Raw genomic sequence first — 72,089 nt, 5'->3', positions numbered from 1 at the left:
GATGAGGTGAGGTGGGCAGTGTGATGAGGTGAGGTGGGCAGTGTGATGTGATGAGGTGGGCAGTGTGATGAGGTGAGGTGGGCAGTGTGATGAGGTGAGGTGGGCAGTGTGATGAGGTGAGGTGGGCAGTGTGATGTGATGAGGTGGGCAGTGTGATGAGGTGAGGTGGGCAGTGTGATGAGGTGAGGTGGGCAGTGTGATGAGGTGAGGTGGGCAGTGTGATGAGGTGAGGTGGGCAGTGTGATGAGGTGAGGTGGGCAGTGTGATGAGCTGAGGTGGGCAGTGTGATGAGGTGAGGTGGGCAGTGTGATGAGGTGAGGTGGGCAGTGTGATGAGCTGAGGTGGGCAGTGTGATGAGGTGAGGTGGGCAGTGTGATGAGGTGAGGTGGGCAGTGTGATGAGGTGAGGTGGGCAGTGTGATGATGTGAGGTGGGCAGTGTGATGAGGTGAGGTGGGCAGTGTGATGAGGTGAGGTGGGCAGTGTGATGAGGTGAGGTGGGCAGTGTGATGAGGTGAGGTGGGCAGTGTGATGAGGTGAGGTGGGCAGTGTGATGAGGTGAGGTGGGCAGTGTGATGTGATGAGGTGGGCAGTGTGATGAGGTGAGGTGGGCAGTGTGATGAGGTGAGGTGGGCAGTGTGATGAGGTGAGGTGGGCAGTGTGATGATGTGAGGTGGGCAGTGTGATGAGGTGAGGTGGGCAGTGTGATGAGGTGAGGTGGGCAGTGTGATGAGGTGAGGTGGGCAGTGTGATGAGGTGAGGTGGGCAGTGTGATGAGGTGAGGTGGGCAGTGTGATGAGGTGAGGTGGGCAGTGTGATGAGGTGAGGTGGGCAGTGTGATGAGGTGAGGTGGGCAGTGTGATGAGGTGAGGTGGGCAGTGTGATGTGATGAGGTGGGCAGTGTGATGAGGTGAGGTGGGCAGTGTGATGAGGTGAGGTGGGCAGTGTGATGAGGTGAGGTGGGCAGTGTGATGAGGTGAGGTGGGCAGTGTGATGAGGTGAGGTGGGCAGTGTGATGAGGTGAGGTGGGCAGTGTGATGAGGTGAGGTGGGCAGTGTGATGTGATGAGGTGGGCAGTGTGATGAGGTGAGGTGGGCAGTGTGATGAGGTGAGGTGGGCAGTGTGATGAGGTGGGCAGTGTGATGAGGTGGGCAGTGTGATGAGGTGGGCAGTGTGATGAGGTGGGCAGTGTGATGAGGTGGGCAGTGTGATGAGGTGAGGTGGGCAGTGTGATGAGGTGGGCAGTGTGATGAGGTGGGCAGTGTGATGAGGTGGGCAGTGTGATGAGGTGAGGTGGGCAGTGTGATGAGGTGAGGTGGGCAGTGTGATGAGGTGAGGTGGGCAGTGTGATGAGGTGAGGTGGGCAGTGTGATGAGGTGAGGTGGGCAGTGTGATGAGGTGAGGTGGGCAGTGTGATGAGGTGAGGTGGGCAGTGTGATGTGATGAGGTGGGCAGTGTGATGAGGTGAGGTGGGCAGTGTGATGAGGTGAGGTGGGCAGTGTGATGAGGTGGGCAGTGTGATGAGGTGGGCAGTGTGATGAGGTGGGCAGTGTGATGAGGTGGGCAGTGTGATGAGGTGAGGTGGGCAGTGTGATGAGGTGGGCAGTGTGATGAGGTGGGCAGTGTGATGAGGTGGGCAGTGTGATGAGGTGAGGTGGGCAGTGTGATGAGGTGGGCAGTGTGATGACCTCTGCCCCAGTCCTGGCACTCAACTCAAGTGTTCAAATGTATTTGCTTCTGGAATACGTGAATACATTTGGAGATAGGAAGAAGGGAGCCGCCAACTCTTGATTCCCACAGGATGCATCAAACCATTTGGTGGGCCGTATGTTGAGCTGACCTGATCTACACTGTGTTCCAAGTTATTATGCAAATAATATTTTCTCAGATTTTCCCACATTCCCTATATGAATTGCAGTCATTGTAATTTTCCAGTCTAATAACTATTCGAGTACAATTGAAAGGTTTCTGTATAAACTGCCGATGATAACAGGAGATTTATAAAAAAATAAAACACTCAAACTTCACTCAAAATGCATGTTCCACATTATTATGCACAGCAGAGTTTTCAACCTTTTCATTTTAGTAAAGAACAAAAAAATAGTCATTTGTGAAATTATAAGCATTAGCCGGTTATTACACACTGACATCAAACAGTTTTCACCTGAAAACTTTATTCTAGGTGATGTCACATTTGCACATAGGACCGCTTGTTGGAAAGGAGCTTCTGAACTCTCTCGTCCATTGAATTTGTCAGGTTTTGGATGGTTTCTGCTTCAATTGTTTTGCATGAGGACAGAATACCCTCCCAGAGCTGTTGCTTAGATGTGAACTGCCTCCCGCCATCATAGACACTCCTTTTGATGATGCTCCAGAGGTCCTCAATGGGGTTGAGGTCAGGGGAGCATGGGGGTCACACCATAAGTTTGTCCCCTTTTATGCCCATAGCAGCCAGAGATGCAGATGTGTTATGTGCAGCATGAGACGGGGCATTATCATGCATGAAATGATCTCGATGGTCCAGATGGATGGAGTGGAGGATGGCTGGTTGATGGACACCCCATGCAAACACGGCTGCGGCGCTAACAAGGAGGAGGTGGAGTAATGTTTTGGGCTGGAATCATGGGGAGAGAGATTGTCGGCCCTTTTAGGATCCCTGAAGGGGTAAAGATGAACTCCATAATGTATGTTGAGTTTCTCAAACAGCACTTCCTGCCATGGTTCAAGAAGAAGAACCGTGTATTTCACAGCAAGATCATTTTCATACATGATAATGCCCCGTCTCATGCTGCACATAAAACATCTGCATCTCTGGCTGATATGGGCATAAAAGGGGACAAACTTATGGTGTGGCCCCCATGCTCCCCTGACCTCAACCCCATTGAGGACCTCTGGAGCATCATCAAAAGGAGTGTCTATGATGGCGGGAGGCAGTTCACATCTAAGCAACAGCTCTGGGAGGGTATTCTGTCCTCATGCAAAACAATTGAAGCAGAAACCATCCAAAACCTGACAAATTCAATGGACGAGAGAGTTCAGAAGCTCCTTTCCAACAAGGGGTCCTATGTGCAAATGTGACATCACCTAGAATAAAGTTTTCAGGTGAAAACTGTTTGATTTCAGTGTGTAATAACCTGCTAATGCTTATAATTTCACAAATGACCATTTTTTTGTTCTTTATTAAAATGAAAAGGTTGAAAACTCTGCTGGGCAGAATAATGTGGAACATGCATTTTGAGTGAAGTTTGAGTATTTTATTTTTTTATAAATCTCCTGTTATCATCGGCAGATTATACAAAAACCTTTCAATTGTCCTCTAATAGTTATTAGACTGGAAAATTACAATGACTGCAATTCATATAGGGAATGTGGGAAAATCTGAGAAAATATTATTTGCATAATAATTTGGAACACAGTGTAGAGCCATAGACAATATGGAGAAAGTATGTGCCCCCCACATCCACCTCAGGGGGTTTCTCTGTCCTCATCTACATCTATAGACATTAATATGGAGAAAAGTATGTGCCCCCCACATCCACCTCCAGGGGCTTCTCTGTCCTCATCTACATCCATAGACATTAATATGGAGAAAGTATGTGCCCCCCACATCCACCTCCAGGGGCTTCTCTGTCCACCTCCAGGGGCTTCTCTGTCCTCATCTACATCCATAGACATTAATATGGAGAAAGTATGTGCCCCCCACATCCACCTCCAGGGGCTTCTCTGTCCTCATCTACATCCATAGACATTAATATGGAGAAAAGTATGTGCCCCCCACATCCGCCTTCGGGGGCTTCTCTGTCCTCATCTACATCCATAGACATTAATATGGAGAAAAGTATGTGCCCCCCACATCCACCTCCGGGGGCTTCTCTGTCCTCATCTACATCCATAGACATTAATATGGAGGAAAGTATGTGCCCCCCACATCCACCTCCAGGGGCTTCTCTGTCCTCATCTACATCCATAGACATTAATATGGAGAAAGTATGTGCCCCCCACATCCACCTCCGGGGGCTTCTCTGTCCTCATCTACGTCCATAGACATTAATATGGAGGAAAGTATGTGCCCCCCACATCCACCTCCGGGGGCTTCTCTGTCCTCATCTACATCCATAGACATTAATATGGAGAAAAGTATGTGCCCCCCACATCCACCTCCGGGGGCTTCTCTGTCCTCATCTACATCCATAGACATTAATATAGAGAAAAGTATGTGCCCCCCACATCCACCTCCGGGGGCTTCTCTGTCCTCATCTACATCCATAGACATTAATATGGAGAAAGTATGTGCCCCCCACATCCACCTCCAGGGGCTTCTCTGTCCTCATCTACATCCATAGACATTAATATGGAGAAAGTATGTGCCCCCCACATCCACCTCCAGGGGCTTCTCTGTCCTCATCTACATCCATAGACATTAATATGGAGAAAAGTATGTGCCCCCCACATCCGCCTTCGGGGGCTTCTCTGTCCTCATCTACATCCATAGACATTAATATGGAGAAAAGTATGTGCCCCCCACATCCACCTCCGGGGGCTTCTCTGTCCTCATCTACATCCATAGACATTAATATGGAGGAAAGTATGTGCCCCCCACATCCACCTCCAGGGGCTTCTCTGTCCTCATCTACATCCATAGACATTAATATGGAGAAAGTATGTGCCCCCCACATCCACCTCCGGGGGCTTCTCTGTCCTCATCTACGTCCATAGACATTAATATGGAGGAAAGTATGTGCCCCCCACATCCACCTCCGGGGGCTTCTCTGTCCTCATCTACATCCATAGACATTAATATGGAGAAAAGTATGTGCCCCCCACATCCACCTCCGGGGGCTTCTCTGTCCTCATCTACATCCATAGACATTAATATAGAGAAAAGTATGTGCCCCCCACATCCGCCTTCGGGGGCTTCTCTGTCCTCATCTACATCCATAGACATTAATATGGAGAAAAGTATGTGCCCCCCACATCCACCTCCGGGGGCTTCTCTGTCCTCATCTACATCCATAGACATTAATATGGAGGAAAGTATGTGCCCCCCACATCCACCTCCGGGGGCTTCTCTGTCCTCATCCATAGACATTAATATGGAGAAAGTATGTGCCCCCCACATCCACCTCCGGGGGCTTCTCTGTCCTCATCTACGTCCATAGAAATTAATATGGAGGAAAGTATGTGCCCCCCACATCCACCTACGGGGGCTTCTCTGTCCTCATCTACATCCATAGACATTAATATGGAGAAAAGTATGTGCCCCCCACATCCACCTCCAGGGGCTTCTCTGTCCTCATCTACATCCATAGACATTAATATGGAGAAAAGTATGTGCCCCCCACATCCACCTCCGGAGGTTTCTCTGTCCTCATCTACATCCATAGACATTAATATGGAGAAAAGTATGTGCCCCCCACATCCACCTCCGGGGGCTTCTCTGTCCTCATCTACATCCATAGACATTAATATGGAGAAAAGTATGTGCCCCCCCACATCCACCTCCGGGGGCTTCTCTGTCCTCATCTACATCCATAGACATTAATATGGAGAAAAGTATGTGCCCCCCACATCCACCTCAGGGGGCTTCTCTGTCCTCATCTACATCCATAGACATTAATATGGAGAAAGTATGTGCCCCCCACATCCACCTCCGGGGGCTTCTCTGTCCTCATCTACGTCCATAGACATTAATATGGAGAAAAGTATGTGCCCTCCACATCCACCTCCGGGGGCTTCTCTGTCCTCATCTACGTCCATAGACATTAATATGGAGGAAAGTATGTGCCCCCCACATCCACCTCCGGGGGCTTCTCTGTCCTCATCTACGTCCATAGACATTAATATGGAGGAAAGTATGTGCCCCCCACATCCACCTCCGGGGGCTTCTCTGTCCTCATCTACGTCCATAGACATTAATATGGAGTCGCTCCTCCGCAGATATAGAAATCCATGAAGAGAGGGAACCGTTATAAGATTTTGGAGGTTTTACAAGGGGATTGTTGCCCGTTCATCCAGTAAAGCATTTGGGGGCTCAGGCCCAGATGTTGAGGGGAGGCCGGGCTCACAATCTCTATTATTGGTGTTGGCTGGGGCTGAGGTCCGGACTCTGCGACCCCACCTCCCCATTCCCATGTCTGTTTGGACCTTGTGCTCTGGGCACGGTCATGGGGGACAGATAAGGGTCTTCTCTCAAACTCTTCCTACACAGCTGAAGCTACAATTGTCCACAACGTCTCGTGTTGAAGATTAAGATTTCCCTTCCCTGGAGCTGAGCCCTGATAACAGCCTATAGCATTATCTTCCACCATCTGCATAGCGGCCCAATGCAGTCAGGGGGCAACGTCCTCCTGGAATCACTAAACCCAGACTCATCCATCAGACGCAGATAGAGAAGTGTGATCCTTCACTGCAAAGAACACGTCGCGTCCAGTGGTGGCGGCTTTACACCACTAGATCCGACACTCAGGATTGTGCTTGGTGATATACGGCTGCATGCAGCTGCTTGGCCATGAAGGTCCCGGCGGGAGCGCAGTGTTTGTGCTGATGTTAATACCAGAGGACATCTGGACTGTACAGTTATGGGGTGAGCAGAGCGGTGGGGACTTTTCTGCCCTCTGCTCCTCAGCACTCGGCCCCCCGCTCTGTAACATTACAGGGTCTCCACTAGTGGCAGTTCTTTCCACTTCTCAGTAATATCACTCACAGGTGATGGGGGAAGAAATGTCATGGACGGACTTGTTACCCCAGTGGCTGATATTACAGGACCGCGCCGGGGTCGGTGAGCTCCGCACCACCGGTAGTAAAGGCAGACGGCATGGTGGGGGATATTATGGAGAGGGGCAGTGTGTGACCACCTGAGTTGTAGTGGTCTTCCATCCCCTCCTCAGGGGGCTCTTCGTCTTTCAGAGATATTTTCCAGTTCCGTGACCTTCCAACGCGTATGGTTTCTGACCACGGCGTGCAATTTGTGTCCAGGTTCTAGAGGGCAAGAACTTAAGAAATGATAATTACTTTCCCGTAATTTGATTTTCCAGACCCCACAACAGTTCCATCTGAAAGAGAGGATCCGGCTCCAAAGACAGGAAACCTACAGGTGTAAGAGGCAGAGCCTCTCTTCCCACGGCAGTGGGTTACAGAGCAGGAGAGGACCTCCATTTACTTACTTACGGTCAAACACCCAAGGCTGATAGCTGTACTTTCAGGGTATTGACCCAGACCCAGCTCCAGATCTTAGCCCATGGTACGGGGTTACTTACAAAGGGATAGAACCCAAAACCACATAAAAGGGAGGGAATAAAGAAGAGTGCTGTCGCGGGTTCAGGAAAATCAAATTACCGGTAATTAATTTATCATTTTTCCCATCCCTACGACAGCACCATACGAGAGATGACAAAGAAACGCTTAGGGGGGGACCACCACTCGAAGAACGTTTCTCCCAAAGTAAAGATCAGAGACACCCAAATCCAACCCATATGGATGATGAAGACCCAAGTTGCTTCTCTACAAGAGATGCATTGGTCCTTTCTACCCACGAGGTAGATACCGCTCTTCTAGAGTGGGCTTTCAAATTTTCAGGAGTGGGGTGTCCACCTGAAGAATAGGCTAGAGCAGGGGTGGGAAATTAATTATCCAGAGGAGCCACATGAGAGACCGTGACTGTTGTGGGGGCCGAACCAATAGGCTGAAATTAACTCTGCTCAATATTAATATTAACATAATTATAATTACTTGATATTAATTGTATAACTTAATATTGAGTAGAATTAAGTATACTGACATTCCCCTATATACCGTCGAGCACACACAGCCCCCCCTATACCGTAAGAGCCTCTCCATGTTCAGCAGGAAACCCCCCCCCCCATGGCCACCCCATGTCCAGCAGGAGACACCCCACCCCCCCATGTCCAGCAGGAGACTCCCCACCCCATGTCCAGCAGGGCCACCCCCCCATATCCAGCAGGAGACTCCCACCCCCCCATGGCCACCTCCCCATGTCCATCAGGAGATCCCCATGTCCAGCAACTGACCCCCACGGCCTCCCCCTGTCCTGCAACTGCCCCCCCCCACGGCCAGCAACTGACCCCCCCATGTCCAGCAACTGACACCCCCCCCCCATGGCCAGCAGGAGACCCCCCCCCATATGTCCAACAGGAGACCCCCCCCATGGCCACCTCCCCATGTCCAGCAGAGACCCCCCCCATATCCAGCAGGAGACTCCCCCCCCCCCCCCCATGGCCACCTCCCCATGTCCAGCAACTGACCCCCACGGCCTCCCCCTGTCCTGCAACTGACCCCCCCCATGGCCAGCAACTGACTCCCCCCATGGCCAGCAACTGACCCCCCATGGCCTCCCCATGTCCAGCAACTGACCCCCCCCATGGCCAGCAACTGGCCTCCCCATGTCCAGCAACTGACCCCCCCATGGCCAGCAACTGACCCCCCCATGGCCAGCAACTGACCCCCCCTCCATGGCCAGCAACTGACCCCCATGGCCTCCCCATGTCCAGCAACTGACCCCCCATGGCCTCCCCATGTCCTGCAACATGGCTATGGGAGCCATGGAAAAAAAAACAAACCACCAGATCCCACGTTCCCATTGCCCCGGCTCTGTGCCTCTCTCTGCTCCCGTGTCCGGTCCGCAGTGCACCGCTCAGCTGAGCTGACACGATTACATGACGTCATTGCGTCAACTCTCTCACGCTGATAGGTGGAAGAAGGGGCCGGCGGCGCCATCTTCCACCAATGCAGTCACCGCTGTCTGCATCCTGAGGATGCACATAGCGGTGACAGTGGGCGGCGGCGACGGACAGTCGGGGGAGCGCGCGGCGCGGCCAGTGGGCCACTGTTTTCAGCCCGCGGATGGCTTGGTCCGCACTTTGCCAAGGCCTGGACTAGAGAAATTACCAATCTAACCCATCCAGCAAGGGACCGTTTAGACGCCGCCTGGCCTTTGTTCTTTTTCAGGGTCCAAAGAGAAGTAGATTTCCGCCACTCAGATGTGTTTTCTACTAGTGAAGTTAGAGTATATTCATTAACCCTTTCCGGCGAGCATGCTCGGGTGCTCGCCAAATATTTCGGCGTACTCAGGATTTCTTTTACTGTCGCCGCAGCTGCAAGTGTCACGGCTGTTAGCTGTGACACATGCAGAGATTGACTGTCCGTGACACTGGCAGCTGCGGCGACAGTAAAATAAAAATCCCGAGCACGGAAAGGGTTAATGAAACCTGCTCGATCATCACTATTGTATTAAACACCTTCTGACGTCTACGGAATGGAATCTAGCCTCTCTCATTTCTGGGAGAAGGAGAATGATCTCTTCAGACCTATGAAAGGCTGAGGACACCTTATCGAAAAGAGAAACATTTTTAACGTTCCACCTACCTGGGGCTTGGCGTCATTGTCTTTTTGGTGGGGATCAACGGGAAAGAAGTCGTACTTAAATCCTTTCCCTCTCCTCTGGCCCTTCCATCTTGGAACCCTGGTTCTTGTAGATGAAAACTGTATTTTTCCTGAGGGACTAAAGGACCTCCTCTGAAAGGAATTAGTGGGGAATCCCTTCTCCAGTATCTCCTCTAGGGCTGGTCCAAAAAAGAATTTTCCTTGGCATGGAATACCGCATAATTTACATTTTGATTGCAGATCTCCTGCCTAGTTTTTTAACCAAAGAGCGCGGCGAGCAGAGTTGGATAGAGCGCATGAGCGGGCCGCGAGTCTTACTGCGTCCGCAGAGACGTCCACTAAAAAATCCACCACCTTCCGAATGGTTGGGAAACTAAGATTTGATCCCGCGGGCATTTGTTCTTTAGCAGAGAGTGCAGCTGATCCACACATATAATCAATGATATTGCAGTGCAAGTTGCAGCGATATTTGGTTTAAATATCACCTCCCAGGCCCTTTTTTAGGTAGCTTTGTGCCTTTTTATCTAATGGGTCCTTTAAGAACCCTGAGTCGTCTAAAGGCAATGACGATTTACAGCATATGTCAGCAAAATATTAAGAAAATATTAACAATTTCTTCCAAACCCCTCTTCCCTCCTTCCCTATAGTAATTGTCAAAAGAGAAGAGCTGACACTTGGCCAGTGACCTCTATGCAAATTAACACACACCTGGGAAGTGCCTTGTAAGCAAATGCTAGCACATTGGGTGCTACCAACCCAATTAACACAGGCGTGCGATAAATGTACATCTAGGTGAGAAGGTTGTATTCCCAGGACGTCAAAAGGAATTTAACAGGTCTGCAGACGAGTCGGAGTCGACACGAAATATGGAATAACTAAAGTTCCATACGTCCGATAATAATGGGGCCCATATTTTTAGTGACAGGGTCAGCTAAGGAACAATATGCTTATTTTCCCGTAGCTGTAAGCCCCTCCGGGGAGCTGTGGCGCAAAAGTGCCAAAATAACAGACCGCAACTATATTCTGTATGGTCTCTGAAGAAAGGTAAAATCATAATAGAAAATATGGTACCACTTTCGAGCTTCTGCGACCAACCGGCGATAACATCGCAAAAGCCAGATATTCTAATAAAAATATGAAGGCTGGAATCCTTTGCCGGGAGTATATCCCTGACGAAATTCTGACAGAGTGATGGCAGCGGTGAGATATTGTGTGATCTCCCCGGTGTCGTTGCAGTCGTTCCTGACAGGATACATGAGAAATAGATGCATCAATTTTTGGGGCCTTTTTCCCAGCTCTCAGATATCTGCTTCAAAAGGGTACTTTCTTTTAACTCCTTTTGGAACAAAACCTCTTTTATCACTAATGCTGAGGCAGGTGAGAGGGGAACATTTTTTAAATGCGCTGCAGCCTGCCGCATCAGGGAGAATCCATCTAGTTCCCCACAATATAAAACCGGGTTTACCTTATCCATCCCCCCGGCCGGAGGCGAGAAGCGAGTCCGGAATCCCTGGCATCTCCAGCGCTGTAGGTCTCCCTTCAAAGACAGGAAACCACTGAAGCGGGAAGAGAGGCTCTGCCTTTTAGGTTTCCTGTCCTTGGGGGCAGATCCTCTCTCTCGTATGGTGATGTCGTGTGGATGGGAAAATTCCTCTGGCTTCTCATCGGCCTATCACCCTCGAAGTGGACAGACTGAAAGAATTAATCAGTCCATTGAAACGTATTTATGAATATTCTCCAACTCCTACCAAGATAACTGGCCAGGCGTGCTTCCTTGGGCTGCGTTTGCTGCTTCAGCGTCTTCTGGGAGATCTCCATTTGTTACAGTGATTGGTCTAGGGCCTCTTCTCCCTCTGCCTAATCCAGCTAAGTATCTACTTCCTGCTGTGAACGGCGTCTACCAGGACATCCATAACATTTGGACTGAGGTGCAAGCTAATTTAACTGCAGCAAGAGCTAAGAAGAGTGCTGACCGAAACCGCCGACCTGTCCACAACATCGCCCCCGGAGATGAGGTATGGCCTTCCACTAAAAACATCCGATTGAAGACTTGTTACAAAAAAATGGGACCCAAATTCATTGGCCCATTCCAAATTATTGCGTAAATAAACCCAGTGACCTTCCGTCATAAACTACTTCCCACTCTGAGAATCTCTAATGCCTTTCATGTCTCTTGTACGTCCTCGGGTTTTCAATAGGTTCGCGAAAATGATCAAGACTCTCCCTGCTCCCGCTTCTAATTCCGAATTGCAATATACGCATCTGTTCTGGATCCAGGCTTTGTTCCCCTCACCTGATCCGCTGAACTCTGTTGTGCTCCATGACGTCCTTTGCAAATGGCCTGTTGTTACCCATATGATCGTCTGCCTGAACCTATATAAGGCTCACCAAGACACACACCTAAGTGCTCCACAACCTCTGCCACCTGTTCCTAGTCTCCTGCCCGCCTGCTGCCTCCAGTACCTCTGCTAAGCATTCTGGGTCACATGTCCACCTGCAGGCTCCACAACCTCTGCCACCTGTTCCTAGTCTCCTGCCCGCCTGCTGCCTCCAGTACCTCTGCTAAGCATTCCGGGTCACATGTCCACCTCCGCCCTCCAGTACCTCTGCTAAGCATTCTGGGTCACATGTCCACCTGCAGGCTGCACAACTTCTGCCACCTATTCCTAGTCTCCTGCCCGCCTGCTGCCTCCAGTACCTCTGCTAAGCATTCTGGGTCACATGTCCACCTGCAGGCTCCACAACCTCTGCCACCTGTTCCTAGTCTCCTGCCCGCCTGCTGCCTCCAGTACCTCTGCTAAGCATTCCGGGTCACATGTCCACCTCCGCCCTCCAGTACCTCTGCTAAGCATTCTGGGTCACATGTCCACCTGCAGGCTCCACAACCTCTGCCACCTATTCCTACTCTCCTGCCCGCCTGCTGCCTCCAGTACCTCTGCTAAGCATTCCGGGTCACATGTCCACCTCCGCCCTCCAGTACCTCTGCTAAGCATTCCGGGTCACATGTCCACCTCCGCCCTCCAGTACCTCTGCTAAGCATTCTGGGTCACATGTCCACCTGCAGGCTGCACAACTTCTGCCGCCTATTCCTAGTCTCCTGCCCGCCTGCTGCCTCCAGTACCTCTGCTAAGCATTCTGGGTCACATGTCCACCTGCAGGCTCCACAACCTCTGCCACCTGTTCCTAGTCTCCTGCCCGCCTGCTGCCTCCAGTACCTCTGCTAAGCATTCCGGGTCACATGTCCACCTCCGGCCTCCAGTACCTCTGCTAAGCATTCCGGGTCACATGTCCACCTGCAGGCTCCACAACCTCTGCCACCTATTCCTAGTCTCCTGCCCGCCTGCTGCCTCCAGTACCTCTGCTAAGCATTCTGGGTCACATGTCCACCTGCAGGCTCCACAACCTCTGCCACCTGTTCCTAGTCTCCTGCCCGCCTGCTGCCTCCAGTACCTCTGCTAAGCATTCCGGGTCACATGTCCACCTCCGCCCTCCAGTACCTCTGCTAAGCATTCCGGGTCACATGTCCACCTGCAGGCTCCACAACCTCTGCCACCTATTCCTAGTCTCCTGCCCGCCTGCTGCCTCCAGTACCTCTGCTAAGCATTCTGGGTCACATGTCCACCTGCAGGCTCCACAACCTCTGCCACCTGTTCCTAGTCTCCTGCTGCCTCCAGTACCTCTGCTAAGCATTCCGGGTCACATGTCCACCTGCAGGCTCCACAACCTCTGCCACCTATTCCTAGTCTCCTGCCCGCCTGCTGCCTCCAGTACCTCTGCTAAGCATTCTGGGTTACATGGCCACCTGTTCCTAGTCTCCTGCCCGCCTGCTGCCTCCAGTACCTCTGCTAAGCATTCCGGGTCACATGTCCACCTCCGCCCTCCAGTACCTCTGCTAAGCATTCCGGGTCACATGTCCACCTGCAGGCTCCACAACCTCTGCCACCTATTCCTAGTCTCCTGCCCGCCTGCTGCCTCCAGTACCTCTGCTAAGCATTCCGGGTCACATGTCCACCTCCGGCCTCCAGTACCTCTGCTAAGCATTCTGGGTCACATGTCCACCTCCGGCCTCCAGTACCTCTGCTAAGCATTCTGGGTCACATGTCCACCTGCAGGCTCCACAACCTCTGCCACCTGTTCCTAGTCTCCTGCCCGCCTGCTGCCTCCAGTACCTCTGCTAAGCATTCCGGGTCACATGTCCACCTCCGCCCTCCAGTACCTCTGCTAAGCATTCCGGGTCACATGTCCACCTGCAGGCTCCACAACCTCTGCCACCTATTCCTAGTCTCCTGCCCGCCTGCTGCCTCCAGTACCTCTGCTAAGCATTCTGGGTCACATGTCCACCTGCAGGCTCCACAACCTCTGCCACCTGTTCCTAGTCTCCTGCCCGCCTGCTGCCTCCAGTACCTCTGCTAAGCATTCCGGGTCACATGTCCACCTCCGCCCTCCAGTACCTCTGCTAAGCATTCCGGGTCACATGTCCACCTGCAGGCTCCACAACCTCTGCCACCTATTCCTAGTCTCCTGCCCGCCTGCTGCCTCCAGTACCTCTGCTAAGCATTCTGGGTCACATGTCCACCTCCGGCCTCCAGTACCTCTGCTAAGCATTCTGGGTCACATGTCCACCTCCGGCCTCCAGTACCTCTGCTAAGCATTCCGGGTCACATGTCCACCTGCAGGCTCCACAACCTCTGCCACCTATTCCTAGTCTCCTGCCCGCCTGCTGCCTCCAGTACCTCTGCTAAGCATTCTGGGTCACATGTCCACCTGCAGGCTCCACAACCTCTGCCACCTGTTCCTAGTCTCCTGCCCGCCTGCTGCCTCCAGTACCTCTGCTAAGCATTCCGGGTCACATGTCCACCTGCAGGCTCCACAACCTCTGCCACCTGTTCCTAGTCTCCTGCCCGCCTGCTGCCTCCAGTACCTCTGCTAAGCATTCCGGGTCACATGTCCACCTGCAGGCTCCACAACCTCTGCCACCTGTTCCTAGTCTCCTGCCCGCCTGCTGCCTCCAGTACCTCTGCTAAGCATTCCGGGTCACATGTCCACCTCCGCCCTCCAGTACCTCTGCTAAGCATTCCGGGTCACATGTCCACCTGCAGGCTCCACAACCTCTGCCACCTATTCCTAGTCTCCTGCCCGCCTGCTGCCTCCAGTACCTCTGCTAAGCATTCCGGGTCACATGTCCACCTGCAGGCTCCACAACCTCTGCCACCTATTCCTAGTCTCCTGCCCGCCTGCTGCCTCCAGTACCTCTGCTAAGCATTCTGGGTCACATGTCCACCTGCAGGCTCCACAACCTCTGCCACCTGTTCCTAGTCTCCTGCCCGCCTGCTGCCTCCAGTACCTCTGCTAAGCATTCCGGGTCACATGTCCACCTCCGGCCTCCAGTACCTCTGCTAAGCATTCTGGGTCACATGTCCACCTGCAGGCTCCACAACCTCTGCCACCTGTTCCTAGTCTCCTGCCCGCCTGCTGCCTCCAGTACCTCTGCTAAGCATTCTGGGTCACATGTCCACCTGCAGGCTCCACAACCTCTGCCACCTGTTCCTAGTCTCCTGCCCGCCTGCTGCCTCCAGTACCTCTGCTAAGCATTCCGGGTCACATGTCCACCTCCGGCCTCCAGTACCTCTGCTAAGCATTCTGGGTCACATGTCCACCTGCAGGCTCCACAACCTCTGCCACCTGTTCCTAGTCTCCTGCCCGCCTGCTGCCTCCAGTACCTCTGCTAAGCATTCCGGGTCACATGTCCACCTCCGCCCTCCAGTACCTCTGCTAAGCATTCTGGGTCACATGTCCACCTGCAGGCTCCACAACCTCTGCCACCTATTCCTACTCTCCTGCCCGCCTGCTGCCTCCAGTACCTCTGCTAAGCATTCCGGGTCACATGTCCACCTCCGCCCTCCAGTACCTCTGCTAAGCATTCCGGGTCACATGTCCACCTCCGCCCTCCAGTACCTCTGCTAAGCATTCTGGGTCACATGTCCACCTGCAGGCTGCACAACTTCTGCCGCCTATTCCTAGTCTCCTGCCCGCCTGCTGCCTCCAGTACCTCTGCTAAGCATTCTGGGTCACATGTCCACCTGCAGGCTCCACAACCTCTGCCACCTGTTCCTAGTCTCCTGCCCGCCTGCTGCCTCCAGTACCTCTGCTAAGCATTCCGGGTCACATGTCCACCTCCGGCCTCCAGTACCTCTGCTAAGCATTCCGGGTCACATGTCCACCTGCAGGCTCCACAACCTCTGCCACCTATTCCTAGTCTCCTGCCCGCCTGCTGCCTCCAGTACCTCTGCTAAGCATTCTGGGTCACATGTCCACCTGCAGGCTCCACAACCTCTGCCACCTGTTCCTAGTCTCCTGCCCGCCTGCTGCCTCCAGTACCTCTGCTAAGCATTCCGGGTCACATGTCCACCTCCGCCCTCCAGTACCTCTGCTAAGCATTCCGGGTCACATGTCCACCTGCAGGCTCCACAACCTCTGCCACCTATTCCTAGTCTCCTGCCCGCCTGCTGCCTCCAGTACCTCTGCTAAGCATTCTGGGTCACATGTCCACCTGCAGGCTCCACAACCTCTGCCACCTGTTCCTAGTCTCCTGCTGCCTCCAGTACCTCTGCTAAGCATTCCGGGTCACATGTCCACCTGCAGGCTCCACAACCTCTGCCACCTATTCCTAGTCTCCTGCCCGCCTGCTGCCTCCAGTACCTCTGCTAAGCATTCTGGGTTACATGGCCACCTGTTCCTAGTCTCCTGCCCGCCTGCTGCCTCCAGTACCTCTGCTAAGCATTCCGGGTCACATGTCCACCTCCGCCCTCCAGTACCTCTGCTAAGCATTCCGGGTCACATGTCCACCTGCAGGCTCCACAACCTCTGCCACCTATTCCTAGTCTCCTGCCCGCCTGCTGCCTCCAGTACCTCTGCTAAGCATTCCGGGTCACATGTCCACCTCCGGCCTCCAGTACCTCTGCTAAGCATTCTGGGTCACATGTCCACCTCCGGCCTCCAGTACCTCTGCTAAGCATTCTGGGTCACATGTCCACCTGCAGGCTCCACAACCTCTGCCACCTGTTCCTAGTCTCCTGCCCGCCTGCTGCCTCCAGTACCTCTGCTAAGCATTCCGGGTCACATGTCCACCTCCGCCCTCCAGTACCTCTGCTAAGCATTCCGGGTCACATGTCCACCTGCAGGCTCCACAACCTCTGCCACCTATTCCTAGTCTCCTGCCCGCCTGCTGCCTCCAGTACCTCTGCTAAGCATTCTGGGTCACATGTCCACCTGCAGGCTCCACAACCTCTGCCACCTGTTCCTAGTCTCCTGCCCGCCTGCTGCCTCCAGTACCTCTGCTAAGCATTCCGGGTCACATGTCCACCTCCGCCCTCCAGTACCTCTGCTAAGCATTCCGGGTCACATGTCCACCTGCAGGCTCCACAACCTCTGCCACCTATTCCTAGTCTCCTGCCCGCCTGCTGCCTCCAGTACCTCTGCTAAGCATTCTGGGTCACATGTCCACCTCCGGCCTCCAGTACCTCTGCTAAGCATTCTGGGTCACATGTCCACCTCCGGCCTCCAGTACCTCTGCTAAGCATTCCGGGTCACATGTCCACCTGCAGGCTCCACAACCTCTGCCACCTATTCCTAGTCTCCTGCCCGCCTGCTGCCTCCAGTACCTCTGCTAAGCATTCTGGGTCACATGTCCACCTGCAGGCTCCACAACCTCTGCCACCTGTTCCTAGTCTCCTGCCCGCCTGCTGCCTCCAGTACCTCTGCTAAGCATTCCGGGTCACATGTCCACCTCCGCCCTCCAGTACCTCTGCTAAGCATTCCGGGTCACATGTCCACCTGCAGGCTCCACAACCTCTGCCACCTATTCCTAGTCTCCTGCCCGCCTGCTGCCTCCAGTACCTCTGCTAAGCATTCTGGGTCACATGTCCACCTGCAGGCTCCACAACCTCTGCCACCTGTTCCTAGTCTCCTGCCCGCCTGCTGCCTCCAGTACCTCTGCTAAGCATTCTGGGTCACATGTCCACCTGCAGGCTCCACAACCTCTGCCACCTGTTCCTAGTCTCCTGCCCGCCTGCTGCCTCCAGTACCTCTGCTAAGCATTCCGGGTCACATGTCCACCTCCGGCCTCCAGTACCTCTGCTAAGCATTCTGGGTCACATGTCCACCTGCAGGCTCCACAACCTCTGCCACCTGTTCCTAGTCTCCTGCCCGCCTGCTGCCTCCAGTACCTCTGCTAAGCATTCCGGGTCACATGTCCACCTCCGGCCTCCAGTACCTCTGCTACCCGTTCCTAGTCTCCTGCCCGCCTGCTGCCTCCAGTACCTCTGCTAAGCATTCCGGGTCACATGTCCACCTCCGCCCTCCAGTACCTCTGCTAAGCATTCCGGGTCACATGTCCACCTCCGGCCTCCAGTACCTCTGCTACCCGTTCCTAGTCTCCTGCCCGCCTGCTGCCTCCAGTACCTCTGCTAAGCATTCCGGGTCACATGTCCACCTCCGCCCTCCAGTACCTCTGCTAAGCATTCCGGGTCACATGTCCACCTCCGGCCTCCAGTACCTCTGCTACCCGTTTCCCGCGTGCCTTACCTGCCTGCTGCACCAACGCCTGTAGCCCTTGTGCGCACCAGATGAGCCTAACTTGCATGTTCACACTGATTTTTTTAGGGGAGCAGAAACTCTCCAAATCCTTTTCAAATACTGAAACCTTAGTTCTGGTGATGTATTCATGTAAGTAGCCCTTTGAACTGGTTCAGGATGGCAATGTGGCTCTTGGCCCAAAAAATGTTGTGCACTCCTGATGTAGATGGAGGACTGAGAAGCCTCTGGAGGGGGAGGAGGGCCACATACTTCTCTCCATGTTAATATCTATGGCTGTAAATGTAGGACAGAGAAGCTCGTGGATGTGGGGGGCACATACTTTTCTCCATATTAATGTCTATGGATGTAGATGAGGACAGAGAAGCCCCTGGAGGTGGATGTGGGGGGCACATACTTTTCTCTGTATCAATGTCTATGGATGTAATTGGAGGACAGAGCGACCCTTGGAGGTTGAGGTGGATGTGGGGGGGATACATACTCTTGGCCATATCGTGTGAGATTTGCAGACCTTTCAGATCTTACAGAAGATTACTCCTGATCCCAGAGAATCCAACCACACAAGACGCAATAAATAATCACCTCTATTATCAGTAGAAAACAGGAGCTGGTGAGGCGCACAGTTGTGCCTCGCCTGGACCTAATTGCTGGGTCCGTGCCCCCTGGATGGATCATGTACAAGGCATATAGTTCTGAGAGGACGCCAGACCACATCTCTATATGGGGGAAGGCACTTATACAGCTGCACCGCTCATGACAGTACGTGGCCCCTGGCTGATGGGGCCCACCCTGGCGAGTTCATTCATGGTCTCGGGTCACTTGTCCGCTGGTGAGGCACTCGGTAGCGGAAGATTCTGCAGCGCTGATTTACTGATGGTTCCATAGGCCTGTGTGTAACTGTGCAGTGAAGCTTTGGGGTCCCCCGATGTGCTCACATTGGATGCCCCCTGAAACATCTTTTTACTGAACTTCGGGGCAGTTCTCACTTCACGGGTCTGCACCGCTGGAGTTCGCTGGTTCTGGAGAGGACAGAAAATCCAGATCAATGCACTTGTAATAACAGTGTTACCTGTATGGAGAGGGGCTCAGATGGCACCAGTACAGAGAAATCCTCCCATCACCACGGGTATAGAGAAATCCACCCATCACCACCAGTACAGAGAAATCCTCCCATCACCACCAGTACAGAGAAATCCACCATCACCACCAGTACAGAGAAATCCTCCCATCACCACCAGTACAGAGAAATCCACCCATCACCACCGGTACAGAGAAATCCTCCCATCACCACCGGTACAGAGAAATCCTCCATCACCACCGGTACAGAGAAATCCACCCATCACCACCGGTACAGAGAAATCCTCCATCACCACCGGTACAGAGAAATCCTCCCATCACCACCAGTACAGAGAAATCCTCCCATCACCACCAGTGCAGAGAAATCCTCCCATCACCACCAGTACAGAGAAATTCACCATCACAGAGAAATCCACCATCACGACCAGTACAGAGAAATCCACCCATCACCACCGGTACAGAGAAATCCTCCCATCACCACCAGTACAGAGAAATCCACCCATCACCACCAGTACAGAGAAATCCACCATCACAGAGAAATCCTCCATCACCACCAGGACAGAGAAATCCACCCATCACCACCGGTACAGAGAAATCCTCCCATCACCACGGGTACAGAGAAATCCACCCATCACCACGGGTACAGAGAAATCCTCCCATTACCACCGGTACAGAGAAATCCACCCATCACCACCAGTGCAGAGAAATCCTCCCATCACCACCAGTACAGAGAAATCCACCCATCACCACCGGTACAGAGAAATCCACCATCACAGAGAAATCCTCCATCACCACCAGGACAGAGAAATCCACCCATCACCACCGGTACAGAGAAATCCTCCCATCACCACCAGTGCAGAGAAATCCACCCAACACCACCGGTACAGAGAAATCCACCCATCACCACCGGTACAGAGAAATCCTCCCATCACCACCAGTACAGAGAAATCCACCCATCACCACCAGTACAGAGAAATCCTCCCATCACCACCAGTACAGAGAAATCCTCCCATCACCACCAGTACAGAGAAATCCTCCCATCACCACCAGTACAGAGAAATCCACCCATCACCACCGGTACAGAGAAATCCTCCCATCACCACCGGTACAGAGAAATCCTCCATCACCACCGGTACAGAGAAATCCACCCATCACCACCGGTACAGAGAAATCCTCCATCACCACCGGTACAGAGAAATCCTCCCATCACCACCAGTGCAGAGAAATCCTCCCATCACCACCAGTGCAGAGAAATCCTCCCATCACCACCAGTACAGAGAAATCCACCATCACAGAGAAATCCACCATCACGACCAGTACAGAGAAATCCACCCATCACCACCGGTACAGAGAAATCCACCCATCACCACCAGTACAGAGAAATCCACCATCACAGAGAAATCCTCCATCACCACCAGGACAGAGAAATCCTCCCATCACCACGGGTACAGAGAAATCCACCCATCACCACGGGTACAGAGAAATCCTCCCATCACCACCGGTACAGAGAAATCCACCCATCACCACCAGTACAGAGAAATCCTCCCATCACCACCAGTACAGAGAAATCCTCCCATCACCACCGGTACAGAGAAATCCTCCCATCACCACCGGTACAGAGAAATCCACCATCACAGAGAAATCCTCCATCACCACCAGGACAGAGAAATCCACCCATCACCACCGGTACAGAGAAATCCTCCCATCACCACCAGTGCAGAGAAATCCACCCAACACCACCGGTACAGAGAAATCCACCCATCACTACCGGTACAGAGAAATCCTCCCATCACCACCAGTACAGAGAAATCCACCCATCACCACCAGTACAGAGAAATCCTCCCATCACCACCAGTACAGAGAAATGCTCCCATCACCACCGGTACAGAGAAATCCTCCCATCACCACCAGTACAGAGAAATCCACCATCACAGAGAAATCCTCCATCACCACCAGGACAGAGAAATCCACCCATCACCACCGGTACAGAGAAATCCTCCCATCACCACCAGTGCAGAGAAATCCACCCAACACCACCGGTACAGAGAAATCCACCCAACACCACCGGTACAGAGAAATCCACCCATCACCACCATCACAGAGAAATCCACCATCACCACCGGTACAGAGAAATCCACCCATCACCACCGGTACAGAGAAATCCACCCATCACCACCGGTACAGAGAAATCCACCCATCACCACCGGTACAGAGAAATCCACCCATCACCACCGGTACAGAGAAATCCACCCATCACCACCGGTACAGAGAAATCCACCCATCACCACCGGTACAGAAAAATCCACCATCACCACCGGTACAGAGAAATCCACCCATCACCACCGGTACAGAGAAATCCACCCATCACCACCGGTACAGAGAAATCCACCCATCACCACCGGTACAGAGAAATCCACCCATCACCACCGGTACAGAGAAATCCACCCATCACCACCGGTACAGAGAAATCATCCATCACCACCGGTACAGAGAAATCCACCCATCACCACCGGTACAGAGAAATCCTCCATCACCACCAGTACAGAGAAATCCACCATCACCACCAGTACAGAGAAATCCACCATCACAGAGAAATCCACCCATCACCACCATCACAGAGAAATCCACCCATCACCACCAGTACAGAAAAATCCACCATCACCACCAGTACAGAGAAATCCACCCATCACCACCGGTACAGAGAAATCCTCCATCACCACCAGTACAGAGAAATCCACCCATCACCACCGGTACAGAGAAATCCTCCATCACCACCAGTACAGAGAAATCCACCATCACCACCAGTACAGAGAAATCCACCATCACAGAGAAATCCACCCATCACCACCATCACAGAGAAATCCACCCATCACCACCAGTACAGAAAAATCCACCATCACCACCAGTACAGAGAAATCCACCCATCACCACCAGTACAGAAAAATCCACCATCACCACCAGTACAGAGAAATCCACCCATCACCACCAGTACAGAGAAATCCACCCATCACCACCAGTGCAGAGAAATCCACCCATCACCACCATCACAGAGAAATCCACCCATCACCACCAGTGCAGAGAAATCCTCCCATCACCACCAGTACAGAGAAATCCACCCATCACCACCGGTACAGAGAAATCCACCATCACAGAGAAATCCTCCATCACCACCAGGACAGAGAAATCCACCCATCACCACCGGTACAGAGAAATCCTCCCATCACCACCAGTGCAGAGAAATCCACCCAACACCACCGGTACAGAGAAATCCACCCATCACCACCGGTACAGAGAAATCCTCCCATCACCACCAGTACAGAGAAATCCACCCATCACCACCAGTACAGAGAAATCCTCCCATCACCACCAGTACAGAGAAATCCTCCCATCACCACCAGTACAGAGAAATCCTCCCATCACCACCAGTACAGAGAAATCCACCCATCACCACCGGTACAGAGAAATCCTCCCATCACCACCGGTACAGAGAAATCCTCCATCACCACCGGTACAGAGAAATCCACCCATCACCACCGGTACAGAGAAATCCTCCATCACCACCGGTACAGAGAAATCCTCCCATCACCACCAGTGCAGAGAAATCCTCCCATCACCACCAGTGCAGAGAAATCCTCCCATCACCACCAGTACAGAGAAATCCACCATCACAGAGAAATCCACCATCACGACCAGTACAGAGAAATCCACCCATCACCACCGGTACAGAGAAATCCACCCATCACCACCAGTACAGAGAAATCCACCATCACAGAGAAATCCTCCATCACCACCAGGACAGAGAAATCCTCCCATCACCACGGGTACAGAGAAATCCACCCATCACCACGGGTACAGAGAAATCCTCCCATCACCACCGGTACAGAGAAATCCACCCATCACCACCAGTACAGAGAAATCCTCCCATCACCACCAGTACAGAGAAATCCTCCCATCACCACCGGTACAGAGAAATCCTCCCATCACCACCGGTACAGAGAAATCCACCATCACAGAGAAATCCTCCATCACCACCAGGACAGAGAAATCCACCCATCACCACCGGTACAGAGAAATCCTCCCATCACCACCAGTGCAGAGAAATCCACCCAACACCACCGGTACAGAGAAATCCACCCATCACTACCGGTACAGAGAAATCCTCCCATCACCACCAGTACAGAGAAATCCACCCATCACCACCAGTACAGAGAAATCCTCCCATCACCACCAGTACAGAGAAATGCTCCCATCACCACCGGTACAGAGAAATCCTCCCATCACCACCAGTACAGAGAAATCCACCATCACAGAGAAATCCTCCATCACCACCAGGACAGAGAAATCCACCCATCACCACCGGTACAGAGAAATCCTCCCATCACCACCAGTGCAGAGAAATCCACCCAACACCACCGGTACAGAGAAATCCACCCAACACCACCGGTACAGAGAAATCCACCCATCACCACCATCACAGAGAAATCCACCATCACCACCGGTACAGAGAAATCCACCCATCACCACGGGTACAGAGAAATCCACCCATCACCACGGGTACAGAGAAATCCTCCCATCACCACCGGTACAGAGAAATCCACCCATCACCACCAGTACAGAGAAATCCTCCCATCACCACCAGTACAGAGAAATCCTCCCATCACCACCGGTACAGAGAAATCCTCCCATCACCACCGGTACAGAGAAATCCACCATCACAGAGAAATCCTCCATCACCACCAGGACAGAGAAATCCACCCATCACCACCGGTACAGAGAAATCCTCCCATCACCACCAGTGCAGAGAAATCCACCCAACACCACCGGTACAGAGAAATCCACCCATCACTACCGGTACAGAGAAATCCTCCCATCACCACCAGTACAGAGAAATCCACCCATCACCACCAGTACAGAGAAATCCTCCCATCACCACCAGTACAGAGAAATGCTCCCATCACCACCGGTACAGAGAAATCCTCCCATCACCACCAGTACAGAGAAATCCACCATCACAGAGAAATCCTCCATCACCACCAGGACAGAGAAATCCACCCATCACCACCGGTACAGAGAAATCCTCCCATCACCACCAGTGCAGAGAAATCCACCCAACACCACCGGTACAGAGAAATCCACCCAACACCACCGGTACAGAGAAATCCACCCATCACCACCATCACAGAGAAATCCACCATCACCACCGGTACAGAGAAATCCACCCATCACCACCGGTACAGAGAAATCCACCCATCACCACCGGTACAGAGAAATCCACCCATCACCACCGGTACAGAGAAATCCACCCATCACCACCGGTACAGAGAAATCCACCCATCACCACCGGTACAGAAAAATCCACCATCACCACCGGTACAGAGAAATCCACCCATCACCACCGGTACAGAGAAATCCACCCATCACCACCGGTACAGAGAAATCCACCCATCACCACCGGTACAGAGAAATCCACCCATCACCACCGGTACAGAGAAATCCACCCATCACCACCGGTACAGAGAAATCATCCATCACCACCGGTACAGAGAAATCCACCCATCACCACCGGTACAGAGAAATCCTCCATCACCACCAGTACAGAGAAATCCACCATCACCACCAGTACAGAGAAATCCACCATCACAGAGAAATCCACCCATCACCACCATCACAGAGAAATCCACCCATCACCACCAGTACAGAAAAATCCACCATCACCACCAGTACAGAGAAATCCACCCATCACCACCGGTACAGAGAAATCCTCCATCACCACCAGTACAGAGAAATCCACCCATCACCACCGGTACAGAGAAATCCTCCATCACCACCAGTACAGAGAAATCCACCATCACCACCAGTACAGAGAAATCCACCATCACAGAGAAATCCACCCATCACCACCATCACAGAGAAATCCACCCATCACCACCAGTACAGAAAAATCCACCATCACCACCAGTACAGAGAAATCCACCCATCACCACCAGTACAGAAAAATCCACCATCACCACCAGTACAGAGAAATCCACCCATCACCACCAGTACAGAGAAATCCACCCATCACCACCAGTGCAGAGAAATCCACCCATCACCACCGGTACAGAGAAATCCTCCATCACCACCAGTACAGAGAAATCCACCCATCACCACCGGTACAGAGAAATCCTCCATCACCACCAGTACAGAGAAATCCACCATCACCACCAGTACAGAGAAATCCACCATCACAGAGAAATCCACCCATCACCACCGGTACAGAGAAATCCACCCATCACCACCGGTACAGAGAAATCCACCCATCACCACCAGTACAGAGAAATCCACCCATCACCACCAGTGCAGAGAAATCCTCCCATCACCACCAGTACAGAGAAATCCACCCATCCCCACCAGTACAGAGAAATCCACCATCACAGAGAAATCCACCATCACCACCAGTACAGAGAAATCCTCCCATCACGACCAGTGCAGAGAAATCCTCCGTCGCCACCAGTACAGAGAAATCCACCCATCACGACCAGTACAGAGAAATCCACCCATCACGACCAGTACAGAGAAATCCTCCATCACCACCAGTATAGAGAAATCCTCCCATCACCACCAGTGCAGAGAAATCCTCCCATCACCACCAGTGCAGAGAAATCCACCCATCACGACCAGTACAGAGAAATCCTCCATCACCACCAGTACAGAGAAATCCACCATCACCACCAGTACAGAGAAATCCACCCATCACGACCAGTACAGAGAAATCCACCCATCACGACCAGTACAGAGAAATCCTCCATCACCACCAGTGCAGAGAAATCCTCCCATCACCACCAGTACAGAGAAATCCACCCATCACCACCAGTACAGAGAAATCCACCCATCACCACCAGTACAGAGAAATCCACCCATCACGACCAGTACAGAGAAATCCTCCATCACCACCAGTATAGAGAAATCCTCCATCACCACCAGTACAGAGAAATCCTCCCATCACCACCAGTACAGAGAAATCCTCCCATCACCACCAGTACAGAGAAATCCTCCCATCACCACCAGTACAGAGAAATCCACCCATCACGACCAGTACAGAGAAATCCACCATCACCACCAGTACAGAGAAATCCACCATCACCACCAGTACAGAGAAATCCACCCATCACGACCAGTACAGAGAAATCCACCATCACCACCAGTATAGAGAAATCCTCCATCACCACCAGTACAGAGAAATCCACCCATCACCACCAGTACAGAGAAATCCACCCATCACCACCAGTGCAGAGAAATCCACCCATCACCACCAGTGCAGAGAAATCCACCCATCACCACCAGTGCAGAGAAATCCACCCATCACCACCAGTACAGAGAAATCCACCATCACCACCAGTACAGAGAAATCCTCCCATCACCACGGGTACAGAGAAATCCACCATCACAGAGAAATCCACCATCACCACCAGTACAGAGATATCCACCATCACAGAGAAATCCACCATCACCACCAGTACAGAGAAATCCACCATCACCACCGGTACAGAGAAATCCACCCATCACCACCGGTACAGAGAAATCCACCCATCACCACCGGTACAGAGAAATCCTCCATTACCACCGGTACAGAGAAATCCACCCATCACCACCAGTACAGAGAAATCCACCATCACAGAGAAATCCACCCATCACCACCGGTACAGAGAAATCCACCCATCACCACCGGTACAGAGAAATCCTCCCATCACCACCGGTACAGAGAAATCCACCCATCACCACCGGTACAGAGAAATCCACCCATCACCACCGGTACAGAGAAATCCATCCATCACCACCAGTACAGAGAAATCCACCATCACAGAGAAATCCACCATCACCACCAGTACAGAGAAATCCACCCATCACGACCAGTACAGAGAAATCCACCCATCACGACCAGTACAGAGAAATCCACCCATCACGACCAGTACAGAGAAATCCTCCATCACCACCAGTATAGAGAAATCCACCCATCACGACCAGTACAGAGAAATCCACCATCACCACCAGTATAGAGAAATCCTCCATCAGCACCAGTGCAGAGAAATCCACCCATCACCACCAGTGCAGAGAAATCCACCCATCACGACCAGTACAGAGAAATCCACCATCACAGAGAAATCCTCCCATCACCACCAGTGCAGAGAAATCCTCCCATCACCACCAGTGCAGAGAAATCCACCCATCACCACCAGTGCAGAGAAATCCTCCCATCACCACCAGTGCAGAGAAATCCACCCATCACCACCAGTACAGAGAAATCCACCCATCACCACCAGTGCAGAGAAATCCACCCATCACCACCAGTGCAGAGAAATCCACCCATCACCACCAGTGCAGAGAAATCCTCCCATCACCACCAGTACAGAGAAATCCTCCCATCACCACCAGTACAGAGAAATCCTCCCATCACCACCAGTACAGAGAAATCCTCCCATCACCACCAGTGCAGAGAAATCCTCCCATCACCACGGGTACAGAGAAATCCACCATCACCACCAGTACAGAGAAATCCTCCCATCACCACCAGTGCAGAGAAATCCACCCATCACCACCAGTACAGAGAAATCCTCCCATCACCACCAGTGCAGAGAAATCCTCCCATCACCACCAGTACAGAGAAATCCACCCATCACCACCAGTACAGAGAAATCCTCCCATCACCACCAGTACAGAGAAATCCACCCATCACCACCAGTACAGAGAAATCCACCCATCACCACCAGTACAGAGAAATCCACCCATCACCACCAGTACAGAGAAATCCACCCATCACCACCAGTGCAGAGAAATCCTCCCATCACCACGGGTACAGAGAAATCCTCCCATCACCACGGGTACAGAGAAATCCACCATCACCACCAGTACAGAGAAATCCTCCCATCACCACCAGTACAGAGAAATCCACCCATCACCACCAGTGCAGAGAAATCCTCCCATCACCACCAGTACAGAGAAATCCTCCCATCACCACCAGTGCAGAGAAATCCTCCCATCACCACGGGTACAGAGAAATCCACCATCACCACCAGTACAGAGAAATCCTCCCATCACCACCAGTACAGAGAAATCCACCATCACCACCAGTACAGAGAAATCCTCCCATCACCACCAGTACAGAGAAATCCTCCCATCACCACCAGTACAGAGAAATCCTCCCATCACCACCAGTACAGAGAAATCCTCCCATCACCACCAGTACAGAGAAATCCTCCCATCACCACCAGTGCAGAGAAATCCTCCCATCACCACCAGTGCAGAGAAATCCACCATCACAGAGAAATACTCCGTCGCCACCAGTACAGAGAAATCCTCCCATCACCACCAGTGCAGAGAAATCCTCCCATCACCACCAGTGCAGAGAAATCCTCCCATCACCACCAGTACAGAGAAATCCACCATCACCACCAGTACAGAGAAATCCACCATCACCACCAGTGCAGAGAAATCCTCCCATCACCACCAGTGCAGAGAAATCCTCCCATCACCACCAGTGCAGAGAAATCCTCCCATCACCACCAGTACAGAGAAATCCTCCCATCACCACCAGTGCAGAGAAATCCTCCCATCACCACCAGTACAGAGAAATCCTCCCATCACCACCAGTACAGAGAAATCCTCCCATCACCACCAGTACAGAGAAATCCTCCCATCACCACCAGTGCAGAGAAATCCACCCATCACCACCAGTACAGAGAAATCCACCCATCACCACCAGTGCAGAGAAATCCTCCCATCACCACCAGTACAGAGAAATCCACCCATCACCACCAGTACAGAGAAATCCACCCATCACCACCAGTGCAGAGAAATCCTCCCATCACCACCAGTGCAGAGAAATCCACCCATCACCACCGGTACAGAGAAATCCTCCCATCACCACCAGTACAGAGAAATCCACCATCACCACCAGTGCAGAGAAATCCTCCGTCGCCACCAGTACAGAGAAATCCTCCCATCACCACCAGTACAGAGAAATCCTCCCATCACCACCAGTGCAGGAAGAGGACCTCTGTCACCATCAATATGTTGGGGATCTTCATCACCACCAGTATCACCAGCCGCTTCCCTAGCCCCTGTATCCCAGTATTTCCAGTTGTACGTACCAGTCTGGCGCTGATGGCGGCTACACTCACTGTGGTGGCGGGCACTGTGTCCTTCCGAGTGAGAGAGTTGTTGGGGGCCGCCGCCCGCACCTGCTGGGTTAGTGACAAGGAGCGGGTCCTTGTGACAGGAGCAGTTTTCCCTCGAGGCTCTAGACCTTTATTCACCTTGAGGAGAAATCAGGATCTACGTGGATTATGTATGAACAGCACTAACATCAGAGAGTCCTCTACACCAAGGCACCGGAGACAGACGAGTACAGAGAAGCTCTATCCACCCAGCAGAAGCGCTGTATGCCTCATCAGGGGGCAGGATGATCAGAGTTGCGGTGCACCTCGTCAGAAGGAGGGGAGGTCGTGGGCCGGATCAGAACAGTCATGCATAGTGTCGAGAGTGTGAATGGGCAGGATCAGAGTGGTTGTGCACCTCGACGGGAGTGGGGAGAGAGTGATGGTGGGCAGGGTCAGAGCGACAGTGCACCTCGTCGGGGGTAGGGAGGCAGTGGGCAGGATCGGAGCTGCCATGCACCTCGTCGAGTGAGGGAGTGCGGTAGGGCAAGATCCGAGCCGCCATGCACCTTCTCGGGGGGCGTTTGTGAGCTGGATCGGACCTGCTGAGCACATTGTCGGAGGCAGGGAGGTGGTGGGCAGGATTGGAGTTGCCGTGCACCTTGCCGGGGGGGTAACAGGTTAGGAGCTGCTATTGCACCTCGTCGGGGGGCAGGATCAAAGTTACCGTGCACTTTGTCAGAGGGATGGAAGGGCAGGAAAGGAGCCGTTGTACATGCCATTGGCACCTGGACAGGCTGGGTGCTATACAAAGTTGATCAAGTGACTAATAACACAAGTGGCATCAGCCATTATCTGTCGGTGCGGTGAACACTCCTCTTACCCCCAGGGTGGTCATGGTGTGCTCCTGGCTTGGCCTACTTCCTGATCTTTTTTGGTGGGATGCCCCTCGCCAATGTCCAGACCCCACTGAAAGAGAAAACATGGTCTTATGTTGTGTGGGCTCAGTAATAATGACATATTCTGCAGTGATGGAGAGTGCACAGCACATACACTGGCTGACGCTGTGGGTGATGGGGTTGTATACGGGTGACTTAGGCTTCGGTGCACCCTGTGGATTGTTCTGGTCACAGCCGTCAGTTTTTGGAGCTGATTCACAAGTAATGGTTTTCCCAGGGACCCCTGAGACACAGCTAGTGCTCGATACTGGAGGTGATGCTTCCTTCGCCTGTGGACATCCAGCATCCTGTAGACTTTTGGTCATGGGTTCAGCGCTTTCCTTAAGGGTCTCTCTTTTCTGCCTTCGAGCATTAGTCTTCCTTTCAAGAATCATCTACAGGACAAAAGTAAAGACGTGACAGGAGGCCGGCGGCAACTTGCCCCAACCAGAGAACAGACATCTAATCGTGAGGAGCGGACAAACCTGCTGTGCAATCTGGAGGTAATTAAACATGACATGTTCCCAATGGAAGGCGTAGGCCGGCCTATCCAAGCAGCCAGCAAGCCCCAGCAGCGGCCCCGCTCACCTATCTAAGCAGCCAGCCCAAGCAGCCACCCCCCTATCCAGGCATTCGACCCAAGCAGCCTCCCTGCCCGCCTGTCCAGGCAGCCAGCCAGCCCAAGCAGCTGCCCCGCTCACCTATCCAACCAGCCAGCCCAACCAACTGCCCGCCTATCCAAGCAGCGGCCCCGCTCACCTATCCAAGCAGCCAGCCCAACCAACTGCCCGCCTATCCAAGCAGCTACCCCGCTCACCTATCCAACCAGCCAGCCCAACCAACTGCCCGCCTATCCAAGCAGCTGCCCCGCTCACCTATCCAAGCAGCCAGCCCAAGCAGCTGCCCCGCTCACCTATCCAACCAGCCAGCCCAACCAACTGCCCGCCTATCCAAGCAGCTGCCCTGCCTGCCTATCCAAGCAGCCAGCCCAAGCAGCCACCCACTTATCCAGGCATTCAGCCCAAGCAGCCTTCCTGCCCGCCTATCCAAGCAGCCAGCCAGCCCAAGCAATCGTCCGCCTATCCAAGCAGCCAGCCAGCCCAAGCAACTGTCCGCCTATCCAAGCAGCCAGCCAGCCCAAGCAACTGTCCGCCTATCTAAGCAGCCAACCCAAGCAGCCACCCGCCTATCCACGCATTCAGCCCAAGCAGCCGCCCGGCCCGCCTATCCAAGCAACCAGCCAGCGCAATCAACCGCCCACCTATCCAAGCAGCCAGCCAGCCCAAGCAACTGCCCGTCTATCCAAGCAGCCACCCGCCTGTCCAGGCATTCAGCCCAAGCAGCCGCCCTGCCTGCCTGTCCAGGCGGCCGGCCAGCCCAAGCAGCCACCCTGCTCACCTATCCAAGCAGGCAGCCCAAGCAACTACCCACCTATCCAAGCAGCCAGTTAAAGCAGCAGCCCCACGCACCTATCCAAGCAGACAGTCAGCCCAAGCAGCCGTCGCCTATCCAGGCATTAAGCCCAAGCTGCCACCCCGCCCACCTATCCAAGCAGCCGATCAGCCAGCCCAAGCAGCCACCCACCTATCCATGCAGCCAGCCCAAGAAGTTGCCCTGCCCTTCTATCCAAGCAGCCAGTCAGCGAGCCCGAGCAGCCACCCAGCGAGTGCAAGCAGCCAACTTGTCCGCCTATCCAAGCAGCCCGCCTAAGCAGCTATCATGCCCACTTACCCATGCAGCAAGCCCGAGTAGCCACCCCGCCCACCTACCCAAACAGCCAGTCAGCCCATTTATCCAACTGCCTGCCAACTAGTCTGAGCAGCTAGCCCGCCTATCCATCCAGCAAGCCAGGCCGAGAAGCCACCCTGCCCAACTATCCATGCAGCCAGCCGAGCAACCACCACGCCTATCCACACAGCAAACCTGAGCAGCCATTCCGCCCGCCTATCAAGCAGAAATACAGTGAGCCCGAGCATTCACCCCATTTATCCAAGAGCAGCCATCCCACCTGCCTATCCATGCAGCGAGTCTGAGGAGTCACCCCACCCGCCTATCCAAGCAGCCAGCCAGTGACCCCGAGCAACCACCCTGCCCGCCTAACCAAGCAGCCAGCCAAGCAGCTATCCCAACCACCTATCCACACAGCAAACCAGAGCAGCCACCCCGCCCGCCTCTCCATGCAGCGAGCCTGAGGAGCCATCCGCCCGCCTATCCAAGCAGCCAGCCAGTGAGCCCGAGCAGCCACCCCATCCGCCTATCCATGCAGCAAGCCAGCGAGCCAGACCAACCACCCTGCCTGCCTATCCAAGCAGCAAGCCTGAGGAGTCAACCCGCATGCCCATCCAAGCAGCCAACCAGCCTGCCTATGTAAGCAGCCAGTGCCCCTGAGCAGCCATCCTGCCCACCTATCCATGAAACCAGCCAGCCACCACGCCTGCCTATCCAAGCAGCCAGCCAGCAAACCCAAGCAGCCACCCCGCCAGCCTATCCAAGCAGCCAGCCCAAGCAGCCACCCCGGCCGCCTATCCAAGCAGCCAGCCCAAGAAGCCACCATGCCAGTCTATCCATGCAGCAAGTCAGATAGCCCAAGCTGCCACCCCGCACACCTACCCAACTAGCCAGCTAGCCCAAGCAGCCACCACACCAGTCTATCCATGCAGAAAGCCAACTAACCCAAGCAGCCACTCCACCCGCCTACCCAAGCAGCCAGCCCATTTATCCAAGCAGTCGGTCAGAGCCGCCACCCCACCCGCCTATGCAAGCAGCCAGCCAGCCTACTCACAAGCCAGCCAGACCGAGCAGCAAGCCCAAGCAGCCAACCCGCCCACCTAACCAAGCAGCTAGTCAGCTCATTTATCCAATCAGCCAGCTCATGCAGCCACTCCACACGCCTATACAAGCAAGCAGCCAGCTAGCCCAAGCAGCTAGCCCGCCTACCCATGCAGCAAGCAAGGCTGAACAGCCACCTCGCCCGCCAAACCAAGCAGCCAGCCGAGCAGCCACCCTGCCCACCTATTCACACAGCAAACCCGACCAGCCATCCCACCCACCTATACAAGAAGCCAGCCAGAGAAGCCACCCCGCCAGCCTATCCAAGCAGTCAGTCAGCAAACTCAAGCAACCACCCTGCCCCCCTATCCAAGCAGCAAGCCAGTGAGCCAGAGCAGCCACCCCGCCCGCCTATCCAAGCAGTCAGTCAACAAGCTCAAACAACCACCCTGCTCGCCTATCGAAGCAGCCAGCCGAGCAGCTACCCCACCGGCCTATGCAAGCAGCCAGCCAGTCCATTTATCCAAGCAGCCAGCCCATGCAGCCATCCCAACTGCCTGTGCCAGCAGCCAGCCAGCTAGCCCACCTATCCAAGCAGTCATCCCGAGCAGCTACCCTGCCCGCCTATCCAAACAGCCAGCCGAGCAGCTATCCTGACCACCTATCCACACACCAAACCATAGCAACTACCCGGCCCGCCCATCCATGCAACAAGCCAGCGAGCCTGAGGAGCCATCCCACCCGCCTATGCAAGCAGCCAGCCAGTGAGCCCAAGCAACCACTATGCCTGCCTATCAATACAGCAAGCCAGTGAGGAGCCAACCCACCAGCCAGTAAGCCCGAGCAGCCACCCCGCCTACCCAAGTAGCCAGCAAGCCCAAGCAGCCACCATGCCTGCCTATTCAAGCAGCCAGCCAGCAAACCCGAGCAGCCACCCCACCCGCCTATCCAAGCAGCCAGCCTGAGCAGCCACCCCGCCCGCCTATCTAAGCAGCCAGCCAGCCTGAGCAGCCAACCTGCCAGCCTATCCAAGCAGCCAGCCAGCAAACCCAAGCAGCCACCCCACCCACCTATCCAAGCAGCCACCCCACCCACCTATCCAAGCAGCCAGCCAGCCTGAGCAGCCAACCTACCCACCTATTCAAGCAGCCAGCCAGTGAGCACAAGGAGCCACCCCGTCTGCCTATCCAAATTGCAAGGCCAAGTAGCCAAAATGCCAGTGTCAGAAAAATATTAAGAATTTCTCCCTCCCAGACACCTCTTCTTCTCCCCCTCCCCTGTAGTATTTGTCAGCAGAGAAGAGCTGACAATCTACCATCTGTCTGTATGCAAATTAACACACACATGAGAAATGCCTTGTAAGCAAATGCTAGCCCAAAAGGCGCTACCAAACCCAATTAACACAGGCTTGTGATAAATTTATATCTAGCTGAGAAGGTTGTATTCCCAGGACGTCAAAGGGAATTTAACAGAGGTCTGCAGACGGGACAGAGCCGACACAAAATATGGAATAACTAAAGTTACATACATCCGATAATAACGGGACCTATATTTTTAGTGGCAGGGTCAGCCAAGGAACAGTATGCTTATTTTTTCGTACCTGTGAGCCCCTCCAGGGAGCGGTAACGCAGAAGTAACAAAATAGCAGACCGCAACTATGTCATGTGTGGTCTCTAAAAAAGGTAAATTCATAATGGAAATTATGGCGTCGTTTGCAAGCTTCTGCGATCAATGAGTGATAAGTTATCCCAGAAGTTAGCGATTTTAATAAAAATGTGAAGGCTGGAGCCTAGCCCACATGATGTCAGCACAGGGGGTGTGTGGGCCGGCCTTCCCCTTCGGCATAAAAGACCCCACTGAGGATGGATCAGTATTCATTTATGGGAGTATATTTTATAGCAAAGGATCCCGTTCGATAACGATCTAATCAAGTGGAGTGTCTCCCCTCCAGCTATATTGAATCGTCTCTGCGATCGTATAGTAAGTTTCTTCTTTAATCCTTATTATTTTGTGTAACTGCATATGTACTGTATTGTCTCCTTTTGTAAAATCATGGTATATTTTTCCTAAACGCTGCCTTCCTTTTGGATCAAATATAAAATTTAATAGTTGTTTCTTTTGTCCTGCAATCGTTCCCTCCCCCAAAGCCATACACTACCAGAATGCAGGTGTTCGGAGGTGTGACGCCATATGCTTTTTGCTCGCTTGCCGATAGCTACGTAGTGAGTAGTCGGGATTGTGTGCGCACGGATCCCTGACGAAATCCTGACACAGTGACGGCAGCAGTGAGATATTGTGTGATCTCCCCGGTGTCGTCGCTGACGTCCCTGACAGCCAGTATATCCATGCAGGAAGACAGCTTGCCCGAGCAGCCACTCTGCACACAAGAAGCAAGCAAGCCCGAGCAGTCACCCCGCCTGCCTATCCAAGCAGCCAGGGAGCCCGATCAGCCACCCCGCCCACCTATCCAAGTAGCCAGCGAGCCCGATCAGCCACCCCGCCTGCCTATCCAAGCAGCCAGCGAGCCCGATCAGCCACCCCGCCCGCCTATCTAAGCAGCCAGCACAGCTAGCCCGATCAGCCACCCTGTCCGCCTATCCAAGCAGTCAGCACAGCTAGCCCGATCAGCCACCCCGCCCGCCTATCTAAGCAGCCAGCACAGCTAGCCCGATCAGCCACCCCGCCTGCCTATCCAAGCAGCCAGCACATCTAGCCCGATCAGCCACCCCACCCGCATATCCAAGCAGCCAGTACAGCTAGCCCGATCAGCCACCCCACCCACATATCCAAGCAGCCAGTACAGCTAGCCCGAGCAGTCACCCTGCCTGCCTATCCAGCCAGCGCAAGGAGGCACCTTGACCGCCTATCCAAGCAGCCAGCACAAGCAGGCACGCTGACCGCCTATCCACGCAGCGAACCCAAGCAACCACCACACCCGCATATCCAAGCAGCCAGCGAGCCTGAGCAGCCACCCTGACCGCCTATGCAAGCAGCCAGCGGGCCCAATCAGCCACCCTGACCACCTATCCAAGCAGCCAGCGAGCCTGAGCAGCCACCCTGCCTGCCAATCCAAGCAGCCAGCGAGCCTGAGCAGCCACCCTGCCTGCCAATGCAAGCAGCCAGCGAGCCTGAGCAGGCACCCTGACCGCCTATGCAAGCAGCCAGCGAGCCCGATCAGCCACCCTGACCACCTATCCAGCCAGCGAGCCTGAGCAGCCACCCTGCCCGCCAATCCAAGCAGCCAGGGAGCCTGAGCAGCCACCCTGCCCACCAATCCAAGCAGCCAGCGACGAGCCTGAGCAGCCACCCTGCCTGCCAATCCAAGTCAGTCAGCCCGCATAACCACCCGCCCGTCTATTCAAGTAGCCAGCCAGCCAGTCTGAGAAGCTAGTGCGACCCCGGCCAGGGCGAGCAGCAGAGACACTTCTTCACTACTGCTTCTCATAAGACCCTCATGAGAATAACCCCCCAACATTATGTAACCCCTTGTCCATCACCTCGTACAACTTGTTCCGATACTCGGCAACAGATAACTGAATGTCGTCATCCAGAGGGAGAATGACATCGTAATCCAGCGCCGGCTCCCGAGCTGCAGAGTGAAATCTGGACGACAGATGAGAGGAGAAATGTGGAGAAATACGGTCGTGTAAAGACAAACACATGAGGGCCATAAGATGGGGGGTGCAGTACAGGTGTAATAGGATGGGGGTCCACACACAAAACAGAAGAACTTGTGCCAATCACGAACCTGCGCACATACTGGTGCTCCAGGGCCTCCTCCGCCGTCAGCCTCCTGTCAGGATTGAAGACCAGCAGCTTGGTCAGAAGGTCAATGGCGTCTGGGGGGCAACTAGTGGGAAGCAGCTCCAAGAGCGGGACCCTCTGACTGCAAGCACAGAAGACCCCACAGCTTCATGTCACCCACATGCCACATACATTTGCATGCAGCTTAGAGCCCAGGCTGCAGCTGTCACTTACCGGGCGTTCATCCGGCTGACGACCGATGCTCCATAATCTGAACGTATAGCTGAGATGTCTGCAAAAGGCGCGAGGAAGGATTGTCACCGAGCCGGAAAAGCTGTGACTGGGTTATACAGGCGGTATGCCCAGGTGACGCGGCGGCGCTCCCTCCCACACTCAGGTGACACGGAGGCACTTCCTCCTCCCCACACCCAGGTGACACGGCGGAGCTCCCTCCTCCCCACACCCAGGTGACACGGCGGCGCTCCCTCCTCCCCACACCCAGGTGACACGGCGGCGCTCCCTCCTCCCCACACCCAGGTGACACGGCGGCGCTCCCTCCTCCCCACACCCAGGTGACACGGCGGCGCTCCCTCCTCCCCACACCCAGGTGACACGGCGGCGCTCCCTCCTCCCCACACCCAGGTGACACGGCGGCGCTCCCTCCTCCCTACACCCAGGTGACACGGAGGCGCTCCCTCCCACACCCAGGTGACACGGCGGCACTTCCTCCCCTCCCACACCCAGGTGACACGGAGGCACTTCTTCCCCTCCCACACCCAGGTGACACGGAGGCACTTCCTCCCCTCCCACACCCAGGTGACACGGCGGCGCTCCCTCCTCCCCACACCCAGGTGACACGGCGGCGCTCCCTCCTCCCCACACCCAGGTGACACGGCGACGCTCCCTCCTCCCTACACCCAGGTGACACGGAGGCGCTCCCTCCCACACCCAGGTGACACGGCGGCACTTCCTCCCCTCCCACACCCAGGTGACACGGAGGCACTTCTTCCCCTCCCACACCCAGGTGACACGGAGGCACTTCCTCCCCTCCCACACCCAGGTGACACGGAGGCACTTCCTCCCCTCCCACACCCAGGTGACACGGAGGCACTTCCTCCCCTCCCACACCCAGGTGACACGGAGGCACTTCCTCCCCTCCCACACACAGGTGACACGGAGGCACTTCCTCCCCTCCCACACCCAGGTGACACGGAGGCACTTCCTCCCCTCCCACACCCAGGTGAAATAGAGGCACTTCCTCCCCTCCCACACCCAGGTGACACGGAGGCACTTCCTCCCCTCCCACACCCAGGTGACACGGCGGTGCTCCCTCCCACACCCAGGTGACACGGAGGCACTCACTCCCTCCCACACCCAGGTGACACGGCAGCACACCCACCTTCCTGTGATGGCGCTGGGATGACGCTCATGATGCGTTCGATCTGGTTGATGGTGGAGGTTCCCGGGAAGAGCGGTTTTCCTAGCAGCATCTCTGCCAGGATACAGCCAACGCTCCACATGTCCACACCCTTCGTGTACCTGTTGGAGATGACAGCGGGCATCAGCTCAGCCACAGGACGGGGGCACCGCCTGCCCGCTACATTCCCCCACATACCTATGAGATGCCAGTAATATCTCGGGGGCGCGGTACCAGCGCGTGGCTACGTACTCCGTGAGTGCTGGATTCCCAGAATCCTCCTGGATCTGATATAGTGAGCGCGCCAGGCCAAAGTCACACAGCTTCACCAGGCAGTCGGCGTCCAAAAGGATATTAGAGGGCTACGGGCACAGAGCGAAGCCCATATGAGACCAAACATGGGGTCCTCACCCCGAAGAATAACACCTGCCCTGGGTATCGCCCTCATTCCTGCCCCGTGATGACGCCCGCCACGGGCACAGACCCTCAACCTGAGGGATGACGCCTGCCCCGGGCACAAACCCCAACCCGAGGGATGACACCCGCCCCAGGCACAGACCCCCAACCTGAGGGATGACGCCCGCCCCAGGCACAAACCCCAACCTGAGCGATGACGCACGCCCCGGGCACAGACCCCAACCCGAGGAATGACGCCTGCCCCGGGCACAGACCCCAACCCAAGGGATGACGTCTGCCCCGGGCACAGACCACAACCTGAGCGATGACGCCTGCCCCAGGCACTGACCCCAACCCGAGGGATGACGTCTGCCCCGGGCACAGACCCCAACCTGAGCGATGACGCACGCCCCGGGCACAGACCCCAACCTGAGGAATGACGCCCGCCCCGGGCACAGACCCCAACCCGAGGGATGACGTCTGCCCCGGGCACAGAACCCAACCTGAGAGATGACGCCTGCCCCAGGCACTGACCCCAACCCGAGGGATGACGTCTGCCCCGGGCACAGACCCCAACCTGAGAGATGACGCCTGCCCCAGGCACAGACCCCAACCTGAGGGATGATGCCTGCCCCAGGCACAGACCCCAACCTGAGGGATGATGCCTGCCCCAGGCACAGACCCCAACCAGAGGGATGACGCCCGCCCCAGGCAAGACCCCAATCCAAGGGATGATGCCCACCCCGGGCACAGACCCCAATCCAAGGGATGGCGCCTGCCCCGGACACCGCCCTCATTCCAGCCCCAATGAGATGAAGTCCGTCCTGAGCACAGACCCAAACTCGAGGGATGACACCCACCCTGAGCACAGACCCCAACCCGAGAGATGAAGCCCGCCCCAGGCAGAGACCCCAACCTTAGGGATGACACCCGCCCTGGGCACAGACCCCAACCTGAGGGATGACACCCGCCCTGGGCACAAACCCCAACCTGAGGGATGACACCCGCCCCAGGCACAGACCCCAACCCGAGGGATGACACCCGCCCTGGGCACAGACCCCAACCCGAGGGATCACACCTGCCCTGGGCACAGACCCCAACCCTAGGGATGAAGCCCGCCTTGGGCACAGACCCCATCCTGAGGGATGACACCCGCCCCAGGCACAGACCCCAACCCTAGGGATGAAGCCCGCCCCAGGCACAGACCCCAACCTGAGGGATGAAGCCCGTCCCAGGCACAGACCCCAACCTGAGGGATGGAGCCCGCCCTAGGCACAGACCCCAACCTGAGGGATGAAGCCCGCCCCAGGCACAGACCCCAACCTGAGGGATGGAGCCCGCCCTAGGCACAGACCCCAACCTGAGGGATGAAGCCCGCCCCAGGCACAGACCCCATCCTGAGGGTGCCGCCCACCCCAGCCTCTCACCTTCTGGTCTCGGTGGATGACGTTCCCGGAGTGAAGGAACTTGGTGGCCTTCAGCAGCTGGTGCAGGATGTATCTCATGTGCACGTCCTTCAGGAGACTTCCCTTCTTTATCACCGCGTGAAGATCGGTCTCTGGGGGGACACCACCATGAGGTACAAGGTACAGGGTACAGCACACCTCCTCATGTACCATACACCCATCACTACAGACTGAGGCACCTCATACCACGGTATATATAATGGGGGGACATTACCATATACAGTCATGGCTGAAAGTGTTCGCACCCTTGAAATTGTTCCTGAAAATGAAGTATTTCTACCAGACATTTATCACAATTCCCCATGTTGTGTTATACTCAGGTTTATGTCCTTTGTGTGTATTGGAACAACACAAAAACACAGAAGAAAAAAAAGGCAAATTGGAGATAATTTCACACAAAACCCCTAAAATGGGCTGGACAGAATTGTTGGCACCCTCCACTTAATATTTGATTACACCCTTTGGTATAAATAACTGCAATCAATCGCTTTCTATAACCATTGTAACGTGGTAGAGGGACAGGTCGTGGACGGGAGGTGTGTGTCCCCGAGGAGGCAAGCCCCGGTGATGTAGGACCCAGAGAAGCAAGCTCCAGCACACATAGTGCTGAGAGGTGCTTAATGGGCCTGGATTATGGGCCCGGCTTTTACGAGCAGCTGAAGGAGCTGTGAGGGATCTGCTGCTCACGGACCTCCAGTCCAGGTCTTGGGATGTCTGATTTAAGGCAGCTGGTGCTGTCTCACTTGGGCAGCGTGTGAAGGTGAGGAGGCCGCGTGTGAAGGCGAGGAGGCCGCGTGTGAAGGTGAGGAGGCCGCGTGTGAAGGCGAGGAGGCCGCGTGTGAAGGCGAGGAGGCCGCGTGTGAAGGCGAGGAGGCCGCGCGTGAAGGCGAGGAGGCCGCGCGTGAAGGCGAGGAGGCCGCGCGTGAAGGCGAGGAGGCCGCGTGTGAAGGCGAGGAGGCCGCGCGTGAAAGCGAGGAGGCCGTGCGTGAAGGTGAGGAGGCCGCGCGTGAAAGTGAGGAGGCCACGCGTGAAAGTGAGGAGGCCGCGCGTGAAAGTGAGGAGGCCGTGCGTGAAGGTGAGGAGGCCGTGCGTGAAGGTGAGGAGGCCGCGCGTGAAGGTGAGGAGGCCGTGCGTGAAGGCGAGGAGGCCGCGCGTGAAAGTGAGGAGGCCGCGCGTGGAGGTGAGGAGGCCGCGTGTGAAGGCGAGGAGGCCGCGCGTGAAAGCGAGGAGGCCGCGCGTGAAGGTGAGGAGGCCGCGCGTGAAGGTGAGGAGGCCGCGCGTGGAGGCGAGGAGGCCGCGCGTGGAGGTGAGGAGGCCGCGCGTGGAGGTGAGGAGGCCGCGCGTGGAGGTGAGGAGGCCGCGCGTGGAGGTGAGGAGGCCGTGTCTGCTGCTCAGAACCTGCTGGAGTCTGAGAATAAGAAAGGATATTTATACAGCCCTTGCGTTATATGGACTGGTTGTTTTACATTTTCTGCTATTAAGGCTGTGTGCCCACGATGCGTTTTTAATGCGTTTCCGCAGTGTTTTTGCAGCTGCAGAAACGCATTAAAAACGCTTGGTAGAAGGTCAGCCATGTTCCCCAATGATAATCCGCATGTGCTGTGTACATGATGTGGAAATTTCCGCTGTGGATTATCATTGCGGACCAATACGCAGCACTACCAATTATTTTGCGGAAGTGCTGCGTCTTCGCCGCCATTGACTTGCATTAGACCGCATGGATTAAGCATCACTGCATATGCACATGCGTAATCCATGCGTTCTAATGTGGGGATGGTACCCGGGTGTAGAAGAGAGGAGAGTCTCCTCCACACCCGGGTACCATTAAAAAAATCTGTAAAAAAAGAATAAAATAAAAAATAAATGTATACTTACCTTCTGTCGGCCCGCGCTGCGCTCCTGCTTGCTTCCCGGCACTTTGCAGTGAGTTGAAGGACCTGTGCTGACGTCAGAGTCATGTGACGGGTCACTTGACGCTGACGTCGGCAGGTCTTTCAATCCAACGCTGCCGGCAATGGAGAACGGAGTGAGCGGGACACCGGGGGCCATCGGAGGGTAAGTATACATTTATTTTTTTATTTTTTACCATTCTCTTGGTCACACTATATATGCTGTTTGCATGGATTTATATAGTGCGACCAAGTTGTCAAGCACTTTCCAAGTGATGATAAAACCGCTTGATAACCCGCATGTCCCTGGCAGGAAAACGCATGTACAATCCGCACGCACAATCCGCACAATCCGCACGTACAATCCGCACGCACAATCCGCACCCACAATCCGCACCCACAATCCGCACCCACAATCCGCACCCACAATCCGCACCCACAATCCGCACCCACAATCCGCACCCACAATCCGCACGCACAATCCGCACGCACAATCCGCACCCACAATCCGCACCCACAATCCGCACCCACAATCCGCACCCACAATCCGCACCCACAATCCGCACGCACAATCCGCACCCACAATCCGCACGCACAATCCGCACGCACAATCCGCACGCACAATCCGCACGCACAATCCGCACGCACAATCCGCACGCACAATCCGCACGCACAATCCGCACGCACAATCCACACGCACAATCCGCAGGTACAATCCGCACGCACAATCCGCACGCACAATCCGCACGCACAATCCGCACGCACAATCCGCACGCACAATCCGCACGCACAATCCGCAGGTACAATCCACACGCACAATCCGCACGCACAATCCGCACGCACAATCCGCACAATCCGCACGTACAATCCGCACGCACAATCCGCACGCACAATCCGCACGCACAAACCGCACGCACAAACCGCACGCACAAACCGCACGCACAATCCGCACGCACAATCCGCACCCACAATCCGCACCCACAATCCGCACCCACAATCCGCACCCACAATCCGCACCCACAATCCGCACCCACAATCCGCACGCACAATCCGCACGCACAATCCGCACCCACAAACCGCACCCACAATCCGCACGCACAATCCGCACGCACAATCCGCACCCACAATCCGCACCCACAATCCGCACGCACAATCCGCACGTACAATTCGCACGCACAATCCGCACGCACAATCCGCACGCACAATCCGCACGTACAATTCGCACGCACAATCCGCACGCACAATCCGCACGCACAAACCGCACGCACAAACCGCACCCACAATCCGCACCCACAATCCGCACCCACAATCCGCACCCACAATCCGCACCCACAATCCGCACCCACAATCCGCACCCACAATCCGCACCCACAATCCGCACCCACAATCCGCACGCACAATCCGCACGTACAATCCGCACGCACAATCCGCACAATCCGCACGTACAATCCGCACGCACAATCCGCACGCACAATCCGCACGCACAATCCGCACGCACAATCCGCACGCACAATCCGCACGTACAATCTGCACAATACGCACGTACAATCCGCACGCACAATCCGCACGCACAATCCGCACGCACAATCCGCACGCACAATCCGTACGTACAATCCGCACGCACAATCCGCACGTACAATCCGCACGCACAATCCGCACGCACAATCCGCACGCACAATCCGCAAGCACAATCCGCACGCACAATCCGCAAGCACAATCCGCACGCACAATCCGCACGCACAATCCGCACGCACAATCCGCACGCACAATCCGCACGTACAATCCGCACGCACAATCCGCACGCACAATCCGCATGTACAATCCGCACGCACAATCCGCATGCGTTTTTTTTCTGCCAGGGAGATGCAGAAACACTCAGGAAAAAATCCGGAGCATTTCTGCATCGTGGACACATGGCCTTATACTTTTTTGTACCTAGAAGAGTCTGTTTTATTTTGTTAATCCTGACGGTTTATGATTTTTTTAATAAACCACCTGTTTGTTTTGAATAAACTAACTGAATCCTGTGTGTGAACCAGCGTCTACCACAGAGCCGATCCGTCACAATTGGTGCTAGAAGCACAGGCACAAATCCTGAGGAGCAGTGTAACAGATACCGCATGTACTGGGTAAAAGTGACAGCAGGAGCGAAAGCCAACAACATGGAGGAGCTGATCAAAACACCTGGTCCAGGTCCAACAACAGCAGCAGCAGAATCTACAGCAGCGAGTACAACAACAGCAGCAGCAGAATCTACAGCAGCAGCGAGTACAACAACAGCAGCAGCAGAATCTACAACAGCAGCGAGTACAACAGCAGCAGCAGCAGAATCTACAACAGCAGCAGAATCTACAACAGCAGAAGCAGAATCTACAGCAGCAGCGAGTACAACAACAGCATCAGCAGAATCTACAGCAGCAGCGAGTACAACAACAGCAGCAGAATATACAACAGCAGTGAGTACAACAGCAGCAGCAGAATCTACAACAGCAGCAGAATCTACAACAGCAGCGAGGACAACAGCAGAATCTACAACAGCAGCAGAATCTACAACAGCAGCAGAATCTACAACAGCAGCGAGTACAACAACAGCAGCAGCAGAACCTACAACAGCAGCAGCAGAACCTACAACAGCAGCAGCAGAATCTACAGCAGTAGCGAGTACAACAGCAGCAGAATCTACAGCAGCAGCGAGTACAACAACAGCAGCAGCAGAATCTACAGCAGCAGCGAGTACAACAGCAGCAGCAGAATCTACAACAGCAGCAGAATCTACAACAGCAGCGAGTACAACAGCAGAATCTACAACAGCAGCAGAATCTACAACAGCAGCAGAATCTACAACAGCAGCGAGTACAACAACAACAGCAGCAGAATCTACAGCAGTAGCGAGTACAACAGCAACAGAATCTACAACAGCAGCAGCAGAATCTACAACAGCAGCAGCAGAATCTACAACAGCAGCAGAATCTACAACAGCAGCGAGTACAACAGCAGCAGCAGAACCTACAACAGCAGCAGCAGAACCTACAACAGCAGCAGCAGAATCTACAGCAGTAGCGAGTACAACAGCAGCAGAATCTACAGCAGCAGCGAGTACAACAGCAGCAGCATCTACAGCAGCGAGTACAACAACAGCAGCAGCAGAATCTACAACAGCAGCGAGTACAACAGCAGAATCTACAACAGCAGCAGCAGAATCTACAACAGCAGCGAGTACAACAACAACAGCAGCAGAACCTACAACAGCAGCAGCAGAATCTACAGCAGTAGCGAGTACAACAGCAGCAGAATCTACAACAGCAGCAGCAGAATCTACAAGAGCAGCAGCAGAATCTACAAGAGCAGCGAGTACAACAGCAGCAGCATCTACAAGAGCAGCAGCAGAATCTACAAGAGCAGCGAGTACAACAACAGCAGCAGCAGAATCTACAGCAGCAGCAGAATCTACAAGAGCAGCAAGTACAACAACAGCAGCAGCAGAATCTACAACAGCAGCAAGTACAACAGCAGGAGAATCTACAAGAGCAGCGAGTACAACAACAGCAGCAGCAGAATCTACAAGAGCTTCGAGTACAACAGCAGAATCTACAACAGCAGCAGAATCTACAAGAGCAGCGAGTACAACAGCAGCAGCAGAATCTACAACAGTAGCGAGTACAACAACAGCAGCAGCAGAATCTACAAGAGCAGCGAGTACAACAACAGCAGCAGCAGAATCTACAACAGCAGCGAGTACAACAACAGCAGCAGCAGAATCTACAACAGCAGTAGCAGAATCTACAACAGCAGCAGCTGGCACAACAGGAAACAGATAAACTAAAACCAATAGAAATGAACTGGAATCAAGTTGGTATGCATGCAAAATAGAAGCTTCTATGTTATTTATATGCTCTATTGCTTTTACTTAGTTATTTACAGCACGGTATTTAATTTATTTTGTTAGCTTTGGTTTTTGACTGTTTTTTGGCCAGTCTGAACATGCTTCTATTTTGCATGCATACCAACTTGACTCCAGTTTATTTCTTTTGGTTTAGCTTTAGGTTTCTGCATTGAGAGCAGATAAGGATGTGGCCACCCTTCATTTGAGCTGTCATGGCCCACTATCAGTATTCGGTCAGTATTTTTTCTCAGGAGTGGGAGCCAAAACCAGGAGTGGGTGATAAATGCAGAATTGGTGACTTGCTTCTATTAAACCTTTTCTCTGATTGTTCCCCACCTGGTTTTGGCTTCCACTTCTGAGAAAAAATACTGACCGAATACTGATAGTGGGGCCGTGAACTTAAAAAGATTTTCACTAGCTGGGTGTCCATGTTTGGGACCTGGTCGTTCTCAGCTCTTATTCACACAGGACGTCACCATGACGCAGGGTAAGATTTTAATATTAGAGGTTAGGACCATCCCGAACTTAGGTGCACCTTGACGCTGGTGGGATGGCTTCTACGCTTTTTTTTTTATTTATTTTTTTTATTAAAAACAATGTTTACCAAGTACCCAATGTTACTTATATGTAATATTGCTTTTACTTATTACAGCAGGGCATTTATTTTACTTATTTTGTTTCTGTTAGGAAATAAACTGCTGATGCAGCAGCTCCAACAGCAACAGGAGATGCTTATGCGGCAGACGGAGCACCTCGCAGAGGCCGTTTGTGGCACGGCGACTGCCCCACCCCCAAGTCAAAGTGATGACTCACATGTGAGGAAGACTGTAAGGAGAGCCTAGCAAAGGATGACCCCAGGTGATGACATCGAAGCGTTCCTGACAGTTTTTGAAAGGGTGGCGGAGAGGGAGAAATTGCCTCCGGAGCAGTGGGTGAAGGTTCTGGCACCATATTTAACAGGGGAACCGCAGAAGGACTTATGACCTGTCCTTGCAGGACGCGAAAGCTGAGATCTTGGAGCGCTTAGGAGTGACTGACTGCACCACTGGGCCTACAGTAGTGATAAACCTCCCCAGTCCCAAATGTTCAACCTCCTACACCTGGTCCAAAAGTGGTTGCAACCTGAATCTTCCTCCCCAGCACAGATGGTAGAGAGGGTCATCATGGACAGGTTCATACACTCCCTTCCGAGGCTGTTGCAATCCTGGGTTGCTGTCACGGGTGTGTCAGGTGTAATAGACAGTCGCTCTGGATATGGCAGTAGAAGATCACTTCGCTTGGCATTACAGATGCCTTCTTAATCCTTCTTTCTTGAAGACCCAGCGGTGACCTCCCTTGTGCTGCTGATTGACACACCCTTGCATGGGAGTTAAAAGCACTCAGTTTGCTCCAGTTAAATCCCTATCTAGGGCCAAGCTCTAGGGACATACAAGGTTTAGGGTCCTGCTCGGCGATTAGTGTGGAACAGTAGGGTTCCTACAGCTCAGGGGTCTCCACTCCCCCTTTCCTTAGTGTTTGGGCTTCCTCCTCCTCCTCTTCCCTTTGTGTTTGGGCTTCCTCCTCCTCTTCCCTTTGTGTTGCACTTAGTCTTTCCCACACCTTTCATGACATTATTACCGTCTGTACATTTATAAAGGAGAAAAAAAAACAAAAGTGACAAGTGGTTTTATTTGTGCGTATCTTTTTTTTCCTTTTCCCTTGGTTGATGGATTCCGTAGCAGAGGAGCTGCGCAGACTGTCTCTGGAGGTGACTGACCTCCGCTATGAGGTTCAGCAGCAGCAACAGCGACTGAAGGTCCTTAATGTTGGGGTCTCTGCAGGTAGCCTGGTCCAGCTTGAACCCAAGGTTGCCCTCCCGGACAGGTTTTCAGGATATAAGGACAAGTTTTTTGTATTCAAAGAAACTTGTAAACTGTATTTTAAACTTCATCCTTACTCCTCTGGAAGTGAGGAGCAGCGAGTGGGGATTGTGATCTCACTGCTGCAAGGAGATCCTCAATCCTGGGCTCTTTGCCGCAGGGTTTGGTTTGTCTCCAGTCTGTGGAGGGGTTTTTCGGGGCTCTAGTCCTCATCTATGATGACCCTGACCGAGTCGCCTTGGCTGAGTCCAGGCTGCATCGCCTTCAGCAGTGAAATCGTTCAGTAGAGATGTATAGCTCCGAATTCCGCAGATGGGCGACTGATACAGAATGGAGTGACCCGGTGCTCAGAAGCCAATTTTGTCAGGGCCTTACTGAAAGGTTGAAAGATGCCTTGACTGTATATGAAACCCCAGAGTCCTTGGAGGCCACCATGTCGTTGGCTATACGTGTTGATAGACGCCTTGGGGATAGATGGGTGAGACCACCTTCTCCGGAGCCATCTTTTCGGGGTAATGCCCCTTTGCCGCGGGAGTGGCCTAGGGGTGAACCAGTACTAGGGTAGGTGGAAGAACCCATGCAGTTAGGGGGTGCCTCTGCATCGTACGTTTCCCCCAAAATGCGCAAAAAAAGGGTGTTTTTTTGTGAAAAAAAAAGGGACATTTTATTGAGGCTTGTCCCTCAATTCCTAAGCAAAAGGAAACTATTAACCTTGGTAGTCTGGAGTTGGATAATCAAGGGATGCGTCTATCGTCAACCTGCAGTTCTCGGTTTGTCCTGACAGCAGAGGTGGTGCTAGAGAGCAAGACTGAGAAAATTTCTGTGTTTGTTGACAGTAGAGTTGGAGTCAGCATGGTTGATGCTGAGTTTGTCAGAACTCATGGTCTTGCTTGCTGTACTTTAGCTAAGCCCATTCCCATCTTTGCCATCAACTCAGCGCCACTTGCACAGAAATCTATGACTCAGATTGTACATAATGTAAGACTGAGGGTGGGGTCTGTTCATTGTGAGATAATTCCTTGTTATGTTCTGGACAGTCTTCCCACTCCAATTGTACTGGGTCTATCCTGGTTGGTGAAACATAATCCGTTGGTGGATTGGCAATCCAGAGAGATCATTCAGTGGGGAGATTACTGCCATGAGAAATATTTAGATATTTCCCTTTCTACAGTCTCTACAGAGTCTCTAGTTTTGAGGATGTTTTTTCTGAGAGGGGGTGTCAGGATTTGTCTCCTCATCGTGCATATGACTGTCCTATTAACCTGACCCCCGGAGCTAAACTACCGAAGTCCAGACTGTATAATCTTTCTGGCCCTGAGAGACAAGTCATGAAGGTTTTCATTGCAGAAAGTCTGGAGAAGGGACATATCAGACCCTCATCTTCACCCGTAGCGGCAGGATTCTTCTACGTGAAGAAAAAAGATGGCGGTCTAGGTCCCTGGTTAGATTTCCGGGAATTAAATCAAATTACCATCCGTGATCTATACCCTCTTCCTCTGAGTCCTGATTTATCAGCCAGGTTGTGGGAGCTAAGGTATTCTCCAAGTTGGATTAAGGGGGGCCTACAACCTGGTTAGAATCAGAGAAGGGGACGAATGGAAAACAGCGTTCAATACCCCAGAAGGACATATCGAGAGTCTGGTTATGCCTTTCGGGCTGACCAATGCACCTGCGGTATTCCAGCATTTCACTAATGATCTTTTCCATCATTTGGTGGGGAGGTTTGTGGTGGTCTATTCGGATGATATTTTGGTTTACTCACCTGATTTTGAGAGTTATCGGGGGCATGTTAAGCAGGTGCTCCAGATATTAAGGGATAAACTATATGTCAAAATAGAGAAATGTGTTTTCGTTGTTCAGGAGGTGCAGTTTTTGGGGTACTTGTTGTCATCTTTGGGTTTTCGGATGGATCAGGAGAAGATCTGTGCAGTCCATGATTGGGAACGTCCCGAGAACCTGAAGGCTCTACAACGTTTTCTGGGCTTTACTAATTTCTACCGGAAACTCATCCAAAATTATTCAGTAATTGTGAAACCTCTCACTGACATGACTAAGAAGGGGTCTGATCTTTCTAAATGGTCGGATGCCGCCCTGCAGGCATTTTCCTCCCTAAAGAGCTGTTTTGCCACTGCCCCTATACTCAGTCAACCCGATGTTTCTCAACCCTTTATTATGGAAGTTGATGCGTCGGATGTCGGGTTTGGGGCTGTGTTGTCTCAGGGTTCCTCCCCTGGTAAATGGCGACTATGCATTTTGTTTTCTAAAAAATTGTCTTCGGCTGAGAGAAATTATGACGTGGGTAATAGGGAACTTTTGGCGATCAAATTGGTGTTCGAAGAATGGCGACATTGGTTGGAGAGGGCTGTCCATCCTATTACTGTTATCACAGACCATAAGAACCTGTCATATCTTTAATCGCCTAAACGTCTCAGCCCCAGGCAAGCTAGATGGTCCCTGTTTTTTTACTAGGTTCAATTTCCGTCCAGGGGTTAAAAACATCAAGGCTGATGCTTTGTCCCGGAGCTTCCCTGGTGGTGGGGACCATGAGAGCCCTGCCCCGATTTTGCAGAAGGGGTAGTCATTTCTGCACTGTACCCTGAACTGGAGGGTGAGGTGTTGGAGGCTCAGGGGGACGCCCCGGCCTCCTGCCCTTCAGGAAGGTTATTTGTACCATCTAATCTGCGCTGCAAAGTAATTAGGGAACATCACAACTCTGTGCTTGCTGGTCATCCTGGTGGTAAGGCAACTGCGGACCTCCTTTCTCGTTTTTGGTGGCCGGGGTTGCATCGGGATGTGGTTGAACAGGTGTCTGCTTGTAGTATTTGCGTGCATTCTAAAGTACCGCATACCCATCCGTCTGGTACTCTTCTTCCGCTACCTATCCCTAGTAGGCCATGGACACACTTGTCCATGGATTTTATTACTGACCTACCGGTATCTGCAGGCAAAACGGTTGTTAGTTTGCTCCAGGCAATCGCCAGTGATACTACTATATACATTTGTGCATGCTTGAAGCACTAGCTGTTGGCTGGCTTCTTCTCTGGTGCCCTTGGAGGACAGTTGGCGTTTCACCTCTGGTGTCTGCTAAGTTTATCCTCTTTGTTTGTCTACCTTGTTGTCTTTAGTTTGTAGTGGGGCCTGACCAGTGCTCACCCCTCCCCCTCCCTATCTAGGGCCAAGCTCTAGGGACATACAGGGTTTAGGGTCCTGCTCGGCGATTAGTGTGGAACCTATATAGGGACAGTAAGGTGTTATTAGATCTGCCTAGGGGTCTACACTCCCCCTTTCCCTAGTGTTTGGGCTTCCTCCCCCTCTTCCCTTTGTGTTGCACTTAGTATTTCCCACACCTTTCATGGCAGTTGCCCAGGCAGATCATCATGTCAATGGCCTGGTGGAAAGGTAGCGGGAGGTCAAGAATCCCTTTGGGAAGGAAAGGGTCTTAGCATCTCCGTACTGGGATTCCCAAAGGGGGCCTGACATCCAAAAGAGGGGAACTAGCCCCGAATATAGGGGCGTCCAAGAGCCCAGGAGGCATCTGAGTTGTTGCCAAAGGCCCCATCTAATAACATGATTTGCTGGAGGTGTCATAACCCAGGTCACATAGCCACCCATTTCCCCATGAGATAATGGACTGCAGCATAGGACCGCGCTGCTTGTATTTTGCATATCCTGCCTGCAGTGCTGTCCCTCAACCAGGCGAAGGACCGCAAGCATATCCCATGTCAGTGAACGGAGTGCAAGTGATTGTTCTTTTGGACTCTGGGTAGTTTGGTAACCTTAGTAGGGGCCACAATTCCTCATTGGCTAATTCCTGGGAAAATGGTGGGCATCCGCCGTATCCATGGGAATACTAAAGACTACCCTATGGCCCGAGTGGTCATAGACACAAGCTGTGGCACAGAGTCCCGTGAGGTTGGAGTAGTAAAGGATCTATTACACCCTTTTATAATAGGGCAGGACTTTGCATTGTTTTGTAACTTGTGGGGGAAGGGGAGGACGCCTGGTTGCCCAGACGACAGCCATGTCGCTCCTAAAAAAACCTTGTCGCAGGCCGCAGCTGACGGGTTTCCCTCTTGTATGCTTGTTGGCGATAAGGATGAGGCAGCATCCCCGGAGGCCAACCTCCCTGATCTGGAGGGGTCCAGGAGAAACTTTGGAGCCGCCCAAATTAGGTACTTGACTCTAAAAGGGGCATTTGATAATGTGTCTGGTACTTAGTGGTGTTGCTCAAGAGGCGGGGGCTGACCCCAGATATCCGCATTTTGGCGTAAATGGGGAGTTACTATATCGAGTCACCAAGCTGAGAAGGGAGGTAATCGAGCAGTTACAGGTGCCAGGGCCATACAGATATAGGGTGTTAGATATAGCCCATACACATGTTAGGTGGTCATTTGGGGGTTTAAAAAAAAAAAACAGGATCGGATCCTCCAGAGGTTCTACTGGCCCGGTTGTCACCAAGAAATCGTAAACTATTTTAGGTCCTGTCCCACCTGCCAGATGCCCTCCCCGGTGGCTCACTTCCGTAGCACCTTAGTGTCCTTGCCTACCATTGAGGTCCCATTCGATAGCGTAGCCATGGATCTAGCGGGACCCCTGGTCAAATCCACCCAAGGGTATCAGTATATCTTGGTGGTACTAGATTATGCTACACGTAATCCGGATGCCGTACCACTGTGAAACTCCTCTGCCAAATGTATAGCTCGGGAGTTGGTCCATATATTTTCCAGAACAGGGTTGCCTAAGGAGATCCTAACGGCCCAAGGGATTCCATTCATGGTGATGTTCATGAGGGAATTGTGCAAAACACAGCAGATTTCACAACTCAGAACCTCAGTGTACCACCCCCAAATGGATGGACTGGTGGAGAGGTTTAACAAAACCTTGAAGGACGTCAGAGACTGGGAAGGTCTGCTTTCCTGTTATTCTGCATCAGGGAAGTTCCACCAAGCTTCCACAGGCTTCTACCAATTTGAACTACCGTATGGCCGACACCCTCGAGGATTCCTGGGTGTCTTGGGAAAGTTGAGACCACACCCTATAGAAGCGTGGTAGAGAATATCGCCCAGACGCAAGAAAGGATTGCCAACATGATGCCCATTGTGAAGGAGCATCTCCTCAAGGCACAGGAAGCACAGTCCAGAGTGTATAATAAGTCAGCCAAGGTGAGACAGCTCAACCCAGGAGATTGAGTACTTGTGTTGGTGCCCATGGTGGAAAGCAAGTTCCGGGTCAAGTGGCAGGGCCCATATGAGGTGGTAGAGAAAGTTGGTGAAGTCAACGATAAAATCCAACCAGGGAAGAGGAAGCTCTACCAGGTTTACCATGTCAACCTGATTAAACCGTGGCAAGACAGAGAACCCGTGGAAGCTCCCTGTCTAGTGGCCAAGTTCGAAATCAGCGAGGAAGATGTTAATGTGGCGGACATGTTGTCTCACAGAAACAGCAATGTTTTCTGAGTTTCCAGGTCTCACTCAGGTCATAGAGCATGAGCTAGTCACAGAGCCTCATGTTAGTATCAACCTGAAATATAATCAGATTCCAGAGGCCCGCCAAGAGGTGATCTCGAAAGAAGTGAAGCGGATCCTGAATCTAGGAGTCATTGAAGAGTCCAAGAGTGGCTTGGTGCCAAAACCAGATTAGGAGTGGCAGTTCTGTAATGACTACAGGAAGCTAAAAGACTGTCTCGAAGTTCGATACCTACCCAATGCCCAGGCTACATGAACTGATTGAAAGGCTAGGGCCGGCCAGGTACATTACCACCATTGACCTCACGAGAGGGTATTGGCAAATTCCCATGTCCCAAGATGCCAAGGAGAAGACGGCCTTCTGAACACCAGACTTTGGTTACCAGTACACAAAGATGCCATTTGGGTTACCTTCCAGAGAGCCATGTACCGGATCCTAGCTCCCCACAAGAAGTATGCAGCGGCCTACCTGGATGACATCGTGATCTACAGCCAGGATTGGGGAAGCCATTTGTGCAAAGTCCAGGTGATACTTGATGCTCTACGGAAGGTGGGGTTTTTCATAAACCAGAAGAAATGTGCCATGGGCATGGAGGAAGCTAGATACTTGGGCTAGGTCATAGGCAGGGGTGATCTAAAGTCCCAAATAAATAAAGTTGACCATATCCAGAGTTGGCCACAACCCCTCTCAAAGAAGCAGGTCAGGCATACCTGGGCATTGTGGGCTACTACCACGGGGTCATCCCTAACTTCGCCATGATGGCCGCCCCTCTGACGGACCTCTTAAAGGGACAAAGTTAGGTATAGTCTCCAGAAGCGGAGGCAGCCTTCCAGGAACTGAATCTAGCCCTGAGTAAAACAGCCAGTCCTGGTGGCACCAGATTTCCCTAAAGGAGGTTAGAGTCCAGACAGACGCGTCAGATGTCAGACTTGGCACTGTCTTATCACAAGAGGTGAACATGGAAGAGCACCCTATAATGTATCTAAGTCGGAAGCTGTCATCCTGTGAGAAGAATTGCTCAATAGTGGAGAAGAAATGTTTGGCCATCAAGTGGGCGTTGGACAGTTTAAGATACTACCTCTAAGGGCCCCGTCACACTAAGCGATGCAGCAGCGATCCCGACAACGATACGACCTGTCAGGGATCGTTGCTGCATCGCTAATACATCGCTGGTGAGCTGTCAAACAGGCAGGATCACCAGCGATCAGGGGAGCAGCGATATCGTGGAAAGAATCGTTCCACGATGTCCTGCTCCCGTTACAAGCCTGCTGCAAGCAGGAGCAGGCTGGTAACTATGGTAAACATCGGGTTACTAAGTGCGCGCGTGCCCCTAGTAACCCGCTGTTTACCATGGATACCACTCTGCTACGGTGCGCGGGAGCCTCTGTGCACCGTAGCTGAGTGGTATCCATGGTAAACAGCGGGTTACTAAGTGCGCGCGTGCCCCTAGTAACCCGATGTTTACCATAGTTACCAGCCAGATCGTTGGTCCCGCTGGTCACACACAGCGATGTGTGCTGGCCAGCGGGAGGCCAACGACCAAAAAATGGTCCAGGACACTTTGCAACGATCAGCGACCTCACAGCAGGGGCCTGATCGCTCCAAAGTGTCACACATAGCGACATCGCTGGTGAGTCACCAAAACCGTGACACAGCAGCGATCTCGCTATGTGAGACGGGGGCTTTAGGCAGGAAATCCAGGCTAGTGTCAGGCTATGCCCCGCTGAGGTGGATCAGGGAGAAGAAGGGGAATAATGCCAGAGTGATCAGGTGGTTCCTAGCAATTCAGGATTTTAGCTTCCATGTTGAGCATAGGCCTGCAAACTGCATGGCAATGCTGACGCTCTGTTGTAAGTCCACTGTCTGATGGCGGAAGGTGCCAAGCCCCATGGCTTTGGGCAGAGGACGATTATGTAAGGTGATAGAGGGACAGGTCGTGGATGGGAGGTGTGTGTCCGAAGTGCCAGGCCTCTGTGATGTAGGACCTGGAGAAGCAGGCTCCAGCACACAGTGCTGAGAGGTGTTTAATGGGCCTGGATTATGGGTCCGGGTTTTACGAGCAGCTAAAATATCTGGGAGGGAGCGGCTGCTCACAGACCTCCAGTCCAGGTCTTGGAATGTCTGATTCAAGGCAGCTGGTGCGGTCTCATTTAGTCTGTGTTTGCAATGTGAGGAGGCCGCGCGTGAGGGTGAGGAGGCCGCGCGTGAGGGTCAGGAGGCCGCGCGTGAAGGTGAGGAGGCCGCGCGTAAGGGTCAGGAGGCCGCGCGTAAGGGTCAGGAGGCCGCGCGTAAGGGTCAGGAGGCCGCGCGTGAGGGTCAGGAGGCCGCGCGTGAGGGTCAGGAGGCCGCGCGTGAGGGTCAGGAGGCCGCGCGTGAGGGTCAGGAGGCCGCGCGTGAGGGTCAGGAGGCCGCGCGTGAGGGTCAGGAGGCCGCGCGTGAGGGTCAGGAGGCCGCGCGTGAGGGTGAGGAGGCCGCGCGTGAAGGTGAGGAGGCCTTGCATGTGCTGCGCAGACCCTGCTGGAGTCTGAGAGAAAAGGACTGACATTTAACAGCTGAGTCCGTGCGTTATATGGACTGGTTATTTTCCACTTTTTTGTTCAGTTATACGTTTTTGTACCTGGAAGAGTCTGTTTTATTTTGTGAACCCTAACAGTTTATAAACCGCCTGTTTGTTTTGAAGCAACAAATTAAATCCTGTATGTGAACCAGCTTCTATCACAGAGCCGATCCCTCACACCATCAACAAGCTTCTCACACCTCTCAGCTGGGATCTTGGACTCTTCTTACAATCGTCTCCAGGTCTCTCATATGTGAAGACACCTTCTCCTAACAGAAATTTTAAGATTTCGCCACGTGATCAATGGGATTTAGATGCGGACTCATTGCTGCCACTCTCCAGCGCTCTGTTTCCATTCACTTCTGGGGGCGTCTTGACGTAGGATTGGGGTCATTGTCATGATGGAAGACCCATGACCTAGTACGCTCACACAGCTTTTTGGACACTGGTTACTACATTGTTATCCAAAATCCTTTGGAGATCTTCAGATTTCATGACACCTTGCACACAGTCAAGGCCCCCAGTGCCAGAGGCAGCAAAACAAAGCAAAACATATATGTGACCCGCCACCATGTTTGACTGTAGGTACTGTGTTCTTTTCTTTGTAGGCCTCATTACATTTTTTGGTAAACAGTAGAATGATCTGCTTTACCAAAAAGCTCTATCTTGGTCTCCTCTGACCACAAGATGCTTTCCCAGAAGGATTTTGGCTTGCTCATTTGCTCACGTATATAGTTCACGCTGACACTGATGCACCCTGAGCCTGCAGGACAGCTTGAATTTATTTGGAGCTTGATTGGGGCTACTTATCCATCATCCAGACTATCATGCGTTGCAACCTTTCACCAATTTTTCTCTGCCGTCCTTGTCCAGGGAGATTAATTACAGTGTCAAAGGTTGTAAACTTCATGATTATGTTGTACACTATGGAAAAAGAAACATTAACACCTCTGGAGATGGAATTGTAACCTTGAGATTCTTGATATTGTTCAACAATTTTTGTTCTCAAGTCCTCAAACAGTTCTCTTCTCCTCTTTCTGTTCTCCATGCTTAGTGTGGCACACACAGACACACAATGTAAAGAATGAGCCAACTAGTCTCCTTTTTATCGAATTTCAGCTGTGATTTTCATATTGCCCACACCTGTTACTTGCCACAGGTGAGTTTGAATGAGCATCACATGCTTGAAACAAAGTTGTTTACTCACAATTTTGCAAAGGTGCCAACAATTTTGTGCTTGTGTGTGAAATTATGTCTACTTTGCCCTTTTTTCAGTGTTTTTTGTGTGTGTTGTTCCAATACACACAAGGGAAATTAAAACCAGGTGTATAACAAAATATGTGGAATTGCAATAATTTTCTGGGAGAAATACTTCATTTTCTGTTACAGTTTCAAGGGTGCCAACACTTCAGCAATGACTGTACTCATCACTACAGATTAAGGCACTCTATACCTCATTATATATGATGGGGGGGCATTACCATATACCCATCACTACAGCCTGAAGCTCCCCATATCCTACACCTCAGTATATATAATGAGGGGACATTACCCATATACTCAAACACCAGGTAGATGTCTTTGTCGTTCTGAGCTCGGATGACGTTCAGCAATTTGATGATGTTTGGATGTTCCCCGAACTCCTAGAAATACAGAAAAGAGCATGTGATGGGGTGTCATTAGTGATGTCACGTCCTATACCGGCCCCAGGGACGATCATGTGGTCAGGCGTCATTAGTGATGTCACGTCCTATACCGGCCCCAGGGACGATCATGTGGTCAGGCGTCAGTAGTGATGTCACGTCCTATACCGGCCCCAGGGACGATCATGTGGTCAGGCGTCATTAGTGATGTCACGTCCTATACCGGCCTCAGGGATGATCATGTGGTCAGGCGTCATTAGTGATGTCACTTCCTATACCGGCCCCAGGGACGATCATGTGGTCAGGCATCAGTAGTGATGTCACGTCCTATACCAGCCTCAGGGACGATCATGTGGTCAGGCATCAGTAGTGATGTCACGTCCTATACCGGCCCCAGGGACGATCATGTGGTCAGGCGTCAGTAGTGATGTCACGTCCTATACCGGCCCCAGGGACGATCATGTGGTCAGGCGTCATTAGTGATGTCACTTCCTATACCGGCCCCAGGGACGATCATGTGGTCAGGCATCAGTAGTGATGTCACGTCCTATACCGGCCCCAGGGACGATCATGTGGTCAGGCATCAGTAGTGATGTCACTTCCTATACCGGCCCCAGGGACGATCATGTGGTCAGGCATCAGTAGTGATGTCACGTCCTATACCGGCCTCAGGGACGATCATGTGGTCAGGCATCAGTAGTGATGTCACGTCCTATACCGGCCCCAGGGACGATCATGTGGTCAGGCGTCAGTAGTGATGTCACGTCCTATACCGGCCCCAGGGACGATCATGTGGTCAGACGTCATTAGTGATGTCACGTCCTATACCGGCCCCAGGGACGATCATGTGGTCAGGCGTCATTAGTGATGTCACGTCCTATACCGGCCCCAGGGACGATCATGTGGTCAGGCGTCATTAGTGATGTCACGTCCTATACCGGCCCCAGGGACGATCATGTGGTCAGGCGTCATTAGTGATGTCACGTTCTATACCGGCCCCAGGGACGATCATGTGGTCAGGCATCAGTAGTGATGTCACGTCCTATACCGGCCCCAGGGACGATCATGTGGTCAGGCGTCATTAGTGATGTCACGTCCTATACCGGCCCCAGAGGCGATCATGTGGTCAGGCGTCAGTAGTGATGTCACGTCCTATACCGGCCCCAGGGACGATCATGTGGTCAGGCGTCATTAGTGATGTCACGTCCTATACCGGCCTCAGGGATGATCATGTGGTCAGGCATCAGTAGTGATGTCACGTCCTATACCGGCCCCAGGGACGATCATGTGGTCAGGCATCAGTAGTGATGTCACGTCCTATACCGGCCCCAGGGACGATCATGTGGTCAGGCGTCATTAGTGATGTCACGTCCTATACAGGCCCCAGAGGCGATCATGTGGTCAGGCATCAGTAGTGATGTCACGTCCTATACCGGCCCCAGAGACGATCACATGATCAGGCGTCAGTAGTGATGTCACGTCCTATACTGGCCTCAGGGACGATCATGTGGTCAGGCATCAGTAGTGATGTCACGTCCTATACCGGCCCCAGGGACGATCATGTGGTCAGGCGTCAGTAGTGATGTCACGTCCTATACCGGCCTCAGGGACGATCATGTGGTCAGGCATCAGTAGTGATGTCACGTCCTATACCGGCCTCAGGGACGATCATGTGGTCAGGCATCAGTAGTGATGTCACGTCGGATACCGGCCTCAGGGACGATCATGTGGTCAGGCGTCAGTAGTCATGTCACGTCTTATACCGGCCTCAGGGACGATCATGTGGTCAGGCGTCAGTAGTCATGTCACGTCTTATACCAGCCTCAGGGACGATCATGTGGTCAGGCGTCAGTAGTGATGTTTATGTCCTTTATTGGCCCCAGAGACGATCACATGATCAGGTGTCAGTAGTGATGTCACGTCCTATACCGGCCTCAGGGACGATCATGTGGTCAGGCATCAGTAGTGATGTTTATGTCCTTTATTGGCCCCAGGGACGATCATGTGGTCAGGCGTCATTAGTGATGTCACGTCCTATACCGGCCCCAGAGACGATCATGTAGTCAGGTGTCAGTAGTGATGTTATGTCCTATACCGGCCCCAGGGACGATCATGTGGTCAGGCATCAGTAGTGATGTCACGTCCTATACCGGCCCCAGGGACGATCATGTGGTCAGGCATCAGTAGTGATGTCACGTCGTATACCGGCCCCAGGGACGATCATGTGGTCAGGCATCAGTAGTGATGTCACGTCCTATACCGGCCCCAGGGACGATCATGTGGTCAGGCGTCAGTAGTGATGTCACGTCCTATACCGGCCTCAAGGACGATCATGTGGTCAGGCATCAGTAGTGATGTCACGTCCTATACCAGCCTCAGGGACGTTCATGTGGTCAGGCATCAGTAGTGATGTCACGTCGTATACCGGCCCCAGGGACGATCATGTGGTCAGGCATCAGTAGTGATGTCACGTCCTATACCGGCCCCAGGGACGATCATGTGGTCAGGCGTCAGTAGTGATGTTTATGTCCTTTATTGGCCCCAGAGACGATCACATGATCAGGTGTCAGTAGTGATGTCAGGTCCTATACCGGCCTCAGGGACGATCATGTGGTCAGGCATCAGTAGTGATGTCACGTCCTATACCGGCCTCAGGGACGATCATGTGGTCAGGCATCAGTAGTGATGTCACGTCGTATACCGGCCCCAGGGACGATCATGTGGTCAGGCATCAGTAGTGATGTCACGTCCTATACCGGCCCCAGGGACGATCATGTGGTCAGGCGTCAGTAGTGATGTCACGTCCTATACCGGCCCCAGAGACGATCATGTGATCAGGTGTCAGTAGTGATGTCAGGTCCTATACCGGCCTCAGGGACGATCATGTGGTCAGGCATCAGTAGTGATGTCACGTCCTATACCGGCCCCAGGGACGATCATGTGGTCAGGCATCAGTAGTGATGTCACGTCCTATACCGGCCCCAGGGACGATCATGTGGTCAGGCGTCAGTAGTGATGTCACGTCCTATACCGGCCTCAGGGACGATCATGTGGTCAGGCATCAGTAGTGATGTCACGTCCTATACCGGCCCCAGGGACGATCATGTGGTCAGGCATCAGTAGTGATGTCACGTCGTATACCGGCCCCAGGAACGATCATGTGGTCAGGCATCAGTAGTGATGTCACGTCCTATACCGGCCCCAGGGACGATCATGTGGTCAGGCGTCAGTAGTGATGTTTATGTCCTTTATTGGCCCCAGAGACGATCACATGATCAGGTGTCAGTAGTGATGTCAGGTCCTATACCGGCCTCAGGGACGATCATGTGGTCAGGCATCAGTAGTGATGTCACGTCCTATACCGGCCCCAGGGACGATCATGTGGTCAGGCATCAGTAGTGATGTCACGTCCTATACCGGCCCCAGGGACGATCATGTGGTCAGGCATCAGTAGTGATGTCACGTCGTATACCGGCCCCAGGGACGATCATGTGGTCAGGCATCAGTAGTGATGTCACGTCCTATACCGGCCCCAGGGACGATCATGTGGTCAGGCGTCAGTAGTGATGTTTATGTCCTTTATTGGCCCCAGAGACGATCACATGATCAGGTGTCAGTAGTGATGTCAGGTCCTATACCGGCCTCAGGGACGATCATGTGGTCAGGCATCAGTAGTGATGTCACGTCCTATACCGGCCCCAGGGACGATCATGTGGTCAGGCATCAGTAGTGATGTCACGTCCTATACCGGCCCCAGGGACGATCATGTGGTCAGGCGTCAGTAGTGATGTCACGTCCTATACCGGCCCCAGAGACGATCATGTGATCAGGTGTCAGTAGTGATGTCAGGTCCTATACCGGCCTCAGGGACGATCATGTGGTCAGGCATCAGTAGTGATGTCACGTCCTATACCGGCCCCAGGGACGATCATGTGGTCAGGCGTCAGTAGTGATGTCACGTCCTATACCGGCCCCAGGGACGATCATGTGGTCAGGCGTCAGTAGTGATGTCACGTCCTATACCGGCCTCAGGGACGATCATGTGGTCAGGCATCAGTAGTGATGTCACGTCCTATACCGGCCCCAGGGACGATCATGTGGTCAGGCATCAGTAGTGATGTCACGTCGTATACCGGCCCCAGGGACGATCATGTGGTCAGGCATCAGTAGTGATGTCACGTCCTATACCGGCCCCAGGGACGATCATGTGGTCAGGCGTCAGTAGTGATGTTTATGTCCTTTATTGGCCCCAGAGACGATCACATGATCAGGTGTCAGTAGTGATGTCAGGTCCTATACCGGCCTCAGGGACGATCATGTGGTCAGGCATCAGTAGTGATGTCACGTCCTATACCGGCCCCAGGGACGATCATGTGGTCAGGCATCAGTAGTGATGTCACGTCCTATACCGGCCCCAGGGACGATCATGTGGTCAGGCATCAGTAGTGATGTCACGTCGTATACCGGCCCCAGGGACGATCATGTGGTCAGGCATCAGTAGTGATGTCACGTCCTATACCGGCCCCAGGGACGATCATGTGGTCAGGCGTCAGTAGTGATGTTTATGTCCTTTATTGGCCCCAGAGACGATCACATGATCAGGTGTCAGTAGTGATGTCAGGTCCTATACCGGCCTCAGGGACGATCATGTGGTCAGGCATCAGTAGTGATGTCACGTCCTATACCGGCCCCAGGGACGATCATGTGGTCAGGCATCAGTAGTGATGTCACGTCCTATACCGGCCCCAGGGACGATCATGTGGTCAGGCGTCAGTAGTGATGTCACGTCCTATACCGGCCCCAGAGATGATCATGTGGTCAGGCATCAGTAGTGATGTCACGTCCTATACCGGCCCCAGAGACGATCACATGATCAGGTGTCAGTAGTGATGTCAGGTCCTATACCGGCCTCAGGGACGATCATGTGGTCAGGCATCAGTAGTGATGTCACGTCCTATACCGGCCCCAGGGACGATCATGTGGTCAGGCATCAGTAGTGATGTCACGTCCTATACCGGCCCCAGGGACGATCATGTGGTCAGGCGTCAGTAGTGATGTCACGTCCTATACCGGCCCCAGAGACGATCATGTGGTCAGGCATCAGTAGTGATGTCACGTCCTATACCGGCCCCAGAGACGATCACATGATCAGGTGTCAGTAGTGATGTCAGGTCCTATACCGGCCTCAGGGACGATCATGTGGTCAGGCATCAGTAGTGATGTCACGTCCTATACCGGCCCCAGGGACGATCATGTGGTCAGGCATCAGTAGTGATGTCACGTCCTATACCGGCCCCAGGGACGATCATGTGGTCAGGCGTCAGTAGTGATGTCACGTCCTATACCGGCCCCAGGGACGATCACATGATCAGGTGTCAGTAGTGATGTCACGTCCTATACCGGCCCCAGAGACGATCATGTGGTCAGGCATCAGTAGTGATGTCACGTCCTATACCGGCCCCAGAGACGATCACATGATCAGGTGTCAGTAGTGATGTCACGTCCATACAGGACACACAGGATATCAACCACATTCCAAATTGGATATCAGTGGCAAAAAGATGTAATTTTTTGTTCTCGCGTAAGCACATGGGTAGTGTATGTCTCAGGGTCTTTGTATAACTGATATCAACCTCAGACCCCTGTGATAATTAGTTGCCAGGCACCCCAATTAAAAGAGAAACTACTAAAGAAGGACGTCCCAAATTATAAAGCAGTTGCAGGTTCCAGCAATATGGGAAAGAAAAAGCGTGATATAGTGCAAAGCTCGGACAAGGCATGAAAACATTGGATATTTCACAAAAAACTTAAGCGTGATCATCGTACTGTGAAGAGATTTGTGGATGATACAGAGCACAGACCGGTTTGTGCAAATAAGGCATAATGAGGAAGGTTTCTGCCAGACAAATTCATCAGATTAAGAGAGCAGCTGCTAAAATACTATTACAAAGCAGCAAACAGGTGCACTTTTTTTTACAGTGTTCGCTCCTTCCTGATTTCTTCTTTTGCTTGTTTGTCACTTAAATGTTTCAGATCACAAAACAAATTTAAATATTAGACAAAGATAACACAGATAACCACAAAATGCAGTTTTTAAATGAAGGTCTTTATTATTAAGGGAAAAAGAAATCCAAACCTATAGGGCCCTGTGTAAAAAAAAAAGTGATTGCTAGTCATTTCTAAAGCTTTGGGACTCCACTGAAGCACAGTATTGTCCATATATAGCGAAAACAAGGAACAGTGGTGAACCATCCCAGAAGCAGCCAGCCGACCAAAATTACCCCAAGAACGACTCATCCAAGAGGTCACAAAAAAACCCACATCCAAGACAACAACATCCAAAGAACTGCAGGAATCACTTGCCTCAGTTAAGGTCAGTGTTCATGACTCCAACATAAGAAAGAGACTGGGCAAAAATGGCAGCATGGCAGAGTTCCAAGATGAAAACTACTGCTGAGCAAAAGGAACATAAAGGCTGTTTTTCCAGAAAACATCTTGATGATCGCCAAGCCATTTGGAAGAATATTCAGTGGACTGTCGAGACAAAAGTTGAACTTTTTGGAAGGTACATGTCCCATTACATCTGGTGTAGAAGTAATACAACATTTCAGAAAAGGAACATCATACCAACAGTAAAATATGGTGGTGGCTGTGTGAAGGTCTGGGGCTGTTTTGCTGCTTCAGGGCCTTGAAGACTTGCTGTGGTAAATAGTACCATGAATTCTGCTGCCTACTAAAAAAATCCTGAAGGAGAATGTCCGGCCGTCTGTTCGTGACCTCAAGCAAAAGCGCACTTGCGTGATCCAAAACACACCAGCAAGTCCATCTCTAAATGCCCTAAGTAAATCAAAATTAAGACTTTGGAGTGGCCTAGTCAAAGTCCTGACCTTAATCTGACTGAGATGCTGTGGCATGACCTAAAAAAAGGCGGTTCATGCTCTGAAACCCTCCAATGTGGCTGAATTACAACAATCTGCAAAGATGAGCGACCAAAATTCCTCCAGAGCGTTGTAAAGACTCATTGCCAGTTATCACAAACACTTGAGTGCAGTTGATGCTGCTAAGGGCCCAACCAGTTATTAGGTTTAGGGGGCAATCACTTTTTCACACAGGGCCCTGTCGAACAGGCAATCTCTGCCTGTGTCACAGCTAATAGCCATGACACTTGCAGCTGCAGCAACAGTAAAAGAATTACCGAGAACGCCAAAATACTCGACGAGCATTCGAGCGTGCTCGCCGGAAAGGGTTAATGAAACATGCTCTCTCAATACTAGTAATTATTATTTCTTCACCGCCCAATGGTGTAAAATTCTGTGAGGCACATGTGGTGTCAACATGCTGACTGCACCCCTAGATAAATTCATTGAGTGGTGTAGTTTCTAAAAAAGGGTATCTTGGGGGGGGGGGTTCTGCTGTTCTGCCACCTTAGGGGCTCTGCCAATGTGACAAGGCACCGTTAAACCAGCCCAGCAAAATCTGAACTCTGATATGGCGCTTCTTCCCTTCTGAGATTTGCACTGTGCCTCAAAAGTAGCTTTCGACCACATCTGGGGTATCTGCGTACTCAGGAGAAATTGTATAACAAACTTTGGGTTCCATTTTCTCCTGTTACCCTTGCGAAAATAAAAAAAATGGTGCTAAAAGAGCATTTTTGTGGGAAATATGTGAAATTTTTATTTTCACGGCTCCATGTTATAAATTTCTGTGAAGCAGCTGGGGGTTCAAGGTGCTCATCACACATCTAGATAAATTCCCTGAGGGGTCTAGTTTCCAAAATGGGGTCACTTGTGGGGGGTTTCCACTGTTTAGGAACATCAGGGGCTCTCCAAACGCAACATGGCGTCCGCTAATTTTTCCAGCAAATTTTGCATTCAAAAAAGTCAAATGGCGCTTCTTCCCTTCTGAGCCCTGCCGTGCACCCAGTGTTTTTTCCTCACATATGGGGTATCTGCTCAGGAGAAATTGCACAACAAATTTTGGGGTCCATTTTTTCCTGTTACCGCTGCGAAAATAAAAAAAATTTGGGTCTAAAGTAACATTTTTGTGAAAAAAGTTAAATGTTCATTTTTTTTCTTCCACATTCCAAAAATTCCTGTGAAGCTCCTGAAGGGTTAATAAGCTTCTTGAATGTGGTTTTGAGCACCTTGAGGGGTTCAGTTTTTAGAATGGTGTCACTTTTGGGTATTTTCTGTCATAAAGACCCCTCAAAGTCACTTCAAATGTGATGTGGTCCCTAAAAAAATGGTTCTGTAAATTTTGTTGGAAAAGCGAGAAATCGCTGGTCAACTCTTAACCCTTATAACTTCCTAACCAAAAAATAATGTAAAAAATTGTGCTGATGTAAAGTAGACATGTGGGAAATGTTATTAACTATTTTGTGTGACATCTCTCTGATTAAAGGGCATGAAAATTCAAAGTTCGAAAATGTTAATTTTTGTGTAATATTTACATTTGTTTTGTGATCTGAAACATTTACCGTATTTTCCAGACTATAAGACACACTTTTTTCCTCCAAAAGTTTGGAGGAAAGTGGGGTTGGGGTTCGTGTTTTAGTCCGAACCTTCTAATTTAATGTCTTGTTGCTGTGAGTGGTGAAGGTGCGGGGGGAGTGGCAGTGGTGGAGGAGCGGGGCACAGGAGGTAGGAGCCGCCTGCTGCAGCCTACACTGTCCCCGCTACTGAAAAAAAAATGAATATTCACTGCTCCCCACGCACTGAATATTTATTCTCCTTACTCGCGGCGTACAGGGTCTGCAGCAGCTGCAGCTCCTGCAGCGCTCGGCGGTCATTTGTGCCTGCTACTAAAGAGCATGAATATTCACCCCCTCTCCACGCCCATGGGAGTAGAGAGGGGGTAAATATTCATGCTCTGTAATAGCGGGCACACGCGATTGTCCGGCAGCTGCAAGAGCTGCGCTGCGGGTACAATGTGCGCCTGCTATTAAGCAGAGTGTAGTCACTGCTCCCCAGGCCCATAGTCCCGGCGTGGGGAGCAGAGACTATTCCAGCCGCTGAGCTCCCTGTGGGAGCCGCGCATGGCAGTGACGTCATGTACAGCTCACACAGTGAGATCAGTGCTGGCAGCAGAGCAGGACGCAACGCTGCAGCAAAAGGGAAGAAAGGGGAGTAGGAGGGATTATTTTTTTGTGTGATGGGGATGGAGGTGCCATTCATACCATGATGTCGGGGTGCCGTTCATATCAAGATGTGGGGGTGGCATACATACCAGAATGAGGGATGAGGGGGGCATGCATACCAGCATAAGTGAGGCCATGCATACCAGGATGAGGGATGTGCTGGTGCCATGCATACCAGGATGAGGGGTGCCAAGCATACCAGGATGAGGAGGGGGCATGCATACCAGCATAAGTGAGGCCATGCATACCAGGATGAGGGATGTGGGGGTGCCATACATACCAGGATGAGGGGTGCCAAGCATACCAGGATGAGGAGGGGGCATGCATACCAGGATGAGGGATGAGGGGGTGCCATGCATACCAGGATGAGGGGTGCCAAGCATACCAGGATGAGGAGGGGGCATGCATACCAGCATAAGTGACGCCATGCATACCAGGATGAGGGATGTGGGGGTGCCATGCATACCAGGATGAGGGGTGCCAAGCATACCAGGATGAGGAGGGGGCATGCATACCAGGATGAGGGATGAGGGGGTGCCATGCATACCAGGATGAGGGGTGCCAAGCATACCAGGATGAGGAGGGGGCATGCATACCAGGATGAGGAGGGGGCATGCATACCAGGATGAAAGATGAGGGGTACCAGGATGAGGGGTGCCAAGCATACCAGAATGAGGGGGGCATGCATACCAGGATGAAGGATGTGGGGGTGCCGTGCATACCAGGATGAGGGGTGCCAAGCATACCGGGATGGGGGATATTACCCCTATAAGAGTGTTAACAGCAGACCCCCTCCCCCATAACAGAGCATCATGACCACATTTTTTGCTTACATTTTTTTTCTATATTCCTCCTCTAAAACCTAGGTGCGTCTTATGGTCAAAAAAATACGGTAAGTGACAAACATGCGAAAGAATAAGAAATCAGGAAGGGGGCAAACAATTTTTCACACCACTGTATGTGAAGCTGCCGGAGCCTCTGGAGTCCGCGAACCTCAAGGTGTAGGATCCTCCAGAGCGGCTGTGCATAACTCTACTGTTCAGCCGCCCTAAACAGCGCTCACAAGCAGAGACGGCCGCAGTGGCCCCGACAGACGTGAAGAATACAGCCATCTCTGTTAACGCAGAGGTCTCTGCAAACATTGAATATATGAAATCTGAACAGTATTACTGCTATATAGAATATACTTATAAAAGGAAGGGACTTAGGTTCACATGAATTGGCCAATTTATGCGCTATCAACCATGGAAAGGTCCTTTTCTGCCTGCGCACTCCTCCAATCGTCAGGATAAGGCTTTTTTTTGTAATGAATTCTGGATCCTATCTGACTTTTTCTATATGTAGGATTATAGCCTGGGAGAGGCATGTGTGATAAATATTAGGGTCAGGGTCCCATCAAAGAAAGGTCACCTTGCCATGGTTGATGGGCCCTCATAAATTGGCCAATTTTATAAGTAAATAAAACATAGCAGTAATGCGGCTCAGATTTCATATATTCGCTGTTTGCAGACATCTTGGCGCTTACAAAGGTGGCTGGATTCTCTTCCTCGTACACTGTGCAGTCATGGCAGCTTGCACTTGTTCACACTTGCTTTATCTTGTTCGGAGGTGCTGGTTCGTTTTTTGTAGATATATATGAAGACTCATTGTAAGCCAGTCATGTTTAATAATGATGACATGTGTCAGGATTTGTCAGGGATTCGCACACACACGATCCCGATTACTCACTACGTAGTTATCAGCAAGCGAGCAGTGAGCGCATGGCGTACACACCTCCGAATTCCAACACATGGAATATGTGTATACACCCCCGTACAATCAATGCCCGCTTCACGATAACCCAATTAAGATTATTCGCTGCCAATCAGATTTAAATATTCAATACAAGACAGGACTGATTGGACGCTTGCTTTCTGGTAGTGTATATGGCTTCGGAAACAGGACTATTACATTTTCTATTTAATCCAAAAGGGAGGCAGTGTTTATGAAAAAATATACAAATGATTTTACAAAGGGGACAATACAATACAGAATATACAGTTACATAAAATAAAAAGGAATTAACAGAAGAACTTACTAGACAGATCGCAGAGATGATTCAGTTTAGTTGGAGGAAAGCGCTCCAATGGACCGCTATCGAACGAGACCCGTGCTTACAATATATGTATCTCCCGGCATGAGTATAGATCCAGGCTCAGCTGGATCTTTTATGCCGAAGAGGTGCCCTGCCCACACACTCCCCTATGATGACCTCACGTGGCCCGGTCTCTGCCCGTCATGGTTTTTATTAAATCTCTAACTTCTGCGATAACTTCTCGCTGGTTGATTGCAGAAGTTAGCAAGTGTTGCCATATTTTTTTATTGCGAATTGACCTTTCTTTAGAGACCTGACATGACATGGTTGCTGTCCGTTATTTTGGTACTTTTGCATTATAGCTCACTGGCGGGGCGTACAGATATGTAAAAATATGAATATTGTTCCTTAGCTAACCCCGCAGCTAAAAATGTGTGTCCCATCACAATCGGAATTATAGAACTTCCGATATTCTATATTTCATGTTGGTGCCTGCGAGACTGCAGATTGAACACATATGCAAGTGAGGGATGTCCTGGCTATTATGTGGGTTGATGTAGTTTTCCTTTGATTCTTAACGAGCGGTTTCCTATTTAGCCAGGTGTCTACTCATCACAGGTCTGCTACTAGGGGCTACATCTGTATGGTAATTAGCCTGAATAATTGAGTTTGCCACCTCTTGTGTATGTACTGCCATTTGCATAGAAGCAGTTTGTCTAAATTGCTAGCTCTTCTCCTGTGACAACTAGTATAGAGGAGGTGGGGGGGGGGGAGAGGGGTTTGGAGGGAGAGAGAGATCTTCAGCATTTTCTATGACACTGCAGATCCCACAAATCACCGTTCTCAGATCTTTACAGCCTATAAAATATTTTGTTCTGCAGAAGAATTTGCTGCATTTTGAGTTTTAGTTTTGATCAAATTCCTGTTCTCATTGGGAGATTTCTCCAATAAATGATTTACATCTAACGGTCGATGATTGTACATTATACGACTCATCTGCATCTAGGAAAATGGCATTTGTGGAATAATGTGTGAATTGTGACCAGGAGACGACGCTCCGCACCCGACAGTCACATGACTCACCTGAAGAAACATGATTTCCCGGAAGGTTCGCTGTAACGAGAGGGGATAACATTAGAAGAGGCACAAGTGTCGCAGCGCTCCCTGCCCCCACACATCCTGGGAGGCAGGATATCACACCTCGCGGGCAGTTTGCCTACTCACCTGAGCGTCAGTCCGGTTTCTAAATGCATCAAAAATTTTCTTCACAGCCACAATTTCTCCAGATTTGCGGTCAATTGCCTTCCACACAATCCCGTATGCCTGCGGGAGGAAACATGGACAAGTGAAGGGCCCCGAGGGGCAGCAGCAAGGGATAGGAAATCCCACCTGTGAAGAACCGCACCTCGCAGCCCCGCCTGACGTCACTAATATATCTGGGGTCATGCAAGAGACATGGCGAGAAAGGGGCAGCCGCAAGAGACGGCGATCCCCCCCGAGGAGCAGCGACAATAGAGAGGTAAACCTGCGGGGGTCATGCAAGAGACGTGGCGAGAAAGGGGCAACCGCAAGAGACGGCGATCCCCCCCGAGGAGCAGCGACAATAGAGGTAAACCTGCGGGGGTCATGAAAGAGACATGATGAGAGAGAGGCAGCGGCAGGAGACGCCGATCCCCTCGAGGAGCAGAGACAATAGAGAGGTAAACCTGCGGGGATCATGCAAGCGACATGGTGAGAGAGAGGCTGCGGCAGGAGACGGCGACCCCCTCGAGGAGCAGCGACAATAGAGAGGTAAACCTTCGGGGATCATGCAAGCGACATGATGAGAGAGAGGCAGCGGCAGGAGACGGCAATCCCCCCCGAGGGGAAGCATCAAGAGACGGTGATCCCCCCTAGGGGCAGCATCAAGAGACGGTGATCCCCCCTAGGGGCAGCATCAAGAGACGGTGAGCCCCTCGAGGAGCAGCGACAATAGAGAGGTAAACCTGCGGGGGTCATGCAAGCGACATGGTGAGAGAGAGGCGGCGGCAGGAGACGACGATCCCCCCGAAAGGCAGCATCAAGAGACGGTGATCCCCCCTAGGGGCAGCATCAAGAGACGGTGAGCCCCCTAGGGGCAGCATCAAGAGACGGTGAGCCCCTCGAGGAGCAGCGACAATAGAGAGGCAGACCTGCGGGGGTCATGCAAGCGACATGGTGAGAGAGAGGCGGCGGCAGGAGACGACGATCCCCCCGAAAGGCAGCATCAAGAGACGGTGATCCCCCCTATGGGCAGCATCAAGAGACGGTGAGCCCCCTAGGGGCAGCATCAAGAGACGGTGAGCCCCTCGAGGAGCAGCGACAATAGAGAGGCAGACCTGCTGGGGTCATGCAAGCGACATGGTGAGAGAGAGGCGGCGGCAGGAGACGGCGATCCCCCCCCCCCCGAGGGGCAGGGTCAAGAGACAGTGATCCCCCCCTAGGGGCAGCGACAATAGAGAGGCAGACCTGCGGGGGTCATGCAAGCGACATGGTGAGAGAGGCAGCAGCAAGAGACGGCGATCCCCCCTAGGGGCAGCATCAAGAGACGGTGATCCCCCCCTAGGGGCAGCGACAATAGAGAGGCAGACCCGCGAGAGGCAGCAGCAAGAGAGGAAATCCCCTCTGTGAAGAAGCGCATCTCGCAGCCCCACCTGACGTCACTAAAACATCGGGGGTCATGCGGTACGGTCTCCCCACTTTCACCAACGTGACGTTCCACACCCCCTGGGGACAGGTAATGTCAGCTTGGCACAGTTTTACACAGACATCCCCTGTCCGCACGGGCAGACATGGGGAGTGAAAGAGGGTGGCCCACGCAACCGCCGGCGTGGTACAACACTCGCTCACAACCCTGAAAGGCTGAGAGACCCCTTTCACTAGCACCAGTAGAAGCAGACGATACAAACGTCCATTACCAGTTGGATGTTAGGCCTTGGTGCTGCGCCGCCACATGGGAGGTGTGGGAGTGCCAGCAGTTTCCGGTTTCTTCCAACAGGATCCATTGAGTGACCGCCCTTAAAACAGTGGGCCAAGCCTTGCACGAGCAATTAACCTCTGGGTCGCTCACTCCCTTTCCAGTCCCCGAGGTGGTCCATGTTTCCCTCCCTTTGGGTCTGGTAGCTGAAACTCCAATACCTATAATGCATCACAACTTCTCAACAGAAAGTCATAGGGAGACGGTATTGACGCCATTGGATCTGGCCGGGCCCCCATCATGCTTCACTACCTGGCTTCTACTAGCTGTTCTACGTGTCTTCCCACCCGGGGTGCTAGAACTAGTAGAGACCAAGGCAAAAGTTCATCCTGTTCTCAACACTTTGAAAGTGTAACTGGTATACGTCTAAGACGTACGATAACTCCATAATGCCTTGTGTAATTACGGCTCCAGTCCGTCTGGAGGAATACTTTGAAGCAGTTGGGCTATCAGCAGGGGTTCATCCTGCCAGAAGTGCCTTGGTCTCAGCTAAACTGCTGAAGTTGTGAGTTTTTCCACTTGGAGCTTTTGAAGCTGGACCACCTGCGGACCAGGTGTCCTGTCTCAGCTTCACATTTTGAAGGAGGTCTACAATCTCATACTGGATATCATACAGTCTATTAGCATGCAATTATATCCCCCATATTCTTCACCAACC

The 72,089-nt window shown here is 52.5% G+C and overlaps 1 protein-coding gene across 3 annotated transcripts; it reads right to left on the bottom strand.

The window, feature by feature from the left end:
• Positions 1-18,562: 18,562 nt before the first annotated feature.
• On the bottom strand, positions 18,563-69,755 carry MAPK15 (mitogen-activated protein kinase 15). 3 transcript variants are annotated; one of them, XM_073676877.1, is made up of 13 exons: positions 69,661-69,755; positions 69,520-69,549; positions 57,136-57,226; positions 39,891-40,021; positions 38,266-38,429; positions 38,050-38,189; positions 36,885-36,942; positions 36,655-36,699; positions 36,404-36,509; positions 30,253-30,532; positions 30,083-30,168; positions 29,194-29,358; positions 18,563-19,008 (listed from the first exon to the last, which is right to left on the bottom strand). In XM_073676877.1, exons 2-13 carry the CDS (start codon positions 69,529-69,531, stop codon positions 18,805-18,807), a joined length of 1,482 nt encoding a protein of 493 aa, XP_073532978.1. In that variant the 5' UTR covers positions 69,532-69,549; positions 69,661-69,755; the 3' UTR covers positions 18,563-18,804. The 3 variants fall into 3 exon arrangements, with proteins under 3 accessions (XP_073532978.1, XP_073532977.1, XP_073532979.1); XM_073676876.1 differs by having other exon boundaries at positions 18,567-19,008; positions 36,655-36,792; XM_073676878.1 differs by lacking the exon at positions 29,194-29,358 and having other exon boundaries at positions 18,567-19,008; positions 36,655-36,792.
• Positions 69,756-72,089: the final 2,334 nt, after the last annotated feature.

The sequence above is a fragment of the Phyllobates terribilis genome, unplaced genomic scaffold, assembly GCF_046119375.1.
Source record: "Phyllobates terribilis strain yellow unplaced genomic scaffold, ASM4611937v1 Scaffold_4__5_contigs__length_816908805, whole genome shotgun sequence".
Lineage (NCBI taxonomy): Eukaryota > Metazoa > Chordata > Amphibia > Anura > Dendrobatidae > Phyllobates > Phyllobates terribilis.
This window is presented reverse-complemented; position numbering and strand designations above follow the sequence as displayed.

Excerpts from the sequence above, each read along its gene's own strand:
- MAPK15 (XM_073676876.1), bottom strand. Across the intron at positions 36,943-38,049 it reads CCCAGCGCCATCACAGGAAG|ACATCTCAGCTATACGTTCA; the intron begins GTGGGTGTGCTG and ends CGCCTTTTGCAG. Across the intron at positions 36,510-36,654 it reads GAGCACCAGTATGTGCGCAG|ATTTCACTCTGCAGCTCGGG; the intron begins GTTCGTGATTGG and ends TCTGTCGTCCAG.